This window comes from Euphorbia lathyris, chromosome 9 (assembly GCF_963576675.1).
Source record: "Euphorbia lathyris chromosome 9, ddEupLath1.1, whole genome shotgun sequence".
Classification (NCBI taxonomy): domain Eukaryota; kingdom Viridiplantae; phylum Streptophyta; class Magnoliopsida; order Malpighiales; family Euphorbiaceae; genus Euphorbia; species Euphorbia lathyris.
Window position 1 is genome coordinate 12,688,638 of NC_088918.1, and position 72,089 is coordinate 12,760,726.

General features: G+C 32.8%; 4 protein-coding genes across 5 annotated transcripts; 2 read left to right on the top strand and 2 right to left on the bottom strand.

The window, feature by feature from the left end:
• Positions 1-21,563: 21,563 nt before the first annotated feature.
• On the bottom strand, positions 21,564-33,735 carry LOC136206906 (bidirectional sugar transporter SWEET16-like). 2 transcript variants are annotated; one of them, XM_065998115.1, is made up of 7 exons: positions 33,705-33,735; positions 33,456-33,537; positions 33,315-33,351; positions 31,785-31,995; positions 28,632-28,796; positions 26,559-26,678; positions 21,564-22,012 (listed from the first exon to the last, which is right to left on the bottom strand). In XM_065998115.1, exons 2-7 carry the CDS (start codon positions 33,496-33,498, stop codon positions 21,659-21,661), a joined length of 930 nt encoding a protein of 309 aa, XP_065854187.1. In that variant the 5' UTR covers positions 33,499-33,537; positions 33,705-33,735; the 3' UTR covers positions 21,564-21,658. The 2 variants fall into 2 exon arrangements, with proteins under 2 accessions (XP_065854187.1, XP_065854186.1); XM_065998114.1 differs by lacking the exon at positions 33,705-33,735 and having other exon boundaries at positions 33,456-33,623.
• Positions 33,736-42,144: 8,409 nt separating this feature from the next.
• On the top strand, positions 42,145-48,261 carry LOC136205472 (uncharacterized). Its single transcript, XM_065996077.1, has 8 exons — positions 42,145-42,302; positions 42,380-42,461; positions 42,541-42,608; positions 42,708-42,805; positions 44,287-44,423; positions 45,020-45,087; positions 47,025-47,088; positions 47,851-48,261. Exons 1-8 carry the CDS (start codon positions 42,292-42,294, stop codon positions 47,866-47,868), a joined length of 546 nt encoding a protein of 181 aa, XP_065852149.1. The 5' UTR covers positions 42,145-42,291; the 3' UTR covers positions 47,869-48,261.
• A 9,366-nt stretch (positions 48,262-57,627) lies between these two features.
• On the top strand, positions 57,628-59,697 carry LOC136205471 (large ribosomal subunit protein eL18x). The gene is made up of 5 exons (XM_065996075.1): positions 57,628-57,767; positions 57,863-57,952; positions 58,037-58,165; positions 58,284-58,466; positions 59,345-59,697. The coding sequence occupies exons 1-5, from the start codon at positions 57,765-57,767 to the stop codon at positions 59,501-59,503; spliced, it is 564 nt and encodes a 187-aa protein (XP_065852147.1). The 5' UTR covers positions 57,628-57,764; the 3' UTR covers positions 59,504-59,697.
• Positions 59,698-61,067: 1,370 nt separating this feature from the next.
• LOC136205278 (uncharacterized) lies at positions 61,068-65,983 on the bottom strand. Its single transcript, XM_065995803.1, has 3 exons — positions 65,406-65,983; positions 63,175-63,416; positions 61,068-61,698 (listed from the first exon to the last, which is right to left on the bottom strand). The coding sequence occupies exons 1-3, from the start codon at positions 65,880-65,882 to the stop codon at positions 61,422-61,424; spliced, it is 996 nt and encodes a 331-aa protein (XP_065851875.1). The 5' UTR covers positions 65,883-65,983; the 3' UTR covers positions 61,068-61,421.
• Between the last annotated feature and the right edge of the window lie 6,106 nt (positions 65,984-72,089).

Sequence of the window (72,089 nt, forward strand, 5' to 3'; positions counted from 1 at the left end):
AAGAGCAAAAAGCCATAGAATCCATGGAATTTCCTTTATACGCCATGAAATTTTGAGAGAGACTGATTAAAGCCATATAAGCCATGAAATCGGCGAGAGAGACTGTTTCCACCAGAGAGAGACTGATTAACACCATAGAAGCTATGGAATTTCCTTTATACGCAAAAAGACATTGATAAAATAAAATCAGATGCATCGATTTGGTTTCAGCCCTAATATATCGAGTTTTGCAAGTGTAATTTGGAGAGAAATTGAAAGTTTTGTAGAGATAGGAGTTAGAGAGAGGACATAGAGAGAGAAAGGAAAAAATGGATGGGGTTGCAATGAAGGAGGACAAGGGTATTTCAGTAATTTCAGAAAGGAGAAGGGTATATTAATAATTGTATAAGAAGTGTGTCCCACTTTTTTAATTGGGTAGATGAAAAATGCTGAGGTGATGCGTTGACCGGTCATTTTTACCTGTTGTACACCATGTTGGGAGGTCACCCCTAAGGTCGTACATATTAGTGAGACAAAATGAAGGTTGTACACCAAAGTGTGAAATGGAGCAAAAGTTGTACACCATTGATGAAATTTACCTCTAAACCTTCTGTAGTTGTAGTTCCAGCAGTGGATGGTAATAATAGAATGGAAAAAGTTTCTGATATTCTTCAAGCTACTTACTAGACAACCTTGAGGTATAATTTAGAAGCTTAAGCTCATTATGTTCAGTTAGTTTAGCTCTTTAAAGTAGCGTCTGAAGTAAAATTTAAGGCCTAATACATCACCAACTTCCTGAATTTATCCATAATAGTAGATTGACTCCCTAAATTTTGTAAGTGTCTCACCAGCTCCTTGAACTTGATTATTCTGTATCACATATTCCCTGGACTTATCCATAAAAGTAGATTAGCTCCCTGAACTTTATAAGTGTCTCACCAACTCCCTGAACTTGCTTATTCGGTTAACACCTAAATACAAAAACCATAATACTAATTCTCAATCCTCATCAATTTGATCTCTCAAACCTGCAACACTAACTCTTATAATAGGTTGAAAGATATGAGAAGAGAAAAAAACTACCTCTCGAGTAGATGAAGATGCATTTTTAGAATTTAGGTTTAATAGATTTTTGTATTTAGTTGTTACGGAATAAGCAAGTTTAGAGAGTTGGTGAGACACTTATAAAATTGAAGGAGCTAATCTACTTTTATTGAAGTTTAGGGAGTTGGTGATACGAAATAATCAAGTTCAAGGAGGTAGTGAGACACTTGCAAAATTTAAGAAGCCAATTTATTATTATAGACAATTTTAGGAAGCTGATGATGATGATGTATTAGGCCAAATTTTAATTAGTTTACTCTTGGTTGATGATGTCCGAATACCTACTTGTATATTCCCATAAAACTCTATAAACAAAATAGTCGAATACTATAAATTCTTGTAATATATTAGTTCAAGGAGTCAATAGGAAAATATAGCATCGTCTCGCCTTTATCTGATTCAATGGTGCATAGTTAGTGGAACCACCTTTGGGTTCAAGGATTTAACATTGGCTCCTTTTCTTAATTTATTAGTGAAATAAATTTAACAATCAATCTGGATTATGATATAGTATTCCTGTATGATATACATGATTTTCTACTTTAATCTTGTTCATCCACCACGAATAAATTTTTCATAACTTATTAATGAATTGTTTACAGTTTAGAACCAGGAGCTTTACTTGATCAGATGGACAAGTTATTCGAGGGAGTCATGAAGGGATTTGGAGCTCAACCATCCAATTTTCCTGGAACTGCTTGTCACCATGCTACTCGGGTCATTATTTTGTACTTTTTCAATTTGACACATTACACCATTATAATCGCACACATTAAACTCTTGCAAGTCAGTTATCAAACTCGATTTAACAATGTAGAAGAAAGCTTGAAGCAATATTTACGAAGGAGAAAATGTAGAAAAAGATTTAATGGATGGACTGATGCTGGTGCTGAATCTGTAAGTTTAAATTTGGATAGCGAGTTTCTTGTTTCAGTGAATTATGTTGGGTTTTAACTTAACTTTTAGGGTCAAGCTAATCCATTTTGAGCTAATTTTATCCCTTTGTTTTCTCTTGCAGTAGGACCTGATGACATCCCTATTGAGATTTGGAGATGTTTGAGAGAGAGGGGAATCGAATGGTTGACGACGTTCTTCAACAAAATTTGGAGAAATAATAAGATGACATCCGAATGGAGGAAAAGTATTCTAATCCCGTTGTATAAGAACAAAGGCGATGTCCAAGATTGTGCCAACTATCGAGAAATCAAATTAATGAGTCACATTATGAAACTGTGGGAGCGAGTGATCGAACAAAGGCTAAGGAGGACGGTGAAGATCTCGGAAAACCAGATTGGCTTTATGCTGGGAAGATCAACTATGGAAGCCATCCACCTAATGAGACAATTAATGGAGCACTATCGAAATAAGAAGAAAGACCTGCATATGGTTTTCATTGATTTGGAGAAGGCATATGATAAGGTACCAAGGGAAGTACTTTGGTGGGCCCTAATAAGGAAAGGCATTTCGCGGAAATATGTTGACATCATAAAGGACATGTATGAGGGAGCATGCACGAGTGTACGCACCAGTGTTGGGAAAACTGAAGAGTTCCCTATTACGATTGGAGTGCATCAAGGTTCTGCACTAAGCCCTTTTCTTTTTGCCATCGTTATGGATGAACTAACGAGTTCACTTCAAGATGGTATACCATGGTGCATGTTGTTTGCAGATGATATTGTGTTGGTCGATGAGACGAAAGAAGGCGTGGAGAGGAAGTTGGAACTATGGAGACAAACTTTAGAATCTAGAGGCTTTAAGTTGAGCCGAAGTAAGACAGAATATTTGGAGTGTAAGTTTAGCGGCGATGGGAGTAGGGAGGCATGGACAATCACACTAGATGGGAGAGTTGTTCAAGCATCGGATTGCTTTCGGTATTTACGATCTATTATCCAAACGGATGGAGTAATAAATGGAGATGTTGCTCATAGGATTAAATCTGGTTGGACGAAGTGGAAGAGTGCTACGGGTTTCCTTTGTGACCCCGGCATGCCAAATAGATTGAAGGGAAAATTCTACCGCTCAGCAATCAGACCAGCACTGTTATATGGTACAGAGTGTTGGGCAGTGAAACACTGTCACACTCATAAGATGTCGGTGGCGGAGATGCGTATGTTGAGATGGATGTGTGGTCATACGAGAAAGGATCGGGTGAGTAATTAAATAATTAGGACAAAAGTAGGGGTTACATCAATTGAGAATAAAATGAGGGAAAACCGACTAAGGTGGTTTGGCCATGTAAGATGAAGAGCGCTTGATGCGCCGGTTAGGAAGACTGAAGAGTGACAAAGGGATGTAGTGGTGAGGGGTAGGGGAAGACCTAAGCAAACTTGGAGGATGATGATCGAGAGTGATATGAGTTTACTGGGGATTGAGGATGATGATCGAGAGTGATAAAGAGTGGAGGGAGAGAATTTGTGTCGCTGACACGACTTGATTTCACGGTTTTATATGATGGTTCATGTTAGCCGACCCCGAATCATTTCAGGACTAAGGCTTTGTTGTTGTTGTTGTTGTTTTCTCTTCCTTAATTTATTTTAGGATCCTTATAGAACCTCTTGGTGAAGGAACATGGTAATGGGCTATGTGGATATGCGCATTTCTGTCAATAATAAAAGGGCTGCCAGAGCTCGTCATGTTGCAGCATTGGCACTTGGATGCAATGCCTATCGAGGTTTCGAATAAGTACGGATGGGACATCAACAACTTAGAAACAAGAGGAAATCATATTTCTTGCCACCTCCGATTTCACCCAATTTACCTCTTGCCCGGATAGCACGGTGTAGTCCGTAAAGGTCTTCCCAATGGCTTAGAGTAGCCTTACCAAATAAGAGGATATCATCCGCATAGAACAGATGTGAAGGGAAGGCCACACCTCTAACATAATTCATCGGCTGTAGGACCCCGGAGTTAACTGCATTGAGAAAAGATTTGCTAAGGTAGTCTTCAGCTATGCAAAAAAGAATCGGATAGAGTGGGTTGCCTTGCTGGACCCATATGGAGCAACTGAAGTATCCTTTCAGGGACCCATTCAATGCAATGCTGATCAGAGTCGAGGTAAATATGCTTAGTACCCAATCTCTGAAAACCGAGGAGAAACCGAAGGCTTCCAGTACTGTAATGATGAATTCACAGTCCATGGTATCAAATGCTTTGCGGATGTCAATCTTCAATGCCATATTGCCCCCGAATTCGTGCTTACCCATGACATTGACTCCTTCTAAGCCCGTGGCGATGCAGTGAGAGATGTTTCTACCTTTTATAAAGCCAAATTGGTTACGAGATATGATCCATGCGGCAATCCCAGAGATTCGGTTTGCCAGAATTTTGGTTATTACCTTAAACACAATGTTCCCCATGACAATCGGACGAAATTGATCAACTTTAATAGCATCTTCGTTTTTTGGGAGAAGCACCATTGTATTAGAATTCAGGCCAGATAGCATAAAACTCGAAGTAAAGAAGCTTCTGACAGTTGCACACACGTCTGAACCGACCACACCCCAAAAGGCTGTATAGAAAATGGCGCTGAACCCATCAGGTCCTAGAGCACTCAGAATGTCCATCCCAAAAACAATATCCTGGATTTCATCAATAGTAGGGCAAGCGGTGAGGGAGGAGTTTTCTTCATTAGTGACGAGGCTTGGAATAGCGTGCGCCACAACAGAAAGAGACGGCGTAGCAGCTGCAGAAACCGAGAACATATCTTCGTAATACTGCACAATATGCGCAACAATATCCTCTTATGAAACAGAGATGATGCCATCAATCTCAAGGTAATGGATGCCAGCTGATCGGGATTTAACCATTACGTATGGATGCCAGCTGATCGGGATTTAACTATTTCTATCTCCTTCTTGTAGCCATTTCACCCAACTACGCTCTTTAGCGTATATTTCCTTTCTTAAAAGCTGCAAGTCTAAATCAGATTGAGCAGACAATTCTCGTCGGCTAAGCTCCTCAGTCAAACCATTAGTCTCAATAATTTTTTGCACCTTTAGAAAAGAATCCTTCATGCTTGAAATCTTATTATCCAGTTCCCCAAAAACTTCCCTGTTCCAAATCCGTAAAATAGGACGTAGATCGCGGAGCTTAGTAATAAGAAGTTGCATAGGAGGAAGACGTTCAGAGTATGACTGCCAAAAGTTCGAAATCACCTGTTTGAGGCCAGGGTGGGTTAACCACATTCCTTGAAACCTAAATCTTGAGAAGCCAGGGGATAGTTTACACCGCAGAAGTATAGGGTGATGATCTGAATGGTTACAAGCAAGTACAGTACAATTGGCGCTATTGTAGTGTTCCAGAAGATCAGCTGAGACTAGACTGCGATCCAGTCGACAATTAACCTGTCCCGTCCCAAAGCGTTTGTTTGTCCATATGTATAACGAACCCAGCAACCCAACATCATGTAGTTCACCATTGTCAATAACCGACTGAAATTTTGCACATAGGACAGCAGCATGAGGTGCCCCAGTTTTCTCGTGAGCTCCCTGAATAGAATTGAAATCTCCAATAGCGACAAAACTATTTGGAGCGTTGCTATATTCCTGATGGCTAGGATATCAGCTTAAAGGACCCGTCTTTGTATATAATTGACGCTAGCATATACACAACAAATATGGTGAAGTTTCCATCCATACACAGGTCGAAGAAGGTAAGCTGAGACTTAGTGATTATCTGTGAAGCAATTGAAATACCCTTCTTGCAAAAACCCATAGGTTCGAGTTCTCAGAAATTAACTGCATTCCCATTGAGGACCAGAAAGACGGCCTAATAGACATTAATTGGATTTTGGGTTCCGCAATGCAAACAATGTCTGGTCTGTACTTAGAGCAGCATGAGAAAAGTGCGCGCTGAGTACTACTGTTACCCAGGCCCCCGCAGTTCCAATAGAACACAACCATTGATTGCATTTGGAGGGGATTTTTACCTGACGTTTGGGACGCCCGGAATCAAAATTTCCAAATGTGCCCGAGCCCGAATCTAGATAGGTTCGAGAGGGCTTGACTCAAGATATTAATGATCTAATATCGAGCCTATCTAGATTCGGGCTCGGGCTCCTTTACACTCCTACCATTACCTAGTTCGTCCAAAAAAAAATTAAGAGAAAAAACTAACTACAATAACAGAAACAAACTAACTTGTATATATCAGTAAAACTACTCGAAAAACAGAAAAATGGATAATCTTCACAGTTTGGAATATTACAGTGTAGCTCCCTGCTTCTCTCACTTAGAAGAAAATAAGAAAAACATAATAAAAGAACAACAAAATCATTAAAAAAGAAATAAGAAAAATGTTTATTGAAGTTTGGTTTTTGTTTGAACAAACAAACATTTATCTGGCAAAGGTAGAGAGGAGTCATATCAAATTCTACCTTCTTTTCCTTAATCTTTTTGTTCTCCTAATATAGAACAAACCCTAATTAAATAACAAATGAAGCTTTAAGATTTCTTTGAGGAAAACTATTCTTTAAGTAAAAATAATTTTTACCTTATGCATGATCGAATAGGATGAGGGCTCGACAAAGGTAGAAGAGGATCAAAATGTACACTATTCTTCTCGTTAATTATTGTTGTTGTTCTCGCTCCTTTATTCATGAGAAAAATATAAAATTAAAGGTTACTATAATAAAAAAAAAAGTAAAGGTTTCATGAAATTTTCTTCACCTAGATTAGCATGAACGAAGAGGAGGGGGAGGAGGAAGAAGAGACGGAAAAGGCGACAGAGGCAAAGGATGAGAAAGCCATGTTTGTTTTCTTCTTATTTCAGAGTGACAACTGTCGAAATCCAATAGACATTGTTGATGACTGAATTACAAAGAAAATCAGAAACAAATAAGAGAAAACTTATTAATTTTAGTGTTAATTACAAATAACTACTATGTGGTTTGGCCGATTTGCGATGTGGTACATGTGGTCTTTTTTTTTTTTACAAACACCTCCCTGTGGTTGTCACTGTTAGCAAAATCAAGGCAACGGTAAAAATTCTGTTAAATCAAATGGGCATTTTCGAAAAAATAAAATTTGACTTTTTTTTTACTTTTTTAGTTGACCTTCTTCTTCTTCCTTCTCTCTCTCCTCCTCATTTCTTCCATTGTTGTTCTTCCTCCTCCTCCTCATTTCTTCTTCTTCTTCTTTCTTCTTCTTCTTTTTTTTTAAAAAAAATTCTGAAATTCCCAATAAACGTTTAGAAATTCCAGACATTGAAGAACGTCTGGAATTTCCAGACGTGATTCATCATCACGTCTGGAAATTCTAGACGTGGGGATGGATCAAGTGAGAACCTCCCATTAAATGATGCTAGTGGGAGTCGAACCTGGATACTTCCATCTACAATTCACCATACTTACCTTTAAGACAATTGTTTCTTTTATGCATTATATCACGCGCGTTGCTTAATATTCCATTGTGCTAGTAGCTTCTATTGTTTAATATTTGACGCATTCACTTATTAATATCGATTAAATATGCATAATAATGAATTATTAATAGAAAAAAAATAAATGTGTATAATAATGAATTATTAATAGAAAAAAAATCAAAGAACATGCTCCAATTTTTTATTTATTTAATTCCTTTATATTTTTGTAATTTATGTTATATAAGAAAATATATTTTTTAAAACATATGTTAGAACATATATTTTAACTTTTAAAACACGAACTATGAAGTTTAGAACGTACAACATATTTTTTAGAACATACGTTATGTTTTTTAGAACATGTATTATGTTTTTTCGAACATGAGTTATAAATTATATTATAGAACAAATGAAAAAACGATCTAGATATCTACTGATTTTTTAGAACATTAGAACATACGTTATGTTTTTTCGAACACGAGTTATAAATTATATTATAGAACAAATGAAAAAACGATCCAGATATCTACTGATTTTTTTAGAACATTATACTTAATTGGATAAATAATTATAAGGTCTCTGTGTTTTTACTTAATACACTAGTCGGTCCCTCTATTTTTAGAAATAATTATACAGTCGTTCAGCTTTTGTGTTCATCAACTTCTTAGTCCTTATATTTGAGTCAATGGTCAAATTATACCTAATAAATTTTAAAATACCAAAATTACCCTTTACTCTATGTTTTAATAATAAAACATCTATTTTTCCTATTTTATGTTTTTTTCTCCTTTTTTCCAACATAATCTCTACAATATTGAGTAATTAATTTATTGAATTTTATATAATTATAGAACTTCAATTCAGTAGCTTAAAATTTATTGACTAAAAAAATGAATGAAAAATATTTCAAAAATTATCAAAATAGGAGCAAAACTATATAAATTTTGTAAAAAAGTAATCTTTATTTATCTCTAATAAATTTTATAATGAAGAAAAAAAATATGATTTTTAAATTTTTTTTATTAATACTTAATGTTAGTTTAAAGACATTATATTAAAAAATAAAAACTTAAGAGAATCAAAAGTATATTTTTAATGATTAGTATATACAATTATATAAATTTTGGTGTATATATACTTCATAAGCTTTATTAAAACTAAATTTTGACATTAAAAGACAAGTTTTTTTATGTAAATAATTAGGGGTAATTTGGACTTTCATCTACAAAAACAGATGGAATGACTAAAGAGTTGATTAAAATAAAACTTAAGGATCTTATAATAATATGATGGACCTACTAGTATGTTAAGTAAAAATAAGGACTTTATAATTATTTACCCTACTTAATTTTTGGAACACAAACTATAAATTTTAGAACATATGTTATGTTTTTTAGAACATACGTTATGTTTTTTAGAACATACGTTATGTTTTTTAGAATATGAGTTATAAATTATATTATAGAACAATTACAAAAATGGTTCATATATTTACTGATTTTTTTAAAATATTATACTTAATTTTTAGAACACAAATTATAAAATTTAGAACATATGTAACAATATTTAGAACATCGTCATTCACATTTTAAAATATAAATTATAAAAATATAGAGGAATTAAATAAATAAGAAATTAGAGCATGTTCTTGGATTTTTTTCTATTAATAATTCATTATTATGCACATTTAATCGATATTAATAAGTGCATGCGTCAACTATTAAACAATAGAAGCTACAAGGGCAATGGTATATTAAGCAGCGCGCGACATAATACACAAGATAAGCAAATTTCTTAGTGGTAAGTAGTGTGGATGAAGGGTCCAAGGTTTGAATCTCATTAGGAGCAGTGTTTTTTTTTTATTATTATTTTCATACTCAAAACGACGTAGTTTTGGTGAGAACTAGGACTTAGGTGAGGACAAGATGAAACAGCGTAGTTTTGGTACTTTTAATTAAAGATTAAATAAGAAAATAAGGGTGAAGGGATTCGAACCTCACACTAGGGCATAGAAAAAGTGACTCGCACATGCTATCTATTGCTGGGCCACTTACTTTAGTTTGTCTATTATATAATTCCTTTATTATTTATATATTATTAAGCGGCTCTGATGCTAAAAAAAAATTCAATACTATATTTTTTAAATAAAAAAACATTTGCTTTAGTTTGTTCATTATACAATTCTTTTATTTATATATTATTAAGTGCCTCTGATGCTAAAAAAATCTAATACTATATTTTTTAAATAAAAATACGCTTGCTTTAGTTTGTTCATTATACAATTCTTATTTATATATTGTTAAGTGCACCTGATGTTAAAAAAAAATCCAATACTATATTTTTTAAATAAAAATATATTATATATTTTAATAAAATTTCATATTAATATTTTATTTAGATAAGAAAATATATTTTTTAAAACATAAATTAGAACATATATTTTAACTTTTAAAACACGAACTATGAAGTTTAGAACATACGACATATTTTTTAGAACATATACGTTATGTTTTTTAGAACATACGTTATATTTTTTAGAACATATGTTATGTTTTTTCGAACATGAGTTATAAATTATATTATAGAACAAATGCAAAAATGATTCAGATATCTACTGATTTTTTTAGAACATTATACTTAATTTTTAGAACACAAACTATAAACTTTAGAACATACGTTATGTTTTTTTAGAACATATGTTATGTTATTTAGAATATGAGTTATAAATTATATTATAGAACAAATGCAAAAATGGTCCATATAATATTTTTTAAGTAAAAATATATTATATATTTTAATAAAATTTCATATTAATATTTTATTTATATAAGAAAATATATTTTTTAAAACATACGTTAGAACATATATTTTAACTTTTAAAACACGAACTATGAAGTTTAGAACATACGACATATTTTTTAGAACATACATTATGTTTTTTAGAACATGCGTTATGTTTTTTCGAACATGAGTTATAAATTATATTATAGAACAAATGCAAAAATGATCCAGATATCTACTGATTTTTTTAGAATATTATACTTAAGTTTTAGAACACAAACTATAAACTTTAGAACATACGTTATGTTTTTTAAACATACGTTATGTTATTTAGAATATTAGTTATAAATTATATTATAGAACAAATGCAAAAATGGTCCATATATTTACTGATTTTTTAAAAACATTATACTTAATTTTTAGAACACAAATTATAAAGTTTTGAACGTATGTAACAATATTTAGAACATCGTCCTTAAAATTTTAAAACATAAATTATAAAAATATAGAGGAATTAAATAAATAAGAAATTGGAGCATGTTCTTGGATTTATTTTTCTATTAATAATTCATTATTATGCACATTTCTTTTTTTCTATTAATAATTTATTATTATGCACATTTCTTTTTTTTCTATTAATAATTTATTATTACGCACATTTTTTTCTATTAATAATTTATTATTATGCACATTTAATCGATATTAATAAGTGTATGCGTCAAATATTAAACAATAGAAGATACAAAGATAGTAGTATATTAAGCAGCACGCGACATAATGTATAAGAAAAGCAATTGACTTAGTGGTAAGCAGCATGAAGTATATCTGGAAATGCTTGGGTTTGAATCCCACCAGTAGCATTCCATTATTATTATTTAGAATAATTTATATATAGTTCGTCATTATTTATTATAATTATAATTATTTATATATAATATATCTTTTATAATAAATAATGATAATTACTGAAATTAAATTACTGAACTGAATGCTACTGAACTGAACTTATTTAAGTAAAAAAGAACAGGGCCTAAACCCCATTGATAATCTCATGCCACTACATACCATGTTCGGCTCAGTAAAAACTCAACCGTATTCGGCTCGATTTACGGGTAGAGCTTGAGCACAGTAAAGCTCTGCTTGAAAGATCGTGCGTAGATTTGATTATAGGTTCATGAGCAAACTCAATTATAATATTGATGAACATGTTCATGAGCAAGCTTCGTTTGATTATTTTTTAATAATAACATTTCTATAGAGGGAGAAATATAAAACAACGTAGTTTTGTGTAAAATTTAGTTCTTCCCTTCACTTCTTCCACTCCGTTGAACGATATAGCCATCTTTAGTGAAGAAATGCCCACTTCACCCGGGAAATTTGGTGACACACCAAATCTTCAAAATGAGGAAATGACGGAAAATGTACAAATATTTTCAGTGCCCTCCTCACTCGAAGTCGTCCGAACCATTCCGATCTTTATTGAGAACCAAGGTGAAAGCTCAAAAAGGCCTGAACAAGCCAAGCTCAAAGGTAAGCTTACAAAAAAGCCTTCCACCCAGGGATGGAACCAATGTTTAAAGATAGATGAGATGGTTAAAGATGCTTACTTCTATTTGAGAGGTTTTATGTTCGACTCCCTTCAACCTCATTTTTTTTAAAAAGTTTTTATTTATTTTTATTTTATTTTTCAACAATTATAAAAACATATTACCATTATTAATTAATTTAAATGGACCCTTTATTTTTATTTTGATAACACTTTTGAAATTATTTTTAATGTTTTTACCATTAAAAAAAAGTAGACATATTTAATATTTATTTTTATTATTTCTTTACCATTAAAAAAAGTAAACATATTTAATTTTCTATTAGTTCAATGCTAATTTCTAAAAAAATGATAATATTTTTACAGTTTGAATGCGTTGGAGGCTAAAAAATTTTTGCCTCGCCCTAACGGACTGGACTTTGAAAATTTACCGTCAACTGCACAGTGAATTTCGTTTTTTTTTACGTTTCGAATTTTTTTTACTGATATGTTTGAGCTCCGGGTCATCCGGGGTCCTGGTTCCTCCACTGCTTCCTCCAGTGCAAAAAGTGTTTCTTCTTACTCTAGTTCGGATGTGTCCGTTACCAAAGAAATGATACAGATGGAAGAAATGAATCAGGAAAAGCTAACTCAGAATCACCTCTGAGAAGGATCCTAGTCCCATTCTCCGAAGACTCCTATTTCGCAGAGAAACGTCCCAGATTCAATGAGATCGAAGTCACGGACTTAAAAGAGCATATGACCAAGAAATTCAAAGTGTACAAAGAGGAGAGGGCGTGAAGGAAAGCAAGCCAGAAATACTCTCTTCCTCCCGGAGTGAATCCAGAGACCGTTAACCAAGTCACGGACGAAGTAAATCTGGAGATACTGGAGACATATGCCAAGTATGATCAACTAGAGTTATTAATGACATACTTTTTAATTCTGTATCGTATATTCTTTCTCTTAATATTATTTTAATCTTCTTCATCATTGAAGTAAATCTGGAGACGTTGGAGACATATGCCAAGTATGATCGGCTAAATGTATCGTTGTCCCCGCCCCACTTTTTTTAATGTTTCTTAATAAATTAATACTTAGTATATTCCATTTTTAAAATACAAAAATTAGATAATAATTATAACAGAAATTCATCATAAAAAATAAAAATACATTTTTTTAAATACTCAAATATTTTTCTATCATTCCATATAAAATCTACATAGAAATTACCTATATTTAAAATTAAGTTTTTTCAGTAATATTCAAATTTGAAAGTGTAATTAATATGTTAAATTAGAAATTAATCGGTAAATGTTAGAAATTACGTTGTATAATATTAATATCATATATTAATAAATATACTCATTGGTGATCTAACGATAATGGGTTAGGGATCCTCATGAGTCGGACGAGTATAGCTGTTACGTACCGTTCGTGATCTATCCCTTTGAATGGGGATAATTTTCCTCCCCATCTCCGACCTTATGAAAATAGTTGATGAGAATTCCTTGATCCTAATGGGATGGAATACAATGGATATAAATATTGTCCGATGACCCTTTATTATATGAAAACAAACACATTTTCATTCAATGTATTATGCCCATAACAACCATAACATTTAAATATTATACCCAAATCTACAAATTAAAAAAAAAAATTACAAGAGTAGTATTTGATTGATCTAATTTTCCAAACTTAACTTTTCTCCACAATTAAGACCACACCCACATTGAGGACTCACATTAAAAATCTCGGTAGGAAATGAAACGGCAGTTTTTTTCGCAACGAAGAAAGAAAGCTCGTCGCCATTCTTCGAAACCTCAATAATTTCAGTCCAAAAAAACATCAATTTCACATTTACACCTTCCAAGCTGGACAGCCTTCCACTAGAAATCGTACCTCTTATGACAGGATCGTATCTTAAATGATAATTTTCGACCGTAAAACGGCAAGAACCTCTCCAAAAAACGGCGAATCTACCTGTAGATTCGTCGAACTCATAGTGGATGACTCCTTTTGGGAGAATTCCTACCGGAAAGTCGTAGCTGCCGAGAATCTCATAAGCTGATCGAGATTCCTCGGAGAAAATCGCTATTGGTGACGAAAATATGAGAATTAGGGAAAGAACGGAACAGATTAGAGAACGCATATTGGTCTCTAACCTGTTGGAAAATTGGTCTCTAACCCTGTTGGAATCCTTGAATTTGAATTGTGTATATTTTTCAGATGAATAGCAATGTTTTTCATGGCTTTATATATTAAATTATTTATTTTCTAGAAAAGTTTTTTTTGTGTAAAGGTAATGATTATTGTAATTATTTTTCTATAATGAAAACTTTTTAAAATATGATTGTCACTCTTTTGACGTGTTAATTGTGATTTTTTTTAGGCCCTATTTTGGTTAAGAGCATCTCTAAGAGACTCTTAGTGAACTCTCTATATATAATATAAATAATTGACTCTTAGTGATTTAAGAGTGACTAAGATATATCATCTCCAACAGTACTCCTTATATTCACGCTTTATTTATTATTCTATTATTAAGATTATTATTTATTATTATATTACCAATAGTGTGAGGAGAGAGAATCATCAATAATAAAGTATTAATAAAAAATAAAGTTAGGAGACACTAAGAGATTGAGAGAAACTCTCTATTAATAGAGAGGATGGAGAGGCTCTTAGTGATTTGAGGAGCCACTAAGAGGCTGTTTGAGCTCATTTTTTATTCTCCATTTTCAAATTTTAACTTAAGAGCCAATTTAAGAGGATGTTAGAGATGCTCTAAGCTTTTGTAAGTTTTGTAATTTATAATTGTTTGTTGTTGATGGTTGGTAGATTTCTTTGAGTTCAAAATTGGTTTATTGGGGGCTAATTTTACATGTGTGTGTAATTTATTTATTTTTTTTGCTAAATCGAACTCATACATGTTATAATCTGAGTGTTTTAGAAACAATTTTTACGTACCACTGTAAAACTTTTTAAAATTAAGATAGATTTGGACTACGAAGTAAAATTGAGTCGTTTTGAATAAACTTAATCAAGTTGGATTTTGTAATTAAATACAAACTCAATGAGTTAATTAACAACTCTAAACTTTAATTTCGGAAAGAGGGGGCCAAGACCATCCATAGTAGAGATAGTTCTAACGGTCGGGGGGAGGGAGGGGCGAAACCATCCATGGTAGAGGTGGCTCCGGCGGTCGGTAGGCCTGGAGGGGGCAGAGCGGGGATTGCATTAATTATCCCCGACCACTGGTCTATCGGGATTCCCCGTCTCCGTCCCCAAATTACAAATGGGGAAATTTTGGCTACCATCTCCGTTTAAGTTTTAAACTTTTTTACTTTTTTCTTGCAAAACATCAATGTGCAGCATATAGTTTTTTTAAAGTCATAAACTACTATTCCAGTGACATATAAAACCATACGCTACTGGACATAGAAAATTAACTAAACAATTACAAACAAATATTCAAAGCATAAAATAAAAACAAGTCCAAAATAAATTAATAATATATATATTAGTCTTTTTTTCTATATTCGGGTATTTAGTCGGGGATCCTATTGGGGACATTCGGGGAACAGGATGGGACGGGGACGTGGATGGGACACTTATAACCATCCCCGCCTCATCCCCGACTGTCAAGGACAATATACAAACCATCCCCGCCTTATGGGGATTCCAAACGGGGATTCCCCATTCTCAACGGGGCGGATCTCTAACGGGAATGGAGAATCCCCAACTAATTGACAGCCCTACCTCCAGGCCTCCCTTTGTCTTCGCCCTTGGGTTTAGCCAGTTTTCGTGTAAACATGCTTGGCCCGATCAGCCCAATTATTTTGCTGTTAATTTTAACGATTTGAGCTTAGAAAGAATAAGCCCAGTTAAGAAAGAATGTATATATTTTAATCATAATAATTAAAATTTATACTTAAACAATAAATATATAATTTTAATAATTAATATTAATAGGTAGGATTTGTTCGTCCTACCTTCTATAAATTTCAAACTCATCCTAGAAATATGCGGGTTTTGGTACGCCTAGATCAGGTCGGATCAATTTTTCTTATCCAAACTCGACCCATTAGAAACGAACATGAGCAAGTAAGGCTCGGGTCCATGAATAGGTCTAGTTGTTGGTAGATATTGGATGATTTTCATCAATTTTTTCAGACCCTGATCGGACCAACCGGTCCGACCATAAAGACCGAGAACCGGCCAAATCCTTAATTTGAGTCATGTTGAGTTTGTTAATCTTCAACAAGCCAGAAAGAATTGAGGTCAATTCGGAACCCAACAGTCTATCAACAATTGTTTCTATATATCTATGATTTCGAGTAAAAAAATTACAAAAAGAAGAACAAAACGGGTATTTAGAGGTTTTTTGTTCAACATTTATCACTTATTATTGAGATTATTGTTTGTTCTTGTGAACTTATAGGTGTTAGCTGATTTTACTTACAAAATAGCTATTAATAATTGCTTCTCAATATTAATTAAACACAAATATGTCTGCTGTTTGGAGTAAACAAAACAGATAAATTGTAAACCTGCATTTTAGTGTGTATATAATTTTAATTAGAAGAGAACTCAAATAAAAATTGATTATTTAGCCTCAAAATCAATTAACTAATATTATTTTTTTATTATAAAAAATGTGTTAATTATGATTTTACATATTTTTATTAATTATTTAAAATATCTTAATCATTTTTATAAAGAAATATTTTAGTATAAATTTATTTGACACCCTTTAATAATTTGTTCTTTAATGTTTTAAAATCTCTTTAATCAAGTTTGGAAAAATAATAAAAGATTTTTAAAATTTAAAGAGTCTTAAATCAAATTAAGAGAGTACATAATGTATAAAGTTTTTTACTTTATACTACAAATGATGGAAGTCGAATTGAGTATAATTAAAATATATTGTTAGAAATTTCAATGATTTCATCTTAAAATAATTTTAATGAAAAATATGATTGATCAATTATTTGTTGTTAGATATTTTATAAAAAAAAAATTATTTTACATTAAAAAAACATTTACGTATATATAACCATGTTATTTCAGTGGCAAATCACTATGAGGTCCTTATTTGAATGATTGTATGCTACTTTTGTATTATTATTGCACTAGTTACAATTTTTTCCACGGTTTAAATGTTTGTTTGATATGTTAAATTCACATCTAAATTTTACACCATTTATCATTTTGTACTCAAAACTTATTAAATGATTCTTTAAACACCTCAACTCGGATATGGATGAAGAGCAGGGGCGAACCGAGCCCGACTAAAAATTCATGATGGATAAAGGACTTTGACCTCCTTGAGGAACAATTCTATTGTGGAGCGGAATCAGTAATGGTTCTTCTATTCAGATGATAGCATGTCATCCTGACCGCTGATGTGGTATTAGAGATTAGACCTGTTCATAAACCCGTTGGCCCGTCCAACCCGTCCAAGCCCGTCCATCATGGGTTGGGTTTGGACATGTATATTCATCATTTGACCCGGTCCGGCCCGAACCCGTATAAGCCCGCACATAAAATGGATTGGACTTGGGATTTATTTTGAAAACCCGAATTGGCCCAGCCCGGCCCGCTCCACCTTTTTATATATATATATATGATTTTTTTATGATAACAATTACCCTAAAATATATACTGATCAAATAATTGATTGAATTTTAACATAAATTATTATATGTATAATACTTTACGTTTTTTTTAGTGGATATTATACACTGTTTGTTGAACTGATTATTAATTTATTCTTTAAAAAGAAATTGATTGTTAATAAAGATTTGATTTTGTTAGAAATTAAAATTTACTTCACGTTGTATCAGTACATATTAATTACATAATTTTTGAAAAAAATTAATTAAATTTTAATTGTTAGAATTATAATTAATTTTTGTTTTTAATTTTTTAATATATATATTAGTTGGACGGGCCGGGTTGGGCTTGGAAATCCATTTTTTTAGCCAAGCCCAGCCCGGCCCGAGCCCGATGTGAATATATTATAGGTCGGGCTGGGCTTGGACAATGTAAATATATGATAAACCCGATTAGGTCCGGCCCAACCCATGAACAGGTCTATTAGAGATGAGTATGGTTCAATTCGGTCTAAAAACCGAACCAAATTACCTGTATTTTTTAGGATTAAACCAAACCAAATTATAATTCGGTTTGGTCTGGACCGAACCAAATTATTTCGCTCCAATCTGGTTTGGTTCATGTTTGGACCAAACAAAGCATTAGAGACATACTGGTACTTGTGCTTTTATTAACTAAACAATTATATAAAGTTAGTTTTTTCTTTTGTATATATAATTAGTTAAGAGAGAAGAAACATGTTTAATTGTTTTTTTCTTTTCTATGTATAATTAGTTAATTAATTTAAAACTCTGAAACTAAAAGTAGTATATATTGTATTGCGTTCGGTTTTATTTGGTTTTGACCGAACCAAACCGAAAACGAAACTAGCTTAAAAATTAGGACCGAACCAAATCAAAATGTAATTCGATCGGGTTTGATTCGGGTTTTTGGTTTTTGGTTCGGTTCTGCTCACCCCTAATTTAGGATTCTTTCTTAAACAAAAAGCAAGACATCAAGTTCTATCCAAATTAGCATTCTTTGTCACTTATATATAAAGGCCCTTAGTGCTTTCAAAGTACGATTTCGATAAGAGCACCTTTTTTAGCCAACCAAGTCAAGAATGAAGGTGGACTCACACTGTGTTATCCTAGCCACACGCCATGTGAGCAGGTTAGTCAAGAAAAGAATATGCATAGGAGGAGTCACACGGCGTGTCAACCTATCACACGCCGTGTGGGATGCTTGCTGAGTTCCTGAAACTTTTGGGTATAATTCACACGGCGTGTCATGTTAGCCACATACCGTGTGAAACATATAAAGGGGAGTCCTGAAGATTGGGCAATGCTCGTGTTGACTCGTCCGAAGAACTAGCCACACGATGTGTGAGATAGGCTACACGATGTGTGACTCTGCTTAGCGACTAAGGAAAACAATCCTGCAACAGTTTTTCTATAATTCTGCCCCCAACATATTTACTGTTTTTCCATTTAAATATATTTACTTATTTGCCATTAATCTAATTCTTTCCATTTTACTCCTATTATGTAATTCAAACTAGGGATGGCAACAGGTACTCTATCCGTGGGTACCCGATACTATCCGACCCTAATGGGACTACCCGTATCCTATATAAAAGGGTATAGAGAGGTATGGAATCAAAACCATTACCTGTAACGGGTAATGGGACGGGTATGGAAAGACCCCCCAGGGTACCCGGTACCCATTACCTGTCATAACTTTTTTATAGATTAAAAAATATTATTGTGTTTTAGATGTGAGATTTGAACACCAACTTTTCGTTCTTTCACCATTAAGTGATACCAATAAACTACTTTATTTTTATTGATTAAGGTTCAATTTGTTCAATTTTTAGATGGATGATTTATTAAATTTATACTTTGCTAAATTTGTAATATTTTTATTGATTGATTGATTCTTAACGGGTAAGGTTACCCTTGAATTAAATGGGACGGGTATGGAATACAAAACATATACCCATTAGGATAATGGAAAGGGTACGGATAATTAAAAAATAAACGGGTAAGGATTTGGGATTGGCACTACCCGCGAGTATCCTAGCCGTTGTCATCCCTAATTCAAACTTGTAACCCTAGTAAGGGATTTTTGGTCTTTTCTTACCTAGTTTAAGGAGGTTTTTAAGCTCCTCGTTCTATATGATGAACAACTTTTATCAATCATCAACAACAACAACAACAAAGCCTTAGTGCCGAAATGATTCGGGGTCGGCTAACATGAACCATCATATGAAACCATGGAATCAAGTTGTGTCAGCGACACAAATTCTCTCCCTCCACTCTGTCCTATCCACTACCATATTCTCCTCAATCCCTAATAAACTCATATCACTCTCGATCACCCTCCTCCAAGTTTGCTTAGGTCTACCCCTACCCCTCACCACTACATCCCTTTGCCACTCTTCAGTCCTCCTAACCGGCGCATCAAGCGCTCTTCGTCTTACACGGCCAAACCACCTTAGTCGATTTTCCCTCATTTTATTATCAATAGATGTAACCCCTACTTTTGTCCTAATTATTTCATTACTCACCCTATCCTTTCTAGTATGACCGCACATTCATCTCAACATACGCATTTCCGCCACTGGCACCTTATGAATGTGACAGTGTTTCACTGCCCAACACTCCGTACCATATAACAATGCTGGTCTGATTGCTGTGCGGTAGAATTTTTCCTTCAATCTATTAGGCATGTCGGGGTCACAAAAGAAACCTGTAGTACTCTTCCACTTCGCCCAACCAGATTTAATCTTATGAGCAACATCTCCATCTACTTCTCCATCCGTTTGGATAATAGATCCTAAATACCGGAAGCACTCCGATGCCTGAACAACTCTTCCATCTAGGGTGATTGTCCCTGCCTCCCTACTCCTATCGTTGTTAAACTTACACTCCAAATATTCTGTCTTACTTCGGCTCAACTTAAAGCCTCTAGATTCTAAAGTTTGTCTCCATAGTTCTAACTTCCTCTCCACACCTTCTTTCGTCTCATCAACCAACACAATATCATCTGCAAACAACATGCACCATGGTATACCATCTTGAAGTGAACTCGTTAGTTCATCCATAATGATGACAAAAAGAAATGGGCTTAGTGTGGAACCTTGATGCACTCCAATCGTAATAGGGAACTCTTCAGTCTTCCCAACACTGGTACGTACACTCGTGCATGCTCCCTCATGCATGTCCTTTATGATGTCAATATATTTCCGTGAGATGTCTTTCCTTATTAAGGCCCACCAAAGTACTTCCATTGGTACCTTATCATATGCCTTTTCCAAGTCAATGAAAACCATATGCAAATCTTTCTTCTTATTTCGATAGTGGTCCATTAATTGTCTCATTAGATGGATGGCTTCCATAGTGGATGAATAACTTTTATCAATCAAAATACAAAATTCCTCTTTGCAAGCAAGGTTTATAACCTTTTGGAATTAACTCCTACTAGTTTAGCTAGTGAAGAAAACATTATTTGTTGGTTTAAGATTAAAACCATCATTATCGTCACGAATCCATATCAGATTTATATTATGTTACACTATTTATTACTCCAATCTTGAGCAATCCTAGAAGACTATCGTCAATAATACAAAATCTGTCTTAAAGAGACTATTCATACATGCCTCAGATTCTTCATTTCCATGTTTCTCCTCTCATGAAACGATTAAACATATTTCATACACTTTCTGTTGTTTTCACTTCATTTCATATAATTTAATGTAATTTCAGATTCTTTCTGTAATTTCACATTGTTTATTTTAGGCCTAATATATTACCAGCTCCCTGAACTTGTCCAAAACAGTAGATTGGCTACCTAAACTTTGCAAGTATCTCACCAGCTCCCTAAATTTGCTTATTTCGTATCACCAGTTCCCTAAACGTGTCCATAAAAGTATATTAGCTCCCTGAACTTTGCAGGTATCTCACTAACTTCCTAAACTTGGTTATCCTGGTGAAACACTTGCAAAGTTCAAGGAGCTAATCTACTTTTATGGACAAGTTTAGGTAGCTGGTGATACGAAATAAGCAAGTTTAAAGAGCTGGTGAGGCACTCGCAAAGCTCAAAAAGCCAATCTACTATTTTGGATAAGTTCAGTGAGCTGGTGGTGATGTATTAGGTCTTTATTTTATAATCTATCACATCTAACAAATAATATATAGAAACAATATGGGTAAATACACAAACAACTTTCTTTCTTTCTTTCTTTTTTTCAAATTGATGTCATGACATACTAAATCCAATAATTAAAAAAGCAACAAGGAGGAGTAATTAAATTTTTCCATTACGAACATCATTGAGAGAATTGAACCAATTAGCAGATTGTAGATCACAAGCATTCAAAGAAACAGTTTTTATAATGTTCTTCAAACTTGTCTGTCGATCTACAGATGGATTTGGCAGACTTTTTATCTGAGTAAGGTTTCTGTTCTTCCCATCATGATCATCAATGGATCCTCCTTCTTTTTCTTCATCTTTTTCAATTTTATTATTATTATTTTTATTAAATGATGGAGAATGCATTTCTTCATCCATTGATTCAGTTGTAGATGATGATTTGTTTCTGTATATTGCATAAAGAATCAATTGTGTTGACCCCAGTATGAACCCAACTGCATTTGGTACCTTTAAAAAAGAAAGAAAGGAAATTATTTAGCATTTAATTAATTAATCTGTTGGAGTTAATGTTCACCTGGATTCTGAATGATCAAATGAATTTAGTCACTGTTAGATCTAAACCTTATTATTGGAATCTAATGATAGCGATTAAAATCATCTTAAGGCTTGTTTTCAATCAGTGTCCACGTGAACACTACTAGACCTGTTCATGGGCCGGACCCAGCGGACTTTTATCTAAAAATGCTCAACCCAGACCTAACACAGTCCGCTGTTAATTTAGGCGGGTTCGGGCTCAAAAATCAAATCTCAAGTCCAACCCATATAAACTCGGGTCAAATACATGAATATCATAATTAAGTACAAAATTACAATTAAGTCATATCATCAAACTTAATTCTTAATATGTCATTATTTTTTATATATTATGATTTTATACTGTAATTTAAGAAATCTAGACTCTAATTCATAAATCATAAATCCTAGAAAATATATTCTAGATTTCTAATTGATAAATTCCAATCCTTAAAATATATTAAAAGTACTGATTTTATTAGTTTGATATAATCCAAAATTATGATTTGACATATTGTAAATAGTTTTTAAAATATGAATTTTTGTGTAATTTTCCCTATAAACTCATCTAAATATATAGGTATAATTTTGATTAATACAAAATATAATTTGTACTTAAAAATATATATTAATATTTAAATATTTGAATTTATTAATTAATATTAATAGATGGGTCGGATTGGGCCGGCCCGTGCTATTTTTATAATTCCAAATCCACTCAAAATATAGACGGACTTTAGCGGACCTAGACCTAAAGACAATTTTTTTATCTAAGTCAGATCCAGAGGACACGGACCTGGGCAGGACGGATGGGTATCAGAGGCCGTGAACAGGTCTAAACACTACTAGAGTTAATCATACATGAAATAATGAGAAAATAATAATCATACATGAAATAATGAAAAAAAAATGAATCATATGATATGAAAATATAAAATTGCAAAAGTGAGGTTGGTACCAATAATTTAGGATTTGACTAGATTGTGTATTATATTTTTATGTAAAGGATTCCTCACAAAAAAAAGGGGGGAAATAATACTTTGAGAAATTAATTTAACTTTCTCATCATTAAATTTTATGAATAAATTATATTAATGTGAATTGAATTTTACACCTTTTGTCTTGGTTATTAAATTTCAAAATGTAATATAAAAATGATTCTATTTTTTTTTTTTTTACATTCTGGCTATTGAATTTTAATCAACATATCAAAATGACCTTTGACGACTTCGGAATAAAAATGTTCAAGAATCAAAGTTGTTTAGAACGACATCTACAATGGAACCACGTTAAAATCACCATTTCTGGAGTTTTCTTTATCTAAAACTTTATTTTCTCTCCTAACCAAACAATACCTAGATGGCCTCAAAACGGAAAATTTTGAAGAATTAAAGTTGTTTAGATATAATCATCGACCATTTTGAGGCGTTAATTGAAGTTTAATGGTCATAATGTTAGAAAGTTAAAAATTGAGTGGCTTTTATGTTAGGGCTAATTACTAATCTAGCCTATTTGAAGGGGTCTATTAATATATTTGACCCACTTTGCTTCTATCTCACCAAATTAGACACTTTCATCCATTTTGGACAAGAATACCCTTATTTCAATTTACCTTCTTCCTCAGACTCTCAACGTCTTCTTCGTCATCTCAAACTGACGAAAGCAGCATTACCGCCAAGTCTAGAGAGAGAAATGACGGTGGTTTATATAGAGAGAAATAATAGATTATAAAGCTCCATTATGAAAATGGTATCGTTTCAATTTCCTCCATTTTGTTGCATTTGTTACGAAATTTATCGTATTTCGTCATAATTGCGACAACAGTTGTCGCATTTGTGTCAAAATTTGTCACATCTACGATAAAATTACTCATGTCGCAGCTGTGACAGCGCAGATGCAACAACTGTTGTCGTATTTGTGACAAAATGCGATAAATTTTGTCACAAATGCGACGAAAATGAAGGAAAATGGAGGAAATTGAAACAATACCATTTTCTTTCACATAATTCTTCTTCTTCACCGCTAAAAAATAAAAAACGCGTCTGAATCCTCCATATAATCAACCATTGAAACAACCGTAGAATCAAGAAATAAACTCAACCATGGCAACTTCGTCCAAGGAAACTCAGATCAACATCAGCCGGAGGTGGAGGAACGCAAATGAACGGCAAGAAATTTATCAGCAGCAGCTGTATCTAGTTTATTTTCCAGTGGAGAAGCCGAGTAATAATCCTGTAGACCCTTCAGTTGAAGAAGAAGAAGAAGAAGAACTAGGGGTATATTTGTCCAAAAAGGATGAAAGTGTCTAATTTAGTGAAATAGGAGCAAAGTGAGTCAAATATGTTAATAGACTCCTGCAGTTGGTCTAGATTTATAATTTGCCCTTTATGTTATGTTTTGAAGTTTAGTGGTCATACTATGAAAATAAATAAAGTTCACTAGTTATGGGTAGGACTGTAAACGAGGCGGGGCGAGGATTGCATTAACCATCCCCGACCACTAGCTATCGGGGATTTTCTGTCCCCGTCCTCGAATTACAAATGGAAAAAATTTGGCTACCATCCCCGCCCCGCGGGGAATCTCAGTCCCCGCGAGGAATCCTCATCCCCGTTTAAGTTTTTAAATTTTTTACTTTTTCTCGTAAAACATTAATTTGTAGTATATAATTTTTTTAAGTCATAAACTACTATTTCAGGGATATATAAGATCATAAACTACTAGACATAGAAAATTAACTAAACAATTATAAACAAAGATTCAAAGCATAAAATAAAAATAAGTCCAAAATAAATTAATAATATATATATTTTTCTATATTCGGGTATTTAGTCGGGGATCCGTTCGGATTCCCATTGGGAACATTCGGAGATGGGGATGGAGACGGTGATGGGGATGAGACACTTATAACCATCTCCGCCCCATCTACGACTGTTGGGAACAATATACAAACCATCCCCGCCCCATGGGGATCCCAAACAGGGATTTCCCACCCCATCGGGTCTCCAATGGGGATGGAGAATCCCCAACTAATTGACAGCCCTAACTTTGGGTGTAGTTTACCCTTCAATTTTACACAGTAAAATTTCGAGCAATATAAGATTTTAAAAAAAAAAAAGCATCCAAGTCATTGATCCTTTTTTTTTTTGTTACATTTAATCTTTGATGATAAAAAAAAAGTCAAATTCTGAACATAAAACTCGATTAGTAAAGTGTTATTCATTTCACATGTATAATATGGCTTTTGAAATATGCATTTTAAATAGTTCGCAAGCAGTTTTTGATATGTGTAATATACATACGGACAAACTATAAAAACTTTATTACAAAGTGTAAAGAATATAATTTGAGATGAAATTAATACTTTTTTTTTTACAATTTTGACAATTAAGATTAAAAATGAAAAAACAAAAAAAAAAAGTCTTTCATAATGATATAGTTACTTATATTAGGTGTAGGTTTATTTCCATTTTTTTTAAATTTCTTTAATCTTTTAATTCTGACAAAAAAAAAGTTTGGTAAAAATTCGAAACAACTGTTTTTAATAAAAAAAAATCAATTAATATTTATTATCTATTAGTAACAGTAAATAGCTAACAGCAACAACAAACATGTAAATCAAAAGGGCCCTAGAACCCAATAAAAGACGATGCTCATTTTTAATCCAAAAGAAATAGGAGAAAGCCCATATAATTTTTGAAATACATTACAATAATTTTAGATTTTATTTTCTCTATTTCACTTGTTTAAAATATAATTTTGTAATTATATGAAATGTGGAAAAAACAATCAAATGAAAATAATTATATTTTAGAAAATAAATATGTCAGAATTTTTTAATTAATAGAGGAAAAAAATATATTTTAAGTGTAGAAGATTATTTCTTACATTTGTTTCACATCTAACACTTATTTTGTAAAAATATCACTCTTTCCCAAATTTTAGGACTTTTTTTCTTAAACAAAGGTTAAATCTGGTCAAATGCTAATAAAATTTAAAATTTAATGGTTGTTTTAGGGCTTTGGTTAGTCTAAAAATTAAAAATTTATAATATACTACGAACTCTAAAAACTAATTTGATTCTCGCTTTCTAAATTCCATCTCTATCTATTTTGTCATCTACACTGGTATAACTAGCAATTGTCGTCTATACAGAAGCACGCCAGCAACAATGTCATTTACGACCTATAAGTCTGTTTTCTTCAACAACTAGCATCAAGTAGAGCTCGACCATGACAAGTATAGGAATTTTATTTTTGTCTTATATGTATTTGTTCTATACATTTACGATAAATTTGGTTAAAGCTCGATTCAGTCAAAGCTCAATCAAAACTCGGTTCGAGATGGCTTGACTCGAGACATTAATGAGTCAATATCAAATCTATCCAAACTCGTCCTCTGTTCGATTCGTTAACACCCTATTTACTTCTAGTATAGCTTATTATTCATAGTCTTAAGTAAATAATAATAGTAAGTAACTTACCCCAATATAAAAGTCTTTGAGAAGCAAAGCATAAGTTCCCCAAACACATCCATTGAGGAAGAGGAAGAAAGAGAGGAAGAATGGCATGTACTCTACACTCTTTGTCTTTATCACTAATCTCTGTTACACACAAATAAGATAGAGCAAACATGGAATAAATTCAGTGAGCGTTTGTTTTCGATTTTCAAAACTGTTTTTTGCCTTTTAAGTCTAAACAGTAAAAGAAAAAGCGTTTAATAAAAATTCGAAACAGCCGCTTTTTACAGAAAAATCAACTAGTATCTGCTACCTATCAGCAAACAGCTAACAACAGCAGTAAACAACAAACAGGAGCAGGTGAAATAAACGGACGCTTAATAAAATTTAGGGCTTATTTTACAGGAGTAACTCTATTTTATTTTCTTTTAATAAAATGATAAAATTTACATTTGATTTCAGTAAAATTCATCTGAAATATTGACGTAACATAAACATTTGATTATATATATATATATATATATATATATATATATATATATATATATATATATATATATAAAATTATTTTATGGAACTTTATGTACTTTTAATAAAATTAAGAAATTTTGATTTCAATATACTTATTATTTTAGTCAATTTATGTATAGATCGAATGTCAAACCGGATATATAGTTGAATTATGGATCACTTGGTTTAACTAAAAAATCCAAATTGATCAAACCGAATAACATAACATATATATAATTATAAATTAGATATACATCACTTGAAAAATAGAATTATTTTGTCCAACCATATAACCTAATAAGCTTTATAGATTCATGATCATTGTTTTTCAGTCAGATTATATCAATTTCATCATCAAACTATTATTATTCCAAAAAAAAAATATTATTATTTCGGTAGAAATAAAAAAAAACAATGAATTATAAAAGTAATGCAACTTAAAATCCAATTTTTTAAAGTAATGTTTTTATTTTTAACTTTTTTTAATTCATTTAAAAAAATAAAAAAAAAAGGTCACATCGGATCTTGGGTTGACCACAGTTTTTATCAAGTTATTGAAAATTAACACACCCACCGTGATCCAGACCGAAAACCTGGCCGGTTCGAGTGTGACAACATTAAAAACTCATTAGAAACTCGGTTAGCACAGAAGACAGTTGATTATGTGCTAATTAAATGTCATGTTTGACTTTCATAGTTGAAGTGGGCAGTCACGCGTTGCAGGTAAGACGCACATAAAATGAAGAAACTATATTCTTATGTGATATGACGCTTAGTTGACATATCGTCAACTGTTTTATGGTCACATCAATATTCCATTGTCACAAATTGTTAAAACGACTCACTAAAATTAAATAATAAAAAATTATGAAATAGATCTCAAAAGTTCAGTGATCATCGATAAAATAGGGTAAATTTTAAATAAAACCTCTGTGGTTTCACTAATTTTCAATTAAAGGATTGTGGTTTACTTTTTGTCAAAATGAGGATTGAGGTTTTCAAGTTTAGCAAAATAAGGATTTTTTCGATTGATACTATTAAAATCACCCTTGACGACTTCAAAAATGACATATTTTAAGAACTACTAATATTCTAAGCAACTTTAATTCTTTAACTTTTTTATTTTGAGATCATTTAGATGAAATTTGGTAAAAAGAGAGAAAGTTAATGTTTAGAGAGAGAAAGTTCCAAAAAAGATGATTTTCGAAAATCGAAAATGTAGTTCCATAGAAAATATGACATTGAACAACTTTAATTCTTGAAAATTTTCATTTTAAGGTCGTTAAATATAGTTTTAATAGCATTAATCCAAGTGTGAAACCTCAATCCTCGTTTTGATAAAAAGTAAACCACAGTCCTTTATCTGAAAATTAGTGAAACCACAGGGTTTTTATTTGAAATTTACCTTATAAAATATAATTAAGAATTTAAAAAAATATATATTTTGTAATTTATACGGTGACTGGCCAGATCACGTGAAAATTACCGCTCAAACTTCAGTAATCATCGATATAGTTAAAATAAAAAAAGCAATAATTATTTTGTAGTTAATTAAATAAAATGAAGATGAATATGAATATATAATACCATGGCTGATAGAGGAGCTGCATACATAGCAATGGTAAATGCAGAACAGAGGAGCCCAACAACGGTAAGCCTCAAATGACGTCCATGTATAGCAAAAAGAGTTACTGCTATCACTAACCCAACAAAACCCACATTTAATAGCCCCACAAGCTTTGCTGTTCTAATCTGAAAATTATTAGTAATATATAACAATCAGTTTAATAATAATAAAAAAAATATATATAAAGTTTTTTTAAAATCATTCCAATCAATATAAAAAATCACTGAAATAATGATGTGACAAACACGGTAAATTATTAGAAGCATCAAGTTCTTCATGTCAAATGGAGGACCTTCCATATATATTTTGACACATGTAATATGGACTCACGCATATTATAAGATGTCTCACTATTTTAATTAGGCTTAATAGGCACCCAACCGCCTAAACTTGTAACTTTTTTTTCACCTAGCCCCCTCAACTTAGGGGACAACCTCTCAACCCCATCAACTCTCCAAAAACATCACATACAGCCCCTTACACTCCTATGTTCGGTCAAAATATTGACCCGTGTAGAAAACGCGCTTGACTGTTGACCACACAAATGTCATGTGTCATTTTTTATTAAATTTTTCCATTGAGACCCCTGCTCGGCGAGCAAGCCCATTTGTGCTAGGCGAGCAACTACCAGAGATGGATTTCGATCAGAATTCTTATGCCAGAATGGAAAAATTTAATAAAAAATTGACACGTGACATTGGTGTGGTCAACAGTCAAGCACATTTTCTACACGGGTCAATATTTTGACCGAACATATGGATGTAAGGGGCTGTATATGATGTTTTTGGAGAGTTGAAGGGTTGAGAGGTTGTCCCCTAAGTTGAGGGGGTCAGGTAAAAAAAAGTTACAAGTTTAGGGGGCTGGGTGCCTATTAAGCCTTTTAATTATTATGTGGGGTCACAATACACGTGTCCAAATGTGAATTAGGGGTCCTCCAAGTGATATGGAAGACCGGGTACTTAATATAAAAACTCGACAAACACATATATATTGCAGCCATGTGTATATTACTTACAATTTCAAACACTTAAATTAAGTAAATAAAAAGTATAATGTTTATGGTTTAATATATACATAGCCCCCTGAATTTGTCTTTTTTTTTTTACCCTCTCAATTTAAGAGACAATTTATTGACCCCTTAAACTTTCAAAAAACCATCCAATTTACCCATTCTCTCCGACGTGGCGCTGACCTGGAAAAATACAAAGCTGCAATAATCCAAGCGCCATGTCGGAGAGAAGAAGTAAATTGAGTGGCTTTTTGGAAGTTTAAAGGGTCAATAGGTTGTCTCTTAAGTTTAGGGGGTAAAATGAAAAAAAATAACAAGTTCAGGGGGCTGCGTATGTATTAAGTTTACTTTTTTTACTAGCATGTAGAGTAAGAATCGGCCATGTGATTGTCATATGTGATTTTTTTAGGGTAAATTTCAAATAAACCCATATGGTTTCACTAATATTCAGATAAAGGACTGTGGTTTACTTTTTGTCAAAACGATGATTGAGGTTTCGCACTTTTAAGAAAACAATGACATTTTGGATTAATGCTATTAAAACCATCTTTAACAACCTGAAAATGAAAATTTTCAAGAATTAAAGTTGTTCAATGTCATATTTGCTATGGAACTACATTTTCGATTTTCGAAAATCATATTTTTTGGAACTTTCTCTCTCTAAACATTAACTTTATCTCTCTTTACCAAACATTATCTAAATAATCTCAAAATAAAAAAGTTGAAGGATTAAAGTTGCTTAGAATATTAGTAGTTCTTAAAATATATCATTTTTAAAGTCGTCAAGGGTGATTTTAATAGTATCAATCGAAAAAGTCCTTATTTTGCTAAAGTTGAAAACATCAGTCCTTACTTTGAAAAAAAGTAAATCACATTCCTTTATCTGAAAATTAGTAAAACCATATGGGTTTTATTTGAAATTTACCCTTTTTTTTTAACTAAAGTCATTTTCAATATGTAAAATGACATATTGACCTTAAAGTAGTTTAAAGTGATATACGTTTCAACTTATCCAAATCGCTACTTGCACTATCATGCGTGATTTTTAAAGGACTAATAATGTCACTTTGAACAATTTTAAGGGTAAATTACATATATGGTTTTCAACTTTTATCATTTTTTACATTTTGGTGTATAATCTTCAATTTTGCACATAAAATTGTACAACCTTTTGGTGATCTCACACTAAAGTGTACAGCCAGTAATTATAACTGGTCAACGCGAAGTCACCATGTCAGTAATTTGACCTCCTTTAAAGTCAAATTTGCTGACGTGGTGCATTGACCGATCAACTTTTGACTTTTAGTTAGGTCAAATTGCTGACGTAACGTGTTGACTTCAAGTTGATCAGTCATAATTATCGGTTGTGCATTTTAGTAGGAAGTCACAAAAAAAATTTGTATAAAAATAAAAGTTATACACCAAATTGTAAAATATGACAAAGGTTGTATATCAAGTATTAGACCTGGCAATTTTCGTGTTCGTGTCGTGTTCGTATCGTGTCAGGTTTCGGGTTCATGTCAACACCTGAAACACGAACACGACACGAAAACTTTTCGTGTCACAAAATCAGAACACGAACACGACCTGCTCTTGACACGGTAAACACGACACGACACGAATTTTTTACACAACCAATTAAATTGACACGACTTGACCTCCTAACACGACCTAACATGTTCAACACGCCTGTCTAACACGAATACACCTGGCAATTTTCGTGTTCGTGTCATGTCAGGTTTTGGGTTCGTGTTATAAGGGTATATTTGTAATTAAATTTCAGATCAGTTTCGTGTTTTCGGGTTGACATGAACACGACACGAAAATTAACGTGTCATTTCGTGCGGTGTCATAAAACCCTAAACACTAACACTAAAAAAAGCGTGTCGTGTTCGTGTCGTGTGTCGCTTTGCCTGGTCTATCAAGTAGTTTACCCTAATTTTAAGGGGTTACTTAATTATTTTTAAAGTTGAAGATGTCCTTAGACTTTTTCAAATAAGTTCTTGGACTACTTTTTTTTTTTTTTTTTTTTTTTGAAAATTGGGTTAATTATATAAGAGGAAAATAGATTAATAAAGAAACAATAAAAATAAAATAAAATGACCTTTTTATCCTTAGGAGCATAGATGATAAAGAGAGTAAGATAGACGGACTGGAAGACGACACCTGTCCCATTAATGGTGAGGATAAGTAAACCATCAGGATTAAGAATTCCATAAAAACTCCACAGACTTGTGCTCAATAATGTTGTAATATAGGGATCAACTTTGTAATTCTCCGTTGATTTCTTCTTCACCACTCCACAAAATGTCTTTCTGTCAAGTTTATTTTCAACAGAAAAATCAGTTAATATTCTGTTATTCACATTAAAAAATTATATTTTCAATAGTTTAAAAATATATATTTTGTCTTTTCAAAAAAAAATATATTTTTTGTTTTTTCTAAAAAAAATATATTTTTTTATATATTTGGAATTGTAAAAATATATGATTTTACACACAAGTGAAACGAATAATGTTCTTTAACGAATTTAGCAAACATGAGGATTAATGCGACAAAAAAAAACGAGAAATATGATGTGTTAAAATAAAAAATTTCAAAATGTTTTTTTTCATTAATATATATATATATATATATATATATATATATCGGATTGGAACATAAACATTCAACTCAAACTTAGTATGATCCGGATTCAAACTTTAAAATCAAATTTTAAATTCAATCCGCATAAGTTTAACTTAACAAAAATTACATTTATATAAATAAATAAAAAATATTATTAATCTCTCCTCCTTTTAATTAACCTAATTTAATAATTTAATATCAATAGGATCGTTCCAAACCTGGTAAAAAAATTAAAAAAATTAATTAATTATTAAATAATTAGTCTTTTTTTAAGATTAAATAATTAGTCTTAAAAAAGTAATTTTTGTAATTTTTTTTGGTAGAAAAGGAAAGAAAAAACAAACAAACAAGACAGCTCAACCCGGGATCAGTCTAGAAAAACTGACTCCACAGCATCCTCCAATATCAAGGAAGAAATGAAGTAATTTTTGTAATTAATTTTTTTTAATTAATGAATTTTTGAAAGAAAACAATCTATATATGGACAGCTTAAAATCTTAAATTTTACCCAAAGAAAAATCTTAATTATTCTTAATTAATAATTACCCACCAAAATCTATCTTTTTCCACAATGTCCATTCTTATAAATCTTAAATTTTACACAAGAGTTTTAAAAAAATCATAATTATCCCTAATTAATAATTACCCATCAAAATCTATCTTTTTCCACAATGTCCATTCTTGTAAACCTTAAAGAGTTTCAAAAAAATCATAATCATTCCTAATTAATAATTACCCATCAAAATCTATCTTTTTCCACCAATTTCCCTTCTTGTAAATCTTAAATTTTACCAAAGAATTTTGAAAAAAAAATCATAATTATCCCTAATAATTAACAATTACCCACCAAAATCTATCCTCTTCCACAAATTTTGCATATCATATGATTCATGATTTTTTCTTTTAAATCATTAAATTAGAGTAAAGAAAATGCTAACTAATTGGATTCAAGAAGAAGAAAACAAAATAAATTAAAAACTCAATTTTCATGTTTCTTATTACTTACATGGGGGAAATAAAAACCAGTAGAGAAATGAGATTACCTGCAATTATACAAATTAAAAATACAATTATTAATCGCCCAAAAACTTCTTTTAAAAAAGAAAATAATAGAAAGGAAAAGAAATTAAAATAAATAATTACTAACCAATAATGCCAATTACAAAGGTGAGCAACAGATTGTCCTCCATGGATGGATCCTACTAGAACTGGGTTTTTAGTAGAGAGAGCTACAGGAAAAATTGCATGTGAATTTAGGTAGAAAAATTCAAAATTAAAGTATAGGAGATGTGAATAAAATGTGTGGCTGCAAATTATAAGAAAGATAAGTAACCAAAAAAAGAAAAAGGAAAAGATAAAGGGTTTTTTGGCATACAAAAAAAAAAAATTGTTTTACCTAAAATTAAATGCACTATGTATTTATCTGCCAAAATCAAATTGATTACGTTTTCATTCATTTATAGGGAATCTGATTTTGATATGAGAAAAGATGAGTGAGAGCCCACCTCAAAAAAAATTTGAAAAAAATTTACAAATTGAAAAGAAGAGAGAGAGCCGACCTCAAATGAGAGTGATTGGGAATAAGAATGAAGTTACAAAAAAATAAAAGAGCCGACCTAAAATGATAGTGATTTCAAATTTGAGAGTGAAGGTTTACATGGCGCATATAAACGAATATAGATACGGGTTATTGGGTTAGTTTTTGTAACGTGGAAATTTGTAGAGTTGATCGTAGCAGACATGAAAACCATGATTTTCATGTTACTGGTCATGAATCAACTACGCGGAGGTTAATAGGGAGAAGACATGATCGATTGGGGTAGGAATGATTTGCAGAACGTTGAGACTGAGGAGAGAAACGTTTCAAAGAGGAGGAGAAAGAGGCTATTGAACACTCTCTCTAATAAGCTAGATTAGGGTTTCTCCTCTTTTTAGGTTACGGGTTGTGGCTATCTATTTATGTAGCCACCAACTGGGCCTTAACCACAGTTGCCCATTTGGTCTTGAGTGAGTGACGTCGAGGTAGAAGGTCTGAACAAGGAGCGACAGGATGACGATGGGTGTAGGAATGAATTGAATCTCACATCGAAAATGGAGAGAGTGTGACTAGGGCTTATTAGTAAGGTGTGTATTCAATATATGCAAACACATTTTAAAGCTATGAGACTGAAGGTCTTTGATTTAGGTCAAAGAGGATAATATCTACATGGTATTGGGTCAAATTGTTACAATTGGTATTAGAGTTGACTCTCCACGTACGATGCGAATCAGTCGGAAGTTGATGGGCCTGTAACGATCCGGTCCGATGTGGGTGGTGTCGGGGTAGAGGTCTGAGTAAGGAGCGACCTAAGGGGTGGCAATGGGGGTAGGAAGGAAATGAATCTCACATCGAAAATGGAGAGAGTGATTGAGGCTTATTAGTAAGGTATGTATTCAGTACATGCAGACGCATTTTAAAGTTGTGAGCCCCAATATGTTGGATTTGGCCAAAGTGAATAATATCTACATGGTATTGGGTCAGGTTGTTATACATTTAACATATATCCAAATCATTTCTGCTATGGATAGATTATATATGATCCTATCAAATATTTCCAACATCTCTCACTCACATGTGACATAACATATTCCTTATCACTTCTCATTTCCATTCATACTTGCAAATAGCTCGTGTGACCGACATGCACTCAAGAGCTCTAACGTGATACACTCGTTGGAGATATATAGATGCTCAATGGACATGTATCAAATCTATAATTATACGATCGTTTGAGATATATAGCCTTTTGATTGCACATGGATCGTTACAGGTTGTATGTTTTATCCCAGATTCCATCTATGTAATAAATTGATCTCATTACAATTTTCTATTTTCATAAATATGCACACATGTATAACTTTCATGACGGTGAAATATAGATACTCTTAGATATGTTTCTTCCATCGTGGTCTAATTTGCTTAAATGGTCGGGTTCTTTTATGATCTGAATTATCTCATGGTTTTCAGAATTTCCTTCCTCAAATCAAATCATACTTTTAGAACAAATTGAGGGTGCTAAGGACAGAATAAATTCGAGAGCCATAGTTTCACGATGTGAGTCTCACACTAGAAAAAGTAGAGATCCATTATATATAATGCTTTTCCATCTCGTTTTCGCAAAGCACACATGGTATGAAATCATGTGTTATGGTGTTCTATCATTTCCTTTAAAAAAAAGAGCATTTCTATCTCAATGACACCAAACAAAAGTTTCAGTTCAAATGTGCCAAAACATTTAACTTTAGTCTACACTACATATATTTCTAACTGTAAAGATAGAATATCTCAAGTTACTGTGGTTTTGATACCATATAACTCTCTTATATGTCATAACATATGTATATATTCATCCTGTGCTTTAAATGAAACTAATTTCATCCTTTATGCAAGGTGGCTTATGTTTATTGAACAAATATCGATTTCATAAAAAAAAACAGTCGCATCCTTACTCTTTTTGTCATCATATGATAAAATAACGGTAAACACTTGTATGAGTGAGATATTTCTCTGTCTAACATGCATAAAAGAATAACAACAAATGTTAATAAATAATTTCATCGTGTATTGTAAATATTCAACCTTAATTGAATAATCATGTTTTCAAAATACATGAACTAGAAGTATGTTTACATCCAACATAAATCTTAGGATCTAAGATGTTCCACACTAACATCTTTCATGTCAGGTTTGGTAAGTGAATCTGTTGTCTGGTCATGAGTAGATATATACTTCATATATTGACTTCTTTACATTGGGGTTACGGATATAAAGTTTGCCAATGTTTATATTCGGATGGAAAGCTTTCATGTGTTTAGAATGTGAACTAAAGTTTTCGAATTATAAAGAATAAGTGGAGGGCTTCCGTATGTGATAAATATGGGTAGAAAAGCTTCCCTAAATTTAGATCCAAGTAGACACCTTTCGTGTGGTTTGTTGCATAGAGAAAGTTTCCAAATAATTAGATATGGATAAAGAACTTTCAAGCGAATAAAAAAATCCTAAACACTGGAAAATCTAAAGTTTTGTGTCTTTTTTCGTTGGGAAACTACACACAACGCAAAAATCCTTATAAGATATATCCGGTAGAGCCTTATAGAAAGGTCAGATTATCCAAACATATGGCATAAGTCACTTGCAGGATAAATATCCAACGCTAAAGACAAATTCGATAGAACCTTAGACATGTGAAGTTGTCACCAAAAACTTTATATTATAGACTCGAGAAAGTCATTGAAGTAAGGATTTGATAGAAAGTATGGAATTCGAAAGAACCGTAAAGAAAAAAAGTCGAATAAAAGAAGAGAAAAATATGTATTCTCATATACAATTTGAAAAATAGAAAAATCTTAAGGTAACTTAAAATCTAGACGAGTTAGATATAATCTTAAAATTGACAACATAATAACATATCTTAAAGAGGAATGGTCAATTTGGCTAGAACCCACTCAAACGCAAGCATGAAAAAGATCCATATTATTCAGATTAAGGAGTTTCAAGGTAGAGTTTAAGGGAATCACCAAAAATCCACATTATTCAAAACATGGAGCTTTCGAGATAGAGTTCCATGGAACCACCAACGATTCATTATGAATAATTAAAATAAAAATCCGATATTTGGATACAGTTTGGATAATTATATGGAAAATTTACTTGAGCGGTAATTTAGATATGTATATCGATACAAAAGGTGCATAAGCATTCAGACCCATGCAATCGGATAAAAATTTGCACATCATTTATACAAATTCTAGCATGTTTATACGTGACACGTGTTTTAATATACAATTATAGAATTTGGAGAATATGTCAAAATCATGAATAACACAAAAAAGTGATAAAATAAAAAAAATACGAAAACGTGAAAAAACGAAAATACAAAAAAAGAGAAAAAAAAGAAAAACGTGAAAAACCGTGAAAAAACCAAAAAGACGCAAAAAAAACACAAGCGTGAATAACGCAAAAACGTGACAAAACACGAAAGATAGGATAACGTGAACAAACGCGAAAAACATGAAAACGTAAAAAAAATGAAATAACATGAAAACTGCAAAAAAACACAAAAATGTGAAAAACATGAAAAACATGAGTATATGAAAAAATGCAAAAATGCAAAAAAAAAAACGAAATCATGAGAAAACGCAAAAAAAAGCACGAAAATTTGAAAAAAACGTGAATAAGACGAAAAAGTGATAAACTGCGAAAACTGCAAAAACTTGAAAAAACGTGAATAACTCAAAAAAGTGACAAAATACGAAAACTACAAAAACACGAAAAAATAGAAAAACATGAAAACCGTGAAAACGCGAAGATATGGAAAAATACATAAAAAACACAAACGTGACAATGCGAAAAATACGAAAACGTGAACAAACGCGAAAAACTAGAAAACGTGAAAAATGTTAAAAACACATTTTTTCACAGTTTCGTGGTTTTCGTTTTTTTCACGTTTTCGTATTTTCACCTTTTTTTATATTTTCGTGTTTTTAACATTTTTTTTACGTTTTGGTGTTTTTCACATTTTTTTCACCTTTTTTGTTTTTTTTACGTTTTCGTGTTTTTAACTGTTTTCACGTTTTTTTTATTTTTTTCCTGTTTTCATGTGTTTCTATATTTTCCAGGTTTTTGTGTTTTTTACGTTTTGTGTTTTTCATATTTTTCACGTGTTTTTCGCGTTTTCACGTTTTTTCGTGTTTTTTGTATTTTCATGTATTTTTTTTGTATTTTTGTGTTTTTATAAGTTTTTACTGTTTTAAAATAAGTAAGAAATTAAACTTAAGGATAAATATGTCTTTTGGCTTTTAAAACTAGTTATTCTAACCTATTTCATTCTTTTAATCAAATTTTATTCTAAATATTTCATTCTTTTAACCAAACATTGGAATATGTATTCCTAAAAATAGCTATTCTCTTGTATTCTATTTCTAAGGAATAACTATTCTATTCCTAAGAAATAACTATTCTATTCCATTCCATGAACCAAACGGTACCTTAGTGTTTGAGTTTAGCTTAATAGGTAATATTTCATTATTGGATTGACATTCAGGGCTCGTTTGGTTCGCGGAATAGAGGGGGAATAGAATAACCTATTCCTAAAGAATAGCTATTCCCACCTTTGGTTGATTTTTTTTTTATGGAATAGCTATTCCATGGAATCCATATTCCTTGATTTCATGAAATAGCTATTCTTCAATTTAGGTTAGGAATAGCCTATTCTGATATTATATTTTTGTAATTTACAAAATTATCCTCCATTAAATCCTCAATCTTCTCTCTAATCACTTTCCAAAATCTTATAAATTTTGGTCAATCCATAATTTATATCATATAAAACGTGAAAAATGGAAAAACGTTAAAAAATGTAAAAATACGAAAAATATGAAACACGAAAAATGTGAAAATGTTACAAACACGAGAATATGCAAAAAAATAAAATATGCGAAAAACATGAAAACGTGAACAAATGCGAAAAACAAGAAGACGCAAAAAAAAGCAAACACACGAAAAACACAAAATAGGAATAGCGCGAAAAAGTGACAAAACACGAAATATTAAAAAACGTGAAAAATAAAAACATGAAAATGCGAAAAAATACGAAAAATGCTAAAACACAAAAACGCGACAATATGTGAAAAACATGAAAATGCGAAAAACGCAAACAAAACACGAAAACGTTAAAAACAAAAAAAAAATATGAAAAAATACGAAAAACATGAAAAAACGTGAATAACACGAAAAAGTAACAAAATACAAAAAATACAAAAACGCGAAAAAAAACAAAAAGGGGAAAAACCGAAAAACTAAAACGTGAAAAATCGAAAAAATGCAAAATAAAACACAATAACATGACAAAACGTGAAAAATACAAAAACGTGAACAAACGGGAAAAACAAGAAAACTTGGGAAACACGGAAAAACATAAAAAAACGTTACAAACGCATTTTTCGTGTTTTTAACACTTTTTCATGTTTTCGTGTTTTTCGATTTTTTCACGTTTTTCATTTTTTTTCACATTTTCGTGTTTTCCACTTTTTTCATGTTTTTGTGTTTTTTACGGTTTGCACATTTTTTTGTGTTTTTTCATATTTTGCGTGTGTTTTTTTTTGTGTTAACACGTTTATATGTTTTCGCGTTTTCACCCTTTTCCACTTTTATCTCATTTTTTTCTTTTGTTTTTGTATTTTTAATGTTTTTTTTTTTCACTTTTACATTTTGTTTTTTTACCTCTCTTTTTTCGTGTTTTTACAATTTTTCCGTTTTCATGTTCTTATTGTTTTTTCGTTTTTAATGTATTTTTCGTGTTTTTTTCGTCTTTCGTGTTTCCCATTTTTCTATTTTTTATATATTTTTTAAAATAATATATATTAAATATTTGAACAATTTATAGTAAAAAATTAAAATTTTAAAATAAATAAGAAATTACATTTGAGGATAATATTGTCTTTTTAATAAAAAAAATATCTATTCCATTCTACCTTATTCCACCAACCAAACATAGGAATAGTAATTCCTAAGAATTTTTATTCAATTCTTTGCTATTCTATTCCTTTGGAATAACCATTCTATTCCATTCCATTCTATTCCGCGAACCAAACGACACCTCATGCTAATCCTAAAATGACACGAATATTTAAAATTATTGTTATATTCTCTCATATTTTTACATGTCACTTTTTTTGAAATAATTACATGTCACTTTTATTAATAAAGATAATAAAATTACACTTATTACTTGCAAACAGAACTCGAACCTCCTATATTGTTATAAATACATTACATGACCCCAAACATAATATTAACATATTTTTGGATGGTTAATGTTAACATATTAATAAATAAAAATGACATAAAATATTTAAAACTAGTACTATATCCTCTTATATTTTTAAAAGTCATCATTAATATAGGTATATAGTAAAATTACATGTGACCTTAAAATATGATACGAAATTGACACTAACCCGATTATGACATGAAAATTTTGATTTGGATTAGGATTTACTCATTTTGACACTAACCCGAAATTGATACGATACGAACCTGATAGTTGTCATTAGATTTATCCACGGGCCCGAGTACCCGTCCGGCCCGTGTCATTTGGAGCGGGCTTAGACTATGAAAATTAATCTTAGACTCAGGCTGGCCCAGGCTCGCTAAAGCCCCACCTATTTTTTGGGTGGGCTTGGAATTAATAAAAATAGCACTGACCGGTCCAGTCCGACCCGTTTATTAATATTAATTAATAAATTTATATATTTATATATTAAATAATATTTATTTTTTATAATTAAAAAGTATATATGTTCTTAGGTGGACTTATATAGGTTGGACTTGAGATTTGATTTTTAAACCCGAACCCTGACCGATTTAAACCTGCCTAAATTAATAGTGGACTGGACTGGATATTTTTACCTAAAACTCTGATAGATCTTGTCCGAGTCCGGCCTAGCCCGACCCATGGACCATGGTCTAGTTGTCCTATATATTCGATAATTGAGAAATTCCTCCTAAACGATGGGACAACTTTCCTTGTAAAAGAGATGGGCTTTGTTTTTCCTTTATTTTCAAGTTTGAACAATGTATGTTGTTTTCTTGTGTGATTTAGAGAAGGTGGGGCTTTGTCTTTGAAACGTGGGTTTCCATATATAGGTATACCTAATCCTAGCATTTAAAAAGTTGGAATCTATTTAAATAAATAAATAAATAAATAAAAAAGTTGGAATCTATCATTGAGATATTTAATCTTAATGATTTGATACATTAACCCTTATCAAGTACAAATCTATCTTTATTATTTGTTTGGAAAATGAAATTTAACAGAAAATCTCTTAATAATCTCTATCAAAATCAATTTTATTTCTATCTAATACAAAATTTGAACATAATTGTCACATCAAAATTCGAAACGTCAATAATATTTAAAATATTTATTGTATTGTACAACTATAAACAATTTGTCAAAATTTCAACAACTAAACCTACTACCAGTTAATTATAAAAAATTATCTAGAATATTTACTATGCTAATATATAGTTACAAATAATTTATCAAAATTTACGAATTTTCTTAAAAGGTCCGATGTAACAATTAAATAACAGTCAAATCAATAAAAGACAGGTGCAAATTTGAGTGGTAAAATTGATCTTTTTTAGAAACGTTAAAGATAAAATTTTACCGTTTCGTATATTAAAGGTTAAATTTGAATTTCTGTACACAACAGAATGTAATTTTGGACCTTATCTCTTAATACTATTATTTTTTTATTTTTTATTAATTAAAAAATGAAAGATTTGTTTTTTTAATGTAAAAATGAAATGAAAGATTTGTTAATTATTATTAGGACGGGAAAATATTTATTTGGGTTACTTTATTGATTAAATAAAGAAAATATGCTAAAATTCATTTTTTTAGAAACATGTTAAAGTTCAATTAAAATAGATGAGTCAATTTGATAAACCATTCCATATATATATATATATGAACTAATTAGATGAAAACTCTTCTATTTTTGTCAAATTAAAGTTACTAATTCAAAAAATAATTATTAAAAAATAGTTAATTTTCCTTTTTTTATTTTTAAAAATATGTCGGTACATAATAAATTAAGATTGAGGATATGTGAAATTGACATAATTAAAATTATTTTTGAACATTTGTAAAATAATTTAAGTCACTTTTGACTTTTATGTGACTAACCTAAACTTTTTTTTCCAAATAATGGAATTAAATCTCTTGGGCCGAAGCCCATATTTATGTTGGCCTTAAGCCCAATTTAAATGTGGCTTAATGCAAACGCAGGCTAACGTGCGCCATTGAGGTAACTGTCGCTCCCAAAGCTAGAATTGAAACTTTTGTTTTACTTCTTAGATCCCACCCAAATCAACAAAAAGAAACCCTAATTTCTATTGTTCTTCAGAGATATATTGATTTCAATCTCAATTCAAAATGTTCAAAAAGTAAGTAGTTTTGTTCAATTTTGAGCTTCGAATTGCATATTCTGTTCGCAATGTGATTAACTATGTCTGCTAATTAGGTTTACGTATGAAGACGTGTCTTCTCAAAATCAAGTGAAGGCGTCTGTTCAGAGGAAAATTCGACAGAGTATTGCAGATGAGGTTCGGATTACTTTTCTTTTTATCTAAATTTGAGAGGTGAATTTGGGTTAATGCAAAGGAGTTTGAATTTTTAGTGCAGTACCCTGGACTTGAACCTGTTTTGGATGATTTGCTTCCGAAGAAGTCACCATTGATCGTTGTTAAATGGTCTCTTTCTCTCTTTTTGTGTTTCTCATTGTTTAGTTTAGTTTGATTTGTTATTCACTTGATGATGTCTTATTCAATTTTCTTGGGAAAAAATTGCAGTCAGAATCATCTGAATCTGGTGATGGTGAACAGTGTACCTCTGTTTTTCAACATTCGTGATGGGCCTTATATGCCTACTTTGAGACTTCTCCATCAATGTAAAGTGCTTCATTTTCTCAATGTTATGTTTTCTTCTGTTGACAGACAGGGTTATTTCTCTCTCTAGGGTTGCTGTGACCAATTCCTTTTCTTGGATGATAATTCTTACTGAGATTGCTTTGAAACTTTAGTAATGTTATATGTTTATGCGTTTATGTAATATAAATACCCCGTGCCCGTGACGCTATTGGAAATTTGTGTAAATGAGCCGTGTTCGTGTTGTGTCAATCATTGGACTAGTTTCAATTGAGTCAACACTAATCTAACCTAAAAAAATTCGTGTCATAACATAATCATGTTAACCATAGTTACTAAAGGCCCCAAGGCACACCAAAGAAAAACACTATATAGAATCAAAATTAACAACAACTAATATTTCCAAAATGCAACAAATAGTCAAATACTAAAACACATGCACTTATCTGTAATCTTAATCATAAATTCCAAATTAACTATTAACTTCCATGATCATAATTCATAATAATAGATTCTAAATCTAAAGATTAAAGTTCAACCAAATCCTAAGTTAATTAACTAATCAGTACGTAGTTTTATACTTTGCTTCTTTTGTTTCCCTGGGGTTGTAACCCCTCCTGTGTAACCAAAAAAGTCTAATAACTACTTCTCTTCAAGACTAAATTCTCCATAGTCCTAGTCCATTTGCACCACTCATCAAATAATCACCAGCATCAAATTCATCTTCAAAGGTACTCATTTACAAAGCCAGATTATCTTCCTCCTCCTCTATCTCTAAGAACTATGGGAGTTCTTTCTCGGACGTTGTAAGATGGTGCTTTAGTTTAGCCTTCTCTTTTTAGCCTAGGCCTACCACTTGAAATAGAGGTATTCGTGCTACTTTTCCTACTCTAGTATTATAAGCACTTTCTTCAACCGTAGATGATATAGATAGGGAAGGGTTGAGATTGAAATAGCCACTTTTTAACTTTGAACTCTAAAAATATATTCTGGCTTATAAAATTGCGTCTAGGCGCGCCTCTTGAACAAAGCTCGTCTTTTGCCTTCTCAGACATGTTTGGAGCCTAGCACGCCTTAGGCGCCTTTGATAACTATGGGCAATGTTATTTCTCTCTTTAGGATTGTTATGATCTATTCGTTTTCGTGGATGACTATGCTGACTGAGTTTGCTTTGAACTTTGATCATTTGTTGAGTGGATGGTTTTCTTTGCTGTATTGTTCACTTATTATGTTATAGCATTGAGCACCTAGAAGAACAAAATCATATAGAGATTGGTTGCAGATAAACACCATGCAATTTGGTTTTCTCGAAGTTATTCTTTTTTCTTGGATCACTTATGGAAGTGACTGGTTAGGACAAAGAACTCCTAATCTCTAGGTGGTTTTCAATTGATTATTTTTTAAACTAATGACCTCTCAACTTTGGTTCTCTTCGTTGTGAGATTTGACTCTTCGAAAATATTAAAGCCTATGCTCATAATGTTATAACACATTGGTATTGCAGATCCAGAAATAATGCAGAAGTTACAGGTTGACAGGGGTGCGATAAAATATGTTCTTGCTGGTGCAAACATAATGTGTCCTGGACTTACATCTCCAGGTGGTGCTCTGGATGATGAAGTCGAATCGGATTCTCCAGTGGTATGAGTTCAGTATTCTATTTGTTCTTGTATTGTTTTGTGTCTATTACTTTGATGAATCTGGGGTGACAATTCGAGTTATCATGTCAAGACTGTGTTATATTATATATGTGGAGAAGTACCAACAAAATGTGGTTTAGTCAATTTGCAACATCAGATATGTGATTTGTGTCATTTGGAAACTCAACCATTCTGCCAAAAATTGTTTTCGTGGCTATTTACCCCAAAAGGGAGCAAATATATTTTTGTCTTGTCAAAAGGCCCATAAAAAAGGCCAAACTTTGTAATTGACTAAACAAGACGCATTTTTTAACTGATAGATTGGATGACCAATCCTTTAGTTGCTAACTGCACTTATCACATACTTGACTTTGGAAATTGACTAAACCACAAGTATTTAATAAGTTTCCCCAATTATATATCAACTGCAAGAAAAATGATAGTCGTGTCAGTTGAGTTTTCTTTGTAAATCGCATTGTCGAAGAAGTTCATTTTCTGTTTCTGATATCTACCAAACAATTTTGAAGTTTGGATGTTTCTATTTTCTTAGTAATATGTATTTCATTGCATCTGATTTTGAATTACAAATGCTCTCAGGCTATAATGGCTGAAGGAAAGCAACATGCTCTTGCTATTGGCTTTACAAAAATGTCAGCAAAAGACATGTAAGTTATTTCCTATCTAGTTGAATAAATGTGTTATGAGTTTTCAGTAGAGGTTGAAATTATGTCTACGACCTGCTAACCCGATACAAACTCAATACAAATTTAGTGAGTTATTTCCTATCTAGTTGAATAAATGTGTTATGAGTTTTTAGTAGAGGTTGAAATTATGTATACGACCCACCTGCTAACCTGATACAAACTCAATACAAATTTAGTGAGTTAGTGTTTTATTAAACAGACAACGTGCTAACTCAAAAATCACACAGATATTTAACATTAGGCTTAATACATTACGGACCCCCTGTGCTTGGCCCTGATTGTCCCCTTGAACTTTGGAGATGTTTTATTAGCTTTATGAACTTACTTAAAGTGGTGATACATTGACCTATTGAACTTAATTAAAGTGACCTACTGGGTCCTGAACTTGTTTAAAGTGACCTATTGGTCCCCTTAACTTGCTTAAAATGATACGCGCTTTGTCTTACGCAAATCGTCTCTTACTCTGCCATGTGGCACTAGGTGGTCAATCATCTCACTTTAAACAAGTTTAGAGGGCTAACAAGACATCCTTGAAGTTCAGGGACCAAACAATTTTTGGGGCCAAGTTCAGGGGTGCCCTGATGTATTTATTTAGCCTTAAAATTATTATACATCTCATGTTTTACATGTCATCCTTAATTGAGATAGTAAAATTATATGTGATTTGTGAACACATTACATGAACCTAACGTGATATAACCAGATTAGGGGGTTTGTTACATATATTTTGGATCAACTTTTTGGACGGTCAGAGTTAACCCACTAATTAAAAAATGATATGAATATTTAGAAATTTTATCATATCCTACTATATTTTTAAATGTCACCATTAGCAGAGGTAGTAAAATTACTTGTGACTAGGGGTGCAAACAAGTCTTGTTAGTTCGCAAACTATTCGAGCTCGGCTCGGTGAAAGCTCGATCAAAGCTCGGCTCGATAGGGCTCGACTCGAGTTCGGGATCGGCTTGAGCACTAACGAGCTGAGTCCGAGCTTTCTCAGGTTCGGCTCGAAAGCTCGCAATTATTTTTAATTACTATATATATTTCATTATATATATATGTTTAATATATATTTCATTGGTTATTATTAGTTTTCATCACAATTCACAACTCAAATAAGATTTAACCCATACAAAAAAAAATGACAAAAAAAAAAGCTTAGACATTTAATTTGAGTTTTTAGTGAGACAATTAGGTTTTGATAAGGAATAAAATACATTACAAAGTTTAATATATATGTCATTGTTTGAAATTTTTCTCCAAGCTTGTGTTTTCCGATCACAAGTACCATATACTGTTCTGAAATTTCGATAATAACATGATTGTTTTTTTTTATAAATATTTTAAATTCATATGGAGTATCTTTTCTATTTTTTATATTACTTATTCTGTGCATGTATGATGAATTTGGTTAAAGCTCGTTAGAAGCTCGATAAAAGCTCGACTCGGTCAAAGCTCGGCCAGATTCGATCAAAGCTCAGCTCGGTCAAAGCTCGATTCGAGAGGGCTCGGCTCGAGATATTAATGAGCCAATACCGAGCCTACCTAGGGTTCGGCTCTGTTGCACCCCTACTTGTGACCCGTGAACATGTTTCGAAAACGACAGAGTGTGAAAATTGGATTGATACGATTATGCACACAAAAAATTAGGTTGGTTAGGTTGACTAATTTAATAGTAACCCGATAATTGACACATTATGTACACAATCCTCTTACACGAATTGTCACACCTTTTGGTAGAGTGCCAACTGATAGTGATATGTGGAGAGCATCCGCTTCGAGTATCTTGGTAACCCAAATAATTGACATGGCACCTACATGAATTGTCAACCTTAGTCTGTATGTTTCTAGTATTTTCTGTATGCTCAGTTAAGTGGATCTGTATTTTTGTTTAACAGAAAGGCAATCAATAAAGGAATCGGAGTAGATAACATGCATTATCTCAATGATGGTCTTTGGAAGGTAATTTTCTAATCTTCTAATTGTTATTCTAACTTAAGTCCTTTGAGTTTGAAGTTTGTAAGAATTTAATGACGTGCCATGCCATGAGAAAGAACTTAATCTTGGTCAAATGCACCGGCAGTAATTGAAGTATTACATTTCTTTATTGCGCCGGTAATCACTAAAGTCAATTTTGTGTCAATAAAAATAGTAAAGGTTGATTTCGGTGTCTATAAGTAGCTATGCCTGGATTTGAGGAAAAAGTTAGCCAAAAAGCTGACATGGCGAGTTAACTCAAAGGCTTGCTTATTAGCTTGTCGTAACATAAGATTCTGCATCAAAACTAATGCCACGTGTGTCAACCTAAAAAATATTTTAATGACTACCGGCACACAAATGCAATATTCAGTGACTGTCGGTGCGTTTGAGAATTTATTTTATGTTTCTTACTGCTATATGTGGTAGAAATGTTGATGAAAAATCTGAGATAAGCTGGCAAGTAGGACTTTGAGTTGACTCGTCACATCAGTTTTCCAGTTCGTTTTTTTCTAAAATCCAGTCATAGTGAATTCATTGACACCGGATTTGAACTTCAGCGATTTTATTAACACAAAAGGAACTTTAGTAACCACAGACACAGGAATATAAAACTTCAGCGACTGTCGGTGCATGTTTAACCCCTTAATCTTGAAGCACTTTTTTGCTTGTGATGATATTTTCTAAGTTATTCACTTTACATTTCTTAGTGTTTTCTTTTGTGTCATAACATATTGTAACTGGCAGATGGAGCGTCTAGAATGAGGATTGACAAAGACCAACTGTAACAACGTATACAAGGAAAGGAAAGAGTTAAATATGGCTGCACCAATCCTGTCTTATTGATGAGAACGCGAGCAAAATTCTTGGTGATTCAAATCTCAAGGTTTCGTTTCTCGTGGGTTTGCATCAATAATATCAGGGAAAAGAATTGCTTAAATTTTGCTCTGGATGTTGTTATCTTAATGTTTGAACATTCACATTATACTCGTCTTACTCTAGTTGTTCAGGCATTCTCTCGTGATATCTTTCTTAATTGAATTAAAGTTTTGTGTATACATTAGAAATCGAATTGCATCTCTAGTTTAAGCGATTAGAGCCTCATTTCAGATAACTTTATTTTGACGAGTTATGTTACATAATTAGACATTCGCCTTACTGATACTCGTCTTACTCTGAGATATGTTACAAAATCGAATTGGAATTCTAGTTTGTGATTAGAGACATTTTGCTCTCTAGCAATCTTCATTGAGATGAGTTGTGTTACATAAATTAGTTTTTTTTTTTTTTAAAACATATCAGTTTTTACTTTTTCTCAAGGAAAACAGCATCGTTAGGTCCTTATTTTTTGAATTGTGCTGATGAACTTTTTTATTTTTCAATTTAATATATTAACCTATCCATTGGTTATAATAGTATACATTTAGAGTATGTTGTGAATATTGAATATGGGTAAACTTTTATTCATTTTATTTGTGTTTTTAATTAAAAAGTACTTTTATATTCACATTGGATATATAAAATTTGTTTTGATGAGTTAAAAATTCAATTTTAAGTGCATAAGAAATGAGGTGTTCGTAACTCAGCTTGTTATTAGGAATTTAAAGTGCATTAGATTGATGATTAAATGCGTCAAATTGGAAAAAAAAAATTTATCCAATAAAAAGTGAATATTAAAGATTAAGTAGGTTATGATGTTTTTTTTTTTTTTTGGGAGAATTACTAAACTAGCCCCTTTTAAGGGGTTAGTTTACATTTCTAGCTTCTTTCAAAAATTTCCAAAACTAACCTATTTCAATAAATTCTTCCATCTTTGCCCTCATTATTCCTAAACAGAACTTCATCTCTATAACGTATCAAATGTTGTTATAGGAAGAGGATGAAGAATGAGAAGCGACGGCGGCACACTCAAAGAGGTGGAGAAGCGAAAGGCGGCGATAGGAAGAGGAGGAGAAGCGAACGGCGATGAGAAAGAAGGAGAAGCGAATGACGGCGATAGGAAGAGGAGGAGAAGAAGGCGAACGGCGAACTGAAGAGGAGGAAGAAGGCGACCCTTTTCCAGCAATCTCGTCCCAATATATATTGTTTCTCTTCCTTTTTCATGTTTTTCCTGGTCGTGCGAACCCCAAAAACAGTGATATTGTTATCTGAAAATGCATTTTGGTTATGGGGTTTATAGTAAAGAGAAAGAGCAGCAGATCTCTGGTTTTCTTCTTCATCCTCTTCTTCTAATCCAACCATGTATTGCTACAAGGGCAAATATGCTGATGATTAACTGTGATTTGATCGGGATCTGAATCTGCTCCTGATCACTGATTGGTGGATCTGATTGCTTGTTTTTTTGCATCTATAATATTCTGAATTAGTATTTACTGTTTGATCGGTTTTAGCTTATTTCATTGCATGAAGGTTTGTTGTATGTTAAACTCTTGTCATGGTTAAAATTAATTGGCTCCTGCGATGTTAGAAGAGGCGGTGCTTCCTCTGATTTGCGTAATTTAATGATTTGGAATTAGTTAGCTGAAATTGTCTCTTCGCGTGGAGTGGTTTTTGGTCTTCTCTCTGTGAGAAGTTTTAAGTTTTTGGGCGGGACCTAGTACACAGGCCCGCCTATCCCAATGAGTATCCTAAGCTGGAACTGTCGTGGGCTAGGCAACCCACGTACAGTTAATGTTCTTGTGGACCTGGTTAGAGTTCATAGGCCTATGGCTACTTTTTTAATGGAAACTATGATTAAAGAAGAGAAAGTGATAACGGTTTCTAAAAAACTTGGTTATAGTGGATACTTTATTATCGATGGGTCTGGTCATGGGGGTGGTCTTGCTTTACTATGGAAAGAGAATATTTCGGTCACCATACAATCTTCATCTCTTAATCATATTAATGCTTTTATCACTTTTCCAAACATACCAGTTTGCCGTGTTACTGGATTCTATGGATTCCCGGAAAGACAGCGACGGAGGGCCTCTTGGGATTTGCTGCGATCCCTCAAAGACCAAGACGGTTTAGCCTGGTGCTGTCTCGGGGATTTTAACGATGTGCTGAGTTTGCGTGAGAAACGAGGGGGAAGAAGTCAACCTAATTGGCTTGTTGAGGGATTTAAGGAAGCAGTGGAAGCGAGTGGTTTAGGTCCGATCCCTATGGACGGTCATCCTTTCACCTGGGAAGTTGGGCGCGGCACGGATAGATGGATTGAAGAAACTCTCGATCGTGCCCTTGTCAACGCAAAGTGGAAAGAATTGTTTGCTGACTCTAGAACCCGGAACCTTGCAACTGTGTCTTCTGATCACTCAGCTATCTTTCTAGAGTGTAAAATGTGGCTTCGTTGTTTTGGGATTAAACGCTTCCGATTCGAGAATGCATGGCTTCGGGAGTCTAATTGCGCAGCAGTTGTACATCAGGCGTGGATGTCTGAGTCGAGTAGTTCGATATTTGATAAAATTGCGATATGTACTGAGGCTCTTAAGGGGTGGAGCTCCTTACTGGAATCGAATTTCAAGCAATCCCTGGATATTTATAGGACCCAGATGCAAGGCTATAAAGGTAGGAGGGATGTATATGGTATGGAGAGATATAAGCAAGCTTCACAGGCGTATTTATCAACTTTAAAAAAACAGGATGACTTTTGGAAGCAAAGAGCTAAGTTGCTCTGGATGAGAGACGATGACGCAAATTCTGAGTATTTTCATGCATACGCATCTGACAGAAGGAAAAGAAACAGTTTCTCGGCACTGAAGGACTCTGACGGGATATGGCGCACAAAATATAATGGGATGGACGATATACTGTCTGAGTATTTCAATGGAATTTTCACCAGTACGGGCAATAATGATTCTGCTTTACTGCCGTATGTTCGATCTAAGGTCTCTCTGGAGGAAAACGAATTACTGTCTCATGCGTTTTCTAGGGAAGAAGTTAAAAGTGCATGCTTTTCAATGCATCCAGACAAAAGTCAGGGACCTGACGGGCTCAATCCGGCCTTTTTTCAGCACTTTTGGAACATTGTGGGACACGATGTATGTGAAGCATGCTTCTCTATTCTCCGAGCTAATAGGCTTCCACCAACGCTTAACGACACTCTGATCGTGCTCATTCCAAAAATTAGCAAGCCTGAATTTGTCTCTGATCTACGCCCCATTGCACTTTGCAATGTATTATTTAAGATTCTGTCAAAAATGCTGGCTAACCGTCTCAAGGTAATCCTCCCATCTATAATTTCTACAACTCAAAGTGCATTTATTGCAGGAAGCGACAACATTATAGTGGCATATGAAACAATCCATAAGTTAAGAGGGCTAAGACAAGGGAAACACGAGACCGCTGCTATGAAGTTAGACATGAGTAAAGCATATGATCGGATTGAATGAGGCTTTCTGGAGAATATGCTTATCAAGATGGGGTTTAACAGAAGATGGATATAATGGATTATGATGATGGTAACTACTGTCTCATATAAAATCGTGCAGGAAGGTAGGGAGATTGGACCTATTATCCCTAAACGGGGACTGAGGCAAAGAGACCTTTTATCTCCTTTCTTATTCTTAATTTGTGCTGAAGGATTATCTGCATTATTATCAGCTAAGGAACAGGCTGGTTTAATTCATGGTGCTCAGGTAGCTAGAAATGCCCTAAAAATCTCACTTATTCTTTACAGATGACAGCTATCTGTTTTTTCGAGCCAATAAGAGAGAGGCAAGGGTTGTTCAAGACTGTTTAAGTTGCTATGAACAAGCTTCGGGTCAGTGCGTGAATTTCCAAAAGTCTTCGGTATTTTTTAGCGGCAATTCATCAATAGAAGATCGGTCAGATGTATGCAACGAACTTGGGGTTGCTGAAGTTGAGGATATGAGATTATATTTGGGGGCACCAATTGTTGTTGGAAGAAGTAAGATGCAAGCATTCAGTTTCTTAAAAGATAGAATTTGGAAGCGGATCAATAATTGGAAGGAGAAATATTTATCCCGTATGGGGAAGGAAATCCTCATCAAAGTTGTGTTGCAATCTATTCCAACTTATGTCATGAGCATATTCCTCATGCCTATGGAGTTCTGTAATGATATTAACAATATGCTAAATAGGTTCTGGTGGAATTCATCCTCCTCAACATCAAATGGAATCCACTGGAAGGCATGGGATAAACTTTGTTGGCCGAAAGCCAACGGAGGATTGGGCTTCCGGGACATCCATAAATTTAATCTCGCTCTTCCAGCAAAACAAAGTTGGCGCCTTGTTACGAATCCGGATTCTCTGATAGCAAGAACTCTAAAAGCAAGGTATTTTCCTAATGTTGATTTTTTACAGGCTACCCTAGGGGCATAACCCTTCCTTCGTGTGGCGTAGCATCATTGCGGGTCGAGGGATCTTGATCAATGGATTAAGGAGGAAAATAGGCAATGGAGAATCCAGTTCCATTTGGAACAGTCCTTGGATGCCGGACGATCAGAACCCTTTCCCAATAAGCTCGGCTGTAACGACTTTGCCTTCGGGACTTGTCAAAGACCTTATGGATGATCAAGGAAATTAAAAGCAGGAGGTTATTAACAGCTCGTTTTGCCCACGGGATGCCAAACTCATTTATTCCATACCGGCCAGGCGTACGCGTGTTGAAGATGGTTGGTTCTGGCCATCTGATAAATCTGGTGCGTATACAGTTAAGAGCGGATATTTTCGGGCAAGGGGACTCACACCGTCGAATCAAATAAATCTGAACGGAATAAATTGGAAGCTGATATGGAATTTGAAGGTTGCCCCGAAAGTCAAGAACTGTTTATGGTGAATTTTTACCAACTGTCTGCCAACTTTGAATAATCTTGCAATTCGTCATAGCTCGCTACCTAACTGTTGTCCGGTGTGTGGAGCTTTCGGGGAAAATGAGTTTCACGTGTTCATAGGGTGTCCTCGAGCTGCTCAGGTGTGGAAATTATTGTTCAAAGACAATCGGTTGGATCTAATCACGAATTTTATCCATTGGTTTACAAATATCCTTGGTGATGTGACGATGGATTGTAACCTTATTGCGATAATCTGTTGGCAACTATGGAGGGCACGAAACGAAAAAGTTTGGAATGATAAAATTCGAACGCCTGAGGAAATATTTCAAACCGCCACTGCTGAACTGACGGCTTGGGAGGCAGCGCAAAGGCATCGCCCTGATCAACAAAATCAATACACGAGTGCTTTGTGTAAATGGAAGAAACCGGTTGCAGGCTGCTACATCTGTAACGTCGATGCAGGGGTAAATGAGTTAAATAATTTTTGCTCTTTTGGTTTCCTTTTACGCGACTATCAGGGGCGATGCTTTGCGGCAAGCATGGGTTACCTTGCTGAGATAACGGATCCACCTTTGGCTGAGGCAATGGCAATCCGCGAAGCGCTATCATGGATCAAGAATTATAACTTAAGCCATGTTGAAGTTCAGTCCGACTGCCTGATGGTGGTACGGGCTATTCAGCTCCAAAAAAGTCAATTATCTTATTTATCTGATGTGATACGTGAGTGTTGTGATTTGTTGCGAGATTTGAACTCATGTTCGATCTCTTTTATTAAACGATCAGCGAATTTAGCAGCCCATACCCTAGCTAAAGCTGTTACTTCTAGTTTTGTTCGTGGTGAGTGAGCCTGTCCACCACCGTTTATTATTGATGTGTTATCTTCTTATTTAAGTTAATAAAAGTTGTTGTTTGTTTCAAAAAAAATAATGCATTTTGGTTGGAATATCAGTTTTAGATTTTTCCCCGACAGTGTCGATATCTGTAGATATTTGTAGACAACTGAATGACAAATGGTAAAACGTGAAAATAGAAAAATAAAGAAAAATATATGGAAAAATGTGAAAAAACGAAAATAAAGTAAAAACGTGAAAAAAAGTATGGAAATAAAAAATATAGTGAAAACGCGAAAAACGAAAAAAATATGAAAAAAGTGAAAACACGAAAAAAAAACGTTAAAAATAGTGAGAGAATAAAAAAACCTAAAAAATGCAAAAAAAAAAAAAAACACTAAAAACATGAAAATGAGGAGTTCTTATATTAAGCATTTGGTTTTCCAGGTCATTTGGAAGACCCCCCAATTTACATTTTGACACGTATATTATGGCCTCACTTAATAAATAAAATAGTAGAATTTTATAATATGTGTGGGTCCATGATACACGTAACAATATATGTATGGAATGTCCTCCATTTGATATAAAGAACCGGATGGTTTTAATAATTTTCCAAAAGATGCCTAAATCACTTTCACAATTTATGAGGCAAGAGTGCCTATTTACTTATTATTAATTATTTGATTCTTTATATGTTTAGGTTAAGAGATATTTCTATGATATAATTACATGTATAATAATATACATTTTAACCCGTACCTCAACTATTGCCTATCAAATAAATGGCTCATTGATTAGAGAACTTCAATAAAATTCATTAATTTTGAGTTTTATTTCAATTAGATCACTCCGTTAATTTCAATAGTTAAAATGCATTGAAATAAGGATATAGGTGACACGTCAATATAAGTCAACTCAAATCTCTGACCGAAACAAAACGTGACAGCAACATGTCAATTATTTTTATGAAGAAAAACTAAGTTTTGTTTTTTTCATAAAAATAAATCATACGTGAAAGCTAGGTAGCGCATACGTGGATATTATGTATCATTTCGGTCAGAAATATGAGTTGACTCACGCTGATGTGTAACCTATGTTATCATTCTGATACTTTTTAATTACTGAAATCATCAGAGTGGCCTAATTGAGACAAAATTCAAAATTGAGTGATTTATTGAGACAAATTGAAGTTAGTGACCATTTTAAGACAACCATGTAAGTTTAGTGACCAATGATGCATTTAACTCATATCAAATCCCTCCATTTTATGGTATAAAAGCCATTCGTGGGTACCGAAAAAAGAATTAGAGAGAAAGAGAAATTTATCTTACTAAAAGTTTTAAGTTTTCTAGAGTGAGAAAGGAGAAAGTTTTTCTTTTCAAGCTTTAATCAGTACTAAAAACAATAGTAGTCTGTTACTGAATCATTCCAACATAATTACAAGTTTGATTTTACTCTAGTAGCATCTTCGATTTACGAAATTGTGAAAACCGTGTTGAAATCATTAGAAACTTCTCGGTTTGTCTTGTTCGGCTTCAAGGAGCTTTGGCTATGGGTTTTGGGAAAGGGAATCACCAAATCAAACTCATTAACATTTTGGAGACACGCTACAAAGATAACAAACTAAAAGGCCTAAAAATCTTGTGCATTTGTTTTGACGTTTGTGTGATTTTCTGATTTTTTATGTTTTCGGAAACTAAGGCCAACCAAAAAAGGTAAGATTTGTATTCGGCACCATTTTTTTATTACTTAAAATTACACACGTTTATACAAAGGAATGACTTTTTCATCTAGTGTAGTTATGATCACACTGATCCATGATCCTCACTTATTAATAGCACTCATCAAATAATATAACCCACTTTTTCAATTCAATAACTGTCAACTGCTCATCAGGAAAGTCTAAATTCTTAATGTAGTATGAATCAATCGGTTATGATGCAAGAACTCCGCAACTGCTTGGCCCTTATTTACTTTCTTCGCGACAGATTCAATATCGAATTCCAACGGAAATAACAACCGCCCAGATAGCTTGCCTGTTAAGGACAACGTTGACATATGTACTTCATAGGATCAATCTTAGATACTGTATGGATCCGGTAAGATTATAAATAATGTCTCAACTTCTTCGTGACCTAAAAAAAATTCGGACAAGACTTTACCAACGTATATCTAGTTTCATATTCCAACAAATTCTTACCCAGGTAATACACGCCATGTTCTATTTTGTGATCATGTTCTATCACTATCATTACACCTACCGAAGTTTCCTCAATGGCTAAGTACAAAATTAGAGACTGAGTCGATGTCTTGAGCACAAGTGGACTCATTAAGTAGGCCTTCATATTTTCAAAGGCAACCTCATACTGATCATTCCACACCACAGAACGAGACTCCTTCAAGAGCTTAAATATGGGCTTATGTGTGGAATTGAGCTAAAAAAATGAATCTGCTAACATACTAACATACTAGAGAGATTGATCATACTTTTTTCTCTATTTAAGGCGCATGCATTTCTCTGATTGCCTAGGTCTTATCAGAGTCCATTTCGATTCATCTTTGACTGATACTATGACCCTAGGAGTTCCTCGAGGTCACCCCGAACACACTTATTATGGTTCAATCATAAATTATACTTATCAATGTGCGTCAAGAATCTATTCAGCAATTTTAGATGCTCTTCTTTGGCAGCAGAGTTTACCATCGTATCATCAATATACACCTCCACCTCCTTATGGATCATGTCATGCAAAATCATGGTGACAACCCCCTGATATGTAGCCCCAATATTCTCTAGAGCAAAAATTACCTCGCTCGACGATGAACGACATTTTCAACTTGTTTAATACATCCATTAGAATCTGATTGTATCTAGAAAAGCTATCAATGAATGAATACGTAGCTGCTCTCGTCGCACTATCTTTCAATACATCAATATGAGGAAACATGAAATGATCTTTGGCAAAGCCTTGTTGAGATCCCAATAATCCAAACAAACCCAGTCATGCCTATCTTTATTTACAACTGCCATAATATTGCACAAACCACAAATCCTTATCTGCAAGTTTTTAACTGTAAGATTGTGTTTGCAAATTGGACGAACCACAAGTTATATATATATACCCTTATTATTAACAGAGAAGTTGTAAAATAAATTTTGGAGGACTCCCAATGTGATATTCTTGTTGAAAGAGTCTGGTTGAAAAAGGATAATATGTGCTACTGTTGAAAGACACTGATTGAAAAAGGATAATATGTGCTATTGTTATCGATTTTTCGATATTTGTTTGCTTAGAAAAGTTTTAGGTTAATCAATAGGAAAATATACGAAAAAAGTGGAGAAAATATTTTACCCTTTTTTAAAAGATTAAAATATTTTCATAAGCTTTTGGAATACTACTAGTGTATTATTTTGGCATAAATTTTTGTATCGAGTTTAAAATTTATAAATCATAAATAAATAAGTTAAAGTTGAAAAACCATGAATATAGTTTAGTTGTCAATAAAGTTACTATGATCAAATTAATAAAATTATATAAAAATGATAAATTATATAATAATTAGAATTGATAAATTATTTATAAATATTTTATATTTTAAAATAAATTTATTTATATATCAAATCTGGTAGAAAAAGTTGTTTTTCCCTATAATTCACTACCTAAAACTTTGACAAAACAAAAAAACAAAAATAAAATTGTGATATTGAAAATCATAGGATGATAAAATAAATAAAAAAAGATTTCGAAAAATAAATAAAAATTAAAATCTAATTTTAATGTAATTTCCTCAAAAATTAATTAATGTGGCGAGTCAATCCAAAATTAATGTGCCTTATACAAAGCCAGACAGTTGGGCTTGACGGCCTGCATTATTTCAGAATCACGGCCCAATACTGTGCTAGACGCTACAAACAACTTATCTCTCTCACACACACAAGATCAACCTATAAAATCACTTCAAAACCCTAACCTGTTTCGTTCCCCTCTCTTCGACTCCCCTCCTCTCAGCAGCAGCAGCAGCGGCGGCGGCGGCTCCTCAACACCTTACAACAGCCATGGTTTCCTTCTTCTTCTTTGCTCTCTATTGTATTTGTTACTCTTTTGCTTCATTCTGCCTTGTAATTTGACTTCAATTGCTGTTTTCATTTCTCAGGGTATCGATCTGAAAGCAGGAGGTAAGAGCAAGAAGACCAAGCGTACGGAACCTAAATCCGACGATATCTACCTCAAGCTCCTCGTCAAGGTATCTACCTCTCGTGTCTTCAACGAGTTTCTCTTTTATTCGATTTTGGTTGATTGATTAATTGTGATTTCTGATTATCATTAGCTATACCGATTTCTGGTGAGGAGAACCGGTAGTAACTTCAATGCCGTGATATTGAAGAGGTTGTTCATGAGTAAGGTGAACAAGACCCCTCTTTCTCTTTCTAGGCTCATCAAATACATGGAAGGAAAGGTTTGTATTTATTGTTTATGTTAATCTATAATTTTATAGTATCCAGTGTTGGATCAGATCTTTTTGACTTCGATGGCTTCATCTTATGTGTGTTTTTGAAATTTTTTTTTGTTTGTAGGACAATAAGATTGCAGTTGTTGTGGGAACAATTACAGATGATATTAGGGTTTATGAAGTTCCAAATTTGAAAGTGACAGCTTTGAGGTTTACTGAAACTGCAAGAGCTAGGATTGAGAAGGCTGGGGGAGAGTGCCTCACTTTTGACCAGCTTGCTTTGAGGGCTCCTTTGGGGCAGAACACGGTATATAGATTCTCTTGTTATGTTGAGTTTTGTGTTTTTACATTATTTTAATTGTTTTGTTGACTGAGATCTTGAAATGCTACTTAAATTGATCTCAAGTTTGTCATTTCCTTGAAACGTTTCCCTGCATAGTAAGTGTTTGAAATGTGGAGGTTTTCTTTAATGGGAGTCTATATATTCCCTTGTTATGTTAGACTTTGTGTTTTATATTTTTTGAATTGTTTTCTTTATTGATTGAGTTCTCAAAATGCTACTTAAATTTATCTCAAGTTTGTCATTTCCTTGAAACTGTTTCCTGCTTTGTTGTTTGAAACGTTGAGTTTCTTTTAATGGGAGTCTATTGAGGAACAATGATGATACAGACTTATAATGATTTTCGATGATCGAGGGCTTGTTTGTTTCTGTTGCCATTGTTTTTGTTTTTGTTGTTGTTGATGATGATGTTGCTGCTGCTGCTGCTGCTGCTTTTTGCTGTTATATCTACTTCTTGGAGTTCCAAACAGGCTCTAGTTCATTTATTTATGAACATCTAAGGGACTGAGCTCCTTCAATAGTACTCCCATTTTTTTAAAATTTTTGTTTTCAATGGTATTGATAATGTGATGCTTGAATTTATTTGTTTCCATTTGCCGGGCATTGTTAGACTTGGTTCTCTAGAATATAATTTGTTGATAGTTTCTGCTTACATGTATGGTGAATTCAATGTTTGTTATACTACTAGTTTCCGGCTTTTCATTTGCTTTCATGTTTTCCTCACTAGTGATCTGCAGCATTTTTGGCCTCCATTCTCAGATGTCTTGGCTTTTGTACTAATACTTTTGTTACTAATCATGGTTTTATCTAATGATCTTTTACTGTGTTAATGTGTTCAATAACAGGTTCTCCTTAGAGGCCCAAAGAATTCTCGTGAAGCTGTTAAGCACTTTGGCCCAGCTCCAGGTGTGCCACACAGCCATACCAAACCATATGTACGAGCTAAGGGAAGAAAGTTCGAAAGAGCTAGAGGAAAGAGGAACAGCAGGGGATTTAGGGTTTAAGTTGGTTTTATCTCTAAAATCTAAGGCAGTTGTTTTGTTTGCGACTTTTGTGTCCCAAATTTTGTTAGACTTTTAGGTTCCTGTGGAGCTTCTCTGTTATATTTGCCTTGGGGTTATTAATTATGAATTGTTTAATGCTTGGCAATTTATACCTTACGTTTTGCTTAATGAATTTTGACAAGTTTTTACCCTGAGATTTTTTTAACCTGAATGTTATACTGCTTGATTATAATGTTCTTTCTGCTGGAACTTTTTCTATAGGTTTTTACATTCTTTTTTGTCCTAGAGACTTTGGGTTGAAGCAGAACCGGGAAGAGAAATTGTTCTTGTGACTCCATTTATTTTGGAAATACATCTTGGTATTTGAATCATAGAGAAATCTGTCCTCAAACCCCACCGTGCAGGAGCTTTTACTGTGTTGACGACATCCTTGTAGGTAGAGGCGGAGATAGAGGAGGGCTTGGAAACAGGAGTTCTTACAGTGTTGACGACATCCTTATAGGTAGGGGCGGAGATAGAGGAGGGCTTGGAAGGGCCAAGGTAGGGGCGGAGATAGAGGAGGGCTTGGAAGGGCCAGGCTCCTCTGGCCACTGCAACCACCCCAGCCACCAGTGGTTTTGGCTCCTTTGGCCATTGGGACTGTCATTACTATTGATGGTTTCAGTTCATTGTTTTTGACAAATTAAAGTTTGGGGTGGCTAATTATATTAAGTTTGTATTTAATTATAAAATCCAACTTTATTAATATTTAATAGGTGATCAGTTTGTTCAAATTTTGAGAAGTTTTAAAATGGTATATAAAATTTGGTTTTGGATTATACACATCATAATGTGTATGTGTACACAAATTTTTTTCTTTAAGCAAGTTGAATTTAATAAATATTATTTTTTCACATTAGTAAATATTATTTTTACACATGTATAAAATTGGTCTCTCCTTTGAATTTTCAAGGTGTAATGGTTTTGAGCTCGAAATATTTATTGGTACGTGTGCTTTACTAAACGTTTGACATATTCAAAATGGAGAAATTTTAGGGTACTCGAGTAATATTCACAACCAATGAATTTACGATACATGCATATATAGTTTTTCTTTCCACCAATCATATTCATATAGTGAGATTCAAAACAATTTTCATTGATCGGGAGTATTACTGAGTGTTGTAAAATTTCTCTTCAAAATGTCGGTCTTTACCTTTTAATTTATTACTCTTTCCATTCATATTATTTGTTAGAGAAAGAAGACTTTTCTTGATTCATATTATATCATTGTAGTGTAAGTTTTTCGCCTAATTTTTTTTTTGTTTTATCGAATGAATGAGTTATTAATTTTTTTTTTCCATTTTAACTTTTCAATGTGTTAAAGAAAGGAGCAATTTAGTAAAACTGGCCGTGGCCGTGTTGCATCTGCTGCAGAGATTATTATCATTCTTTATATTGTATTGTACTTTATATTGAGCACATTATGATTAAAAATAAATTAGCTCTAATCTTGGTTACAAAATTGCAACTCTTTTTTAGTATAAAAACACTAAATCAAGATTTTTAAAATCACAATTCATAATCGGTTAATAAACTCTTTCTATTATTATAAAAAGAAACAGGCAACATAAAAGTTTAGCCTTCAAGCTACACTTCTTGAAGTAGATACCAAACTTACATTAACTAGTTGATAACTTAGAAACACTATCTACTACTCTCAAACAACAAAGTGGATACTACATAGAATCGAAACGGTCTCTAAAATTTAATAGACAGAATCAATTTAGTCGAAATCAAATTTCCGATATCAACCCACCATCAAACTTAGTAATACTTGATAAATTAACACCTAAAATTTGTGAAACTCGCTAATTTCAGAACCGAGTTGATACCAAAAACTAGTTTCGAACTTAAATTGATTTTTCGCTTATCAACTTTAGAGGCCATTTTGATGGCCGTTTTGATGATTAAAATTCTCAAAGAAATCAGAAATAAGAGTGTTGATTTCCTCTGGTTTTTCTTGATTGATGAAGTGACCAACTCCTTTCATGACAATGATATCTTTCAAGAAAGGAACATATTGTTTAAATGCAACACTTTCTACATATTGCTTGACACCAGGAGTTGTATAGACCATGTCAAGTTCTCCAACAATAAATTTCACTGGCACTTTCACTTGTGCTCCTGTCCATGGGGCTGTTAGCTCCCAGTTCCTGAATTTACACAACTTCTTATGTTAATTTCAGTGTAATCTTGAGGTGTTAATTCTCTACACGATCCGATAACACGATACGGTGGGGTGATGCTTTACTAAACATGTAATTTGTTAAGAAAGTTCAACTGCCTCCTTATACTTTAAAAACACACTATTTAACACCAGAAATTATTTAAAGTAACTTATTGACTCCCTAAAATCCACGTGACAGAGCAAATAAAGATATATTACTGTAAGCAAGTTGAGGGTGTTAAGGGATTGCTTTAAGAAAATCTACAGTGTCAATAGATCACTTTAAGCAAGTTAGGGAGGGTAAATAAGACGTTTTGAAAGTACAGAGACGTAGTTGAATTTTTTAAGACAAGTACAAGAGTTTAGAGATGTATTAAACCATTGTTTTTGGATTAATTAGAATTACAAAACTGATATGCAAATTTTTTGGTCGGATTATAATCTCAAAAGTGACGTAAACATTCAAAATTATTATTATATTTTCTCATATTTTTATATGCTATCTTAATAAAAGTAATGAAATTATAATTGTTTTTCTAAACAGGACTTGAACCTTCTATATTTTTACATGTTATTCTTATTAGAGATAATAAAATTACATGTCATTTATAAACACATTATACGAACCCTATATAATATAAAGAGATTAGGGATATATAAAGAGATTAGGGATCTTGTCGACACAACTCGACAATACAACACGAATCCAACACGGATTTAGAGGGATGTTATTTTTTAAATATGCAATGAGTCATTTTTGGATTGACATGAAATTGACACATAAATTTGCACTTGATTAGGGTTGACTTTCTAACTTTGAAATGAAATAAACATTTAAAATTATTATTATATTCTCTCGTATTTTTTATATGTCAAATAGACTCAAACCTCTTAATTTGTACATGTCATCTTAAATAGGGATAGTAAAACTACACGTAACTTATAAACACATTACACAAGCCCAACATAATATAAAGGGCGGCCCGGTGCATTACGCATCCCCGCTAAGCGAGGGTTCCGGGAGGGTCCCACCACAGGGGTGTACTGGTCCTAAGACTCGAACCCGTGACCTCTCGGTCACACGACAACAACGTTTACCGTTGCGCCAAGGCTCGCCCTCTAAGCCCAACATGATATACGAGATTATAAATCTGTTAAATTGATTTTGGGTCAAACTTTTAGACCGTAAAAAAGTTAAGTTACTAATCCAAAAACCACGTAAATATTTAGAAGTATTACAAATCCAAGTGGAATATGTAGCTCTTTGAAAACAAAATTTTATGAGTTTTTTCATAAATTCAACTTGGATCAAGTGGTCTAGCCCAACAGGTTAACACGATTATACGATCATGACACGAATTTGTTTGAATTGGGATTAAGATTGACTTATTTGTCACTAATCTAATAATTGACATGACACGAACACGAACACGACCCGAAGAAGAGGGGGATGGAAACTTACAAATCCATAGCTCTGTAATAGTTGAGAGGTCCAGTGAAGCCTTTCTGGTTGAATTTGGTAACATAATAAGCAATGTCTGCTTCAGTAAGCCAAGATGGCAATGAAATTTGATTTTTTTCAGAGATTCCAAAAGGGTTTTCTTTAAGCAAGCATGAAGGTCCTGTTTTTTTATTTGTGAATATTTTCTTCAGAACTTCACCTGTTCCAGCTCTTGCTATTTCACCTTCTATCTCTCCTGCTTCCTGCCAAAATTACCAACATTTGCTGTTAAAATTTCACACCGGTTTCGAATGTAGATTGCACGGTGATTCGATCACCGGATTCCGGTGTTGTTTGAAATACCGGTGTCAGATGTCAGACGTGTCGGATGGTGATATCTGATATTGAACCTGATGATTGAGTCGTCAGGTTCGATACATTGTAATAATTGTTATGACATTTGATTTCGGTGTTTGAAATGTTTAATGCGTTTGTAGAAAGATAGTAAAACTTTATTTGGAGTGGTAAAATATATAATTTCAAACAGAAATAAAATGATCTTACGGTTTTTAATTGAGCTAAAGCTATATTTCTTGTTACCTAGAGTAACAATGTGTAGAATTATAATTAACTGGAAGTATAGATTTGTTCACCGGGTTTAGATTGCGTTCATCCCACCCGGACCCACGTCCAATGCTGTGTGGGGTTTAAACAAGGTCCATCCGGGCCAGCCTATCCAATCCCATATCCGTGTTAGGTTTGAGATTTATGAAAATAAAATGGACCTATCCAATTTAGTGCATGTTTGACTCTAAACTTTCACGGCAAAAAGCAGCATTTGTAGAATTGCTTTTCTTAAAAGTTGTGAAAATGGAGAAATATGTTTTTAGAATAAGCTATAATTTGTAACTTTTTTTTAAAATTAAGTTTCATATATTAGAAGAAAGCTTATATGAAACTCTTAGAGAAGTTGTGTTCTAATAGACTTGTGACACCAAGTCAAATAAGCTCTGCCATTGCAGCAACCAAAAGCTCCCGTCTTTTTTGTTCTGTAATTGTAGCCGTTTTTGTTGTCCTGTCATGCTTAGGTTTTCCACTGCTAGGCAGGAACACAATAAAGAGCATAATATGTTTCAGGCCCCTCTATCAGAGAGGTTTTACTAGGATTGTTGGGGACGATACGAAATATGCCTGGGCTGAACAAGCAGGCAATGCCTTGGAGTTTTCTGTCTTCTTCTTTATTAAGATTTTGTAATAACTTGATTCATTAATAAAAACTTGGTTTGTTTCAAAAAAAAAAAAAAAAAAAAAGAAAGCTTATATTATTTTTTAATGAAAATAGTCTCAACTTTCTATTTAATTACAAAAATAATCCTAACTTTCAACTTAATAAAAAAAACTCTAACTTTACTTTTATCATGTATTTATTAAATACTTATTAACATTTATATATAAATTTTTTTGTTACACAGATGGGGCTAAAACCCCCAAAACGGTAAATATTTTTTTTAAATATATATATATATATATATATATATATATATATATATATAACAAGTTCTGTTAGCCACAATAATATCAATCTTGCCCTTATATATAAATATATTATAAAAGGCAAGATTGCATTATAGCTAACAAAACTTGTTATATATATATATATATATATATATATTTAAAAAAAATATTTACCGTTTTGGGGGTTTTAGCCCCATCTGTGTAACAAAAAAATTTATATATGTACATATATATTTAACAACGTCAGTATGTTGAGGCTGGATCCAAATCCGGTTTAGTCTGAAACCGGTTAAATTGATGATGGATGAGCGAGATTGGGCATAATGTTTTTAAGCGTAACTTTTAAATCCAGCCCATGTAAACCCACCTAAAAATATATATATATATAATTTTTAATTATAAAAAATAAATTTAATACTTAAAAATAAATATTTAATATATAAATCTATAAAATTTATTAATTAATATTAATAGACGGGCCAGGCTGGACCGGCCCGTGTTATTTTTATTAATTATAAGTCCGTCCAAAAAATAGGCGGGCTTTAGTAGGCCTGGACCTAACAACAATCATCATTATCCAAGCCCTTATACGCGGGCCGGGCGGGTACCCAGACCCGTGGACAGGTAACCCGACCCACCTCAGCCCAACCCGATACATGAACGCATTTAAATGTCAAAAAGAAAATACACCCGACCAAGTAAAAGAAGAATCAAGATTAGAAAAGAAAAGAAAGAACCTGAAATCTGCAAATGTAGTAATCATCTCCAAAAAGAGTCCTAAAACTCTCCAAAGGCTTGATCACAGGATTCCTAGGACAAAAAGGAACACTTAAACAAACAAAACCCTTAACTCTATCACCTCTAAACAAGCACAAATACCATCCAACAATGGCACCCCAATCATGCCCAACAACAAAAACTTTCTCTCCTCCACCAATAAAATGATCAATCACACCAACAAGATCACCAACAATGTCGAAACACGTGTATTTCCGCCTCGAAACCGGACTATCGGAGTCCCCGTAGCCTCTCAGATCTGGTGCAATGCAATGGTAGCCTTTCCTGCTTAATGAAAGGATTTGATGGCGCCATGAATACCAGAGTTCGGGGAATCCATGGAGGAAGAGTATTAGGGGGTGTTCTTGATTGCCTTTTTCAGCTATGTGGATGTTTATGGTGTTTATGGTTAGGGTTTTGTGGATGATTTCTTCCATTTGGGGAAAATGGAGGTTTGAAGGTTTGTTTGTTCATCAATTTGGGGGAATTCTGTGTTTTTTTGAATTTTTATGTTGGTGGTGATAAGAGAGTATTTAATGGGAGTAAATGTGTGGAATCAGTACTTTTTTATAAGTAGATTTATAGGGGTTTGACAACTATGAAAAGAAAGGTAAGATATATATCCGCTCAACTTGTCCAAAATAGTAGATTGGTTCATTGAACTTTACAAGCGTCTCACCAATTCAGTAAACTTGTTTATTTCATATCACCAGCTCTTTAAACTTGTCCATAAAAGTAGAGTAGTTCCGTGAACTTTGCAAGTGTCTCACCAACCCACCAAACTTGTTTATTCTGTAATAACTAAATACAAAAACCATAATACTAACTCTCGATTGTCATCCATTCAATCTCTCAAACCTGCAACACTAACTCTTATAATAGGTTGAAAGGTAGAAGAAGCGAAAAAATTATCTCTCGAATAGATGAAGACGTATTTTTAGAATTTAGGTTTAATAAGTTTTTATATTTAGTTGTTACAGAATAAGCAAATTTAGAAACTTGGTGAGACACTTGCAAAGTTCAGGGAGCTAGTCTTCTTTTATGGACAAGTTTAAGAAGCTGGTGAGATGAAATAAACAAGTTCAAGGAGCTGGTGAGACACTTACAAAGTTCATGGAGTCAATCCACTATTTTGGACAAGTTCAGAAAACTGGTAAAGCATTAGGCCGAAAAAAAAGAAGGGGTAAATTACACCCATGACCACTGAGTTTTGCCAATATTTGCATGAGCATTGAATTTCAAACCTGTGAAATAAGGAAGGGAGGAGTAAAATAGAGAGGGAGAAGTTAACGCGTTGAAGAGGGAGTCAAAGGTAAAAAAAAAAGTAGGAAAATAATAATAGTGAGTATGAATTTAATTTAGTGTAAAGTTTAGTGGTTTTTATGTTACGTCTTCATACAAATGGACAAAGTTTAGTGATCATAAGTATAATTTACCCAAAACAAAAAGGTAAATTACACCCATGATCATTGAAATTTACACATTTTCACGATATGGATGTATGACTTGTTGCAATGTGTGAATGTTATGAGTTAGTTACTTCTGTGGATGCTTGTGCTTTATTAATTCGATATTTGATATATATATATATATATATATATATATATATATATATATATATATATATATATATATATATGAGAGATCAGGTGTGACACATTTCTTATGGTGTGACAAGTCTTATTGTGTGACAAAGACCAATTTTGTAATTAACCAGGGGAAGCTGGCAAATTTGTAAATAAAAGGAAAGAGAAAATTGTTTTATTTCTTTTCTTTAAAATGCATTTTTACGACTTTTCCAACCTCGTTTTTCAAAAACTTTTATACCGTTGGACTCGTCTTAATTAGATGGTCATTTTAAAATCCCATAAGCTCAGGTAAAAAAAAATTCGGTGAATAGAATCCGACGATTTGTTTTTCTGTGAGAAAAAAATATCCAAAAAATGTAAAACATCATTCTGAGAAACTTTAATTCTTGACTCAAAGTGAGATTCCTTACGGTTTAGTCCCAAATCAACGGAATCCGGCGATTAGGTTGGCGTTTTCCGGCGAAAAAACAGAAAGTACCCATAAAGTTCTCAAAAAATTCTAGCAAATGTAAAATATTGTTTTGAGAAACTTTAATTCTTGGGTCGAAGTATAATTTCTTACGGTTTAGTCCTAATAAAATAATTTCCTTAATTTTATCCATTTTACATGTTTCAACAATTTATTGGGTCAAAACCGTAAGAAATCTCATTTTGAGCCAAGAATTAAAGTTTCTTAAAATGATGTTTTACATATTTTAGAATTTTTCAATAATTTTTCAAGCACTTTTTGGTCTTACATTTCAGTACTATGTGTTGTAATATTTTGTTGCAACAATATAACAATTCTGTTGGAACAATATAATTATTATGTTGGAAGAATATAAGAATTAGAATTATTTTCTAAATAATATAACTAATATAAATTTGAAGATACTAAGAAACAAAAATGAAATTAAAGACATAGATAATAAAATTGATTTGGAACAATTGGTAAACTGATTTATTATGTTGGAACAATATAAGTATTATGCAGGAATAATAGAACTATTTTATTGGAAAAATTGGTACGCTGATTTATTCTGTTGGAACAATATAAGTATTATGTTCGAACAAATGGTACACTGATTTAGAACAATTTCGTAAACTGTCGGAACAATGTAAATAGAAAAAAAAACATATCCAGAAAATTATCAAAAAATTTCAAAATATGTAAAACATTATTTTAAGAAACTTTACTTCTTGGCTCAAAATGAGATTCCTTACGGTTTTGACCCAACAAAATGTTGAAGCATGTAAAATGGATAAGATTAAGGAACAAGTTTTATTGGGACTAAACCGTAAGAAATCTCGCTTCATCTCAAGAATTAAAGTTTCTCAGAATAATATTTTACATTTTTTGGATTTTTTTGAAAATTTTCTGGGCACTTTTGTTTTCGCCAGAAAACGCCTACCCGGATTCCGTTCACCGGATTTTTTTTTACTTGAGCTTCACTGATCTTAAAATGACCGTCTAATTTAGACGAGTCTAATACTATAAAATTTTTCGGAAAACAAGGTTAGAAATGTCGAAAAAATGTATTTTAAAGAAAAGAAATAAAATAATTTTCTTTATCATCTCTTTCATTTTATTTACAAATTTGCCACCTTGCCCTTTTCAATTATCATCAAAACTACGCAGTTTTGTTATGTCACACCCTAACCCCTTGTCACACTGGATCTCACCCTTATATATATATATATATATATATAGAGAGAGAGAGAGAGAGAGAAGGGCTCTTGTGAGAACCATTTCTTAGGTGAGGACATTTCTTAGGTGAGAACCAATTAAAACTACGTAGTTTTGGGGTATTTTTTTGACAAAAACGGTGAGTTTCATTTGAGAAGTCGCGCGTTTTTGAAGTTGAAAAGATCTGTCTCTTCGTTCTTCGACTTGTTCCTCGACTCCTTCGTTGTTTCCATCTTCTCTCATTTCTACAGTCGATCAACTTTGGTTTTGATAGAAGATTTGCTTTCTGCATTTCATCAATTATACCGTGTATTTCTTCCTCTGAACTTTGGTTAGTTGTTTATCGTGTTCGTTTTTTCTGTTCATTGTTTTTGTTTGCATTTTTTCGCTTTTTCGTTTTTTTCCATGAATTTGTTCGTCTGAACGAGGTTTGTTGCTTTATGTTCTTCGTTTATTTTGTTGTTTTATGTTTTTCGTTGATTTTGATAGCGATTTTATGTAGTTTTTTTATTTTCTAGGGTTTCGTTTGTTTGAATTTTATGAAGAAGTTTCTGTATGTGTTTTCTATGTTTTTTGTATTCAAATGTATTTAGTTTGAGAATGTTTTTATGTTGTTTTATTATTGTTTTATATTTTGTGTTTGTTGTTCTAAAATGATGAACGTATGTTCTGTTAATGGTATATTGTTTTGTTTTATGTTTGTTCTCTATTTTTTAGTTTTGATACCTTTTTTTGTTGCTTTTTGATTTGTAGGTTTTTCATTTGTTTGAAATCTGTAAGTTTGTTGTGGTTTGATTTTGAAATTTAGTAAGTTTCAAAATGATTTTATTTTTTTCAAAGTTTGTTCTATATTTGCATGTGTTTGTTCTAAAATTTTGAACAATTGTTCTGTTAATGAGATATTGGTTTTGTTTGGGGGTTTTGCTTGTTTGAACTTTCAAAGTTTGTTGTGGTATTATTTTGTATGGTTTTTGTTCTAAAATATTGAACATATGTTATGTTGATGAGTTATTGCTTTGTTAAATTAGTTTATGTTTTGTTGATGAGTTATTGCATTTGTTTTATGTTTTGTTCTATATTTGCATTTGTTTGTTCTAAAATGTTGATTATATGTTCTGTTTTTTTGTAGAAAATGGGCGGAAATGGAGAAGATAGTTTCCCAAGTAATGTGATTGATAAGAATTTGCTGGATGAAATTATTGAACAATATTGTTCTGATGAAGATATGAAAAATAAGAAGAAAGGTAAGAGTGATGTTCCTGTTGAAGCTATAAGTGGAAAAAGACAGACATCTAGAAGATTTAAGAGGACTTCTAAAAGACATTCCAGTTCTAAAAGACCTTCAATGTCAGCCATTCCTGCTGACAATGATTTGTTCTCTAGTTATGTTGTTCCGTCTAATAATTTGTTGAGGCGGGAAACAAGGAGTCAATCTATCAAAGGTGCGTTGAAGCAGGAAACAAGTAGTTAATCTAGTAAAGGTATGTTTAGACGACAAACAAGGAGTCTATGTAGCAAAGGTTTTGATTCTTCTCAAGTTTCTGAACCTTCTGTTGATGGTTTAAAGGAAGACGTTGATGCTAGGAAGCTAAAGAAAGTTAAGTTTGCAAGAAACATAAATGTTGCTTCTAGGTTTTTAAAGAAGCGGAAGAAGGTTGTTAGTGCAGGTGATGATGAAAATATTTCTAAAAGGAATAAGACTGCTCTTGGTCAAAGAATACATCCTAAACAGTTTATTGGTATTCTTAATGATATTCCAGAGACTCATATGAATGCAATTAGACGGATTGGATTTGGTGGTTTTTTGGATTTAAGTTTAGATGTTCATAATGCTTCTTTTTGTGAAAGACTTGTCAATAGTTTTAATGTAGATAGGTGTAGCCTTATGTTGGGTAATAGTGAAGAGTTGAAGTTTGTTAAGGAAGATTTTCAAGCTGTTTATGGCTTGCCTTGTGGAGGTGTAGAGATTGAGGAGCCCCAAGATGTTGGGGAAGATGATTGTTCAGATTTTTTTGCTGAATGGAGGTCTTATTTTGGGCTTGTGAGTGGAAGTCCAATTAATAGTACTGTGATTGCTAAGCTGAATGATCTGAAGACGAAACCATTGTGTGATGAGTTTTTGTTGCATTTCGTATTCTGTGCGGTGAATTGTTGTATTCGTTCAACCAAGAACCAGGCTATGAACTATAAATTTCTTTATAGTTGTAGGAATGTTAATGAGATTGTAAATTTGGACTGGTGTTCTTTTGCATATAAGCATTTGTTGGATTCTGTCAGTGATTGAAAGAGGAGTCCTACTTTTTTCACAGGTCCCCTTCCTTTCTTATTGGTAAGTATATTTTTTTTATTATGTGTTTGACAATATTTGTTGGTTGTTTATTTTTTAATTTGTGTTTAACTTGTTCATTTTTGTTATTTTTTTGTAGATAAGTTATTTTGATAGGCTTCAACGAGCTAATGTTGTTAATCCAAGAGATTATCCATTGATATCTGTTTGGAATAAAGAACGAATTCAAAAGAGGATGGCTTTGGAGAAATTGAGGGGATTTGGAGGTGGGATTGTGTTAAATAGAATATTGGTAGGAGAAAACTTGGTAAGAGAAGGTATGTATGGGGATGAAGGAAATTTGGAAAGAGAAGCAGTGAATAGGAATGAAGATAAACAAGATGCTGAAGTTGGCAATAAGAAGGAATGTGGAGAAGCTTCTTCTAGTGGACCAGCAGAAATTTTTGTACGTTATTATAGCTTTCCTATTGTTTTTAAATTTTAGAACATTCTTATTAAATTTTAGAACATGTTTATTAAATTTTAGAACATGCTTACTATTATTTATAACTTGCCCTGTTTTTTAATTATGGTTTTGTATATGCAGGAATTTCTTTATAAGTTCCAATCATTAGCTAAAGAACTGGGTTCTAAAGTTAATGAAATGTATGTTATGTTGAAAGAAGCTAATGTTGTTTTTGGTGAAGATGGTACAAGCGTTGAGATGGGTAATGTGATAAAGAGTTTATGGAGTAAATATACTCGAGGCAATGAAGATCCAGTTAGTCAAAGTGAAGGAGGGAAATAAAAAGTTGTTAATGAGAACAAAGCTGAAAGTAAAAAAGATACAGGAATGACTGGAGATTTTGAATATGATTTGTCTAGTCAAGATAGTCATCCTTATCTTAATTCTGAATTTTTTGATGAGATAGATGCTTTAGTTGAAAGAATAAAAAGAGAGAAGAAAGATCAGAGAGAAAGTGAAACTCCAATGAAGAAATCTGAAGAAAAATATTCTTGTCCAAATTTTAATTTGTTGAGTCAAGAGTTGCATGATTTTGTTGGAGCTAAAGGTGGATCTACAAAAACAAAAAATTTTGTTGAGAAAGTGGATGTTGCAGAT

What these genes read in the sequence shown, in the direction of transcription:
- LOC136206906 (XM_065998115.1), bottom strand. Translation starts at nt 33,498, where the DNA reads ATGGAGGACAATCTGTTGCTCACCTTTGTAATTGGCATTATTG. An exon ending in CTGGTTTTTATTTCCCCCAT is followed by an intron (nt 31,996 to 33,314) that starts GTAAGTAATAAG and finishes TAAACTTGACAG; the next exon opens with AAAGACATTTTGTGGAGTGG. An exon ending in ATGCTCCTAAGGATAAAAAG is followed by an intron (nt 28,797 to 31,784) that starts GTCATTTTATTT and finishes AATAATTTTCAG; the next exon opens with ATTAGAACAGCAAAGCTTGT.
- LOC136205472 (XM_065996077.1), top strand. An exon ending in CCATTGATCGTTGTTAAATG is followed by an intron (nt 42,609 to 42,707) that starts GTCTCTTTCTCT and finishes AAAAAATTGCAG; the next exon opens with TCAGAATCATCTGAATCTGG. An exon ending in AAAATGTCAGCAAAAGACAT is followed by an intron (nt 45,088 to 47,024) that starts GTAAGTTATTTC and finishes TTTGTTTAACAG; the next exon opens with AAAGGCAATCAATAAAGGAA.
- LOC136205471 (XM_065996075.1), top strand. An exon ending in ACCTCAAGCTCCTCGTCAAG is followed by an intron (nt 57,953 to 58,036) that starts GTATCTACCTCT and finishes GATTATCATTAG; the next exon opens with CTATACCGATTTCTGGTGAG. An exon ending in TCAAATACATGGAAGGAAAG is followed by an intron (nt 58,166 to 58,283) that starts GTTTGTATTTAT and finishes TTTTGTTTGTAG; the next exon opens with GACAATAAGATTGCAGTTGT.
- LOC136205278 (XM_065995803.1), bottom strand. Translation starts at nt 65,882, where the DNA reads ATGGAAGAAATCATCCACAAAACCCTAACCATAAACACCATAAACATC. An exon ending in ACTACATTTGCAGATTTCAG is followed by an intron (nt 63,417 to 65,405) that starts GTTCTTTCTTTT and finishes TAATTTTGGCAG; the next exon opens with GAAGCAGGAGAGATAGAAGG. An exon ending in TATTACAGAGCTATGGATTT is followed by an intron (nt 61,699 to 63,174) that starts GTAAGTTTCCAT and finishes GTGTAAATTCAG; the next exon opens with GAACTGGGAGCTAACAGCCC.